Source organism: Vicia villosa, unplaced genomic scaffold (assembly GCF_029867415.1).
Source record: "Vicia villosa cultivar HV-30 ecotype Madison, WI unplaced genomic scaffold, Vvil1.0 ctg.000896F_1_1, whole genome shotgun sequence".
NCBI classification, from domain to species: Eukaryota; Viridiplantae; Streptophyta; class Magnoliopsida; order Fabales; family Fabaceae; genus Vicia; species Vicia villosa.
This window is the reverse complement of record NW_026705404.1, coordinates 393,694-465,782: the sequence shown is the minus strand read 5'-3', so window position 1 is coordinate 465,782 and position 72,089 is coordinate 393,694. Positions and strand designations below refer to the sequence as shown.

At 33.7% G+C, this 72,089-nt stretch overlaps 1 protein-coding gene across 1 annotated transcript; it reads right to left on the bottom strand.

Annotated features, from left to right (window-relative positions):
* Positions 1–40,340: 40,340 nt before the first annotated feature.
* Positions 40,341–43,849, bottom strand: LOC131632052 (uncharacterized). The gene is made up of 2 exons (XM_058902818.1): positions 43,261–43,849; positions 40,341–40,354 (listed from the first exon to the last, which is right to left on the bottom strand). Exons 1-2 carry the CDS (start codon positions 43,847–43,849, stop codon positions 40,341–40,343), a joined length of 603 nt encoding a protein of 200 aa, XP_058758801.1.
* Positions 43,850–72,089: the final 28,240 nt, after the last annotated feature.

The following is a 72,089-nucleotide window of genomic DNA, read 5'->3' as shown; positions in this document are numbered from 1 at the left end:
ATAATTAGGTATTTTTAAAAAAATATTTATTTTTCACTTTTCTTTATTTTATACCTTTTTGGTCCAAAAATCCTAAAAAAGAAAATTTTAAATTTTGATTTATTATTTCAAGCATCTTTTTAGACAATCAAGCAATTTTATTGTGATTAATCAAATATGGTAAGAAATCAAAATCAAATTATATTTGATTTAATTTTTGATTATATTTGATTAATTACTTTATTTACTTGACCTAATTTTTGTGTGTATAAATAGGTCCTCATTCTAACACTTAAGAAAAGGAGAAAACTTTTGACAACCCTTGTTTTTGTATATATTTTTGTTTTCGCAGTTAATTCATAGATCTTTATCCTATTTTCTTGAATATTGCTTGCACAAGGTCACCAATCTTTATCACTTTCCAACCTTCACACAATTCATTCAACATCATCGTCACACAGTTACAGTTTCAACCAACACATATCTTCATCATCGTCTGCATCGAGAACAACAATAACTCTGCAATCACACAACGAATTCCAGCAATCACGATATCATCATCTTCTTCAAACTTCGCAGCATCGCACCAAAACAACACACACAAACAGTTCAATCCTTACAACAATCAATACCGACGAAATACCGACGTGATACGCACAACAACAAATCGCTCAGCACCAACGACAAACCCTCTAAATCACAACCTTCGGCCATCGACAACCACTCACACGTGATTTCCAGCCGCCCTCCATGCGCAGCAACACGACATCACTATCGCCGACGTGGTGATACGCAGATGAGTTTCACATTTCATTCATTTTAATTGATTCTAAGTTTTGCTGGTAGATTTATTATTGTAATATCATTTTAAGTTTGTGCTCCATATGCTTGATGAAAAGCATGAGAGATGTATTTGGTACTATGATTATGCGTAGGGATAACATATGATGCCCAGGTAAACCAGTGTCACTATGTTTCATGACATATTTTGATAGGCAGCAGGAGCATCAAGCCGGTAACATCAACGTCATTAGTCAAAGAGCAATTAAGAATGAATTACAACACCGACGCCACCGTACAAGTGCTGGAAAATAACTATCGAACATCCACCCAGATGAACTCGATTTTCAAGACAAAGAGATCTGGTGGATCATAGCTGAGTGATTCTATTGGACAGGGCTGATCATATGTCAAGTAGAAGCAGCAAACATCAAGATTCAGTTTCAGTATAACTTGCATCAACAACAACTCAATCGATCTCGCTTCCTCGTTCAAGTTTCGGTATCCCGACTGGTAGCTTTCTCTTTTCATCAATTTTGATTTTCAATTTATGCTATTTGCTTGTTGAAGCGTTCTTGAGCTTTGAGAGTTTGCTGTCATGCTGATTTTTTTTGGTTTCTATCTTGTTAGTATTTTTTGTTTGTTTGTTAGTTTTGTTCTCTCATTATTTTAAAATTTTCTTTTATATAATGGGTATGATAGATTTTAAGTTGTAATTTGGTAAATATTCTTAAATCATGTTGATTGCATTTTAGAGAAGATGGTTGAGCAAATTTGCATGGCTATAGTTATCTTACGGGAAAAACGCAGAGAGGATATGCTGTTTGTGTTTTCATTTTTCCATTCTTGTTTTTTATTAAAAATATATGCTCACATTTGTTTGATTGGTTAACGAGTCCACTTACTATATTATCACTAATTAATCCATCGTTTCTACTTAATTAGTTTAGTTAATTTTCCTTTGTTAATTTTGTTTTTTTAGAGTTTAATATAGATTTCTCTTAATTATAGATTTTTATTGTTGAGAAATATTTGCTCATGATTTTTTTAACCATTTTCTCATCCATATTTTATTATGCTTCATCACTAACATTTTTTTGATTTTTGCGACATACTACCATCGTGAGCATTGGACTGCTTTGCAAACATTCATAGCTTGTGCATACATGCGCGGATTAATCCAACGCTTCAGAGCCTGCAGTCACATGGTGGACTTTCAAGATTCGACCACACTAGATCAAAGCTAAGTAATCTTTTAATTAATTATTTATCCTTTTATTACATATATTTTCTTTTTATTATTTTCTTTTCTTTTCCTTTCTACCTTATTTATATTAACAAAATTATCTTTTAATTAAATATTTTATTTATTAAAATGACTATTTAACTTATTTAATCGAACGTTCGATTATTTTGTATGATATATATTAATTTAGTCACTTTACATGTTTAACCCATGACTTTAAACCCTGATTTTATTTTAACATGGTAACTAATCACTGTATTAACTGTTGAACCCTAAATAAGGGTTTACGAAGAAAATGCCCTACACTCAAAACCTTTGCTTTTCGCATTCCTTTTCAGGTTTAATAAAAAATCTTCCGACTATGCGCCACGCCCTTCATAAAGCTAAGTTTTCTAATTTTTTCTGTTTAAATATTATTTTATTTTATTTTTGTTTTGCCTTTTAATAAGGTTTGCCTCGAATAGTCAATACACTCATTACTCTCTTTTTCTTTTGTCAACTCTTTAATGGTCAGAGTCAAGGCTTCACGCTCAAGGCAAACCTCTGCCTACCAACCTTCATCAATCGAGGCTAAAGGTTTGTCAAGTTGCCAAGGCTACGAGTTTGGTAACCCTAAACCCTAATCTTGATATTTTTCTGTGTTCATTATTACTTATGTCAAACCCTATTAAGGGATCCGCTGGTTTCTTATTCCCTTCCCCAATTATTATGTAACTGTTTACTGGTTGTATTGATTGGCCTTGAAGGCACTTAAATTGTGATATTATTTTTACTGCGTGGTTAGTAATATAGGGAGTGACAAGACTAATTAACTGAACGATAGCTCACATAACTACAAGATAAATGTAATCGAAGTTAACCACGTGATTGTTGCACCCACACACCTTTAGGGTAATCCCTCTGGTTGCCTTTGTTGCCTGTTGCCTTGTTGCCTTTAAGTGTACTAAATAGTCAAAGTCCCTCTATTCCGAGGATACCTAAAGCAAAACAAATATTGCCTTAAGTTCATTATCATCAATGTTGTCCCTCGATGCTGCCTCGGAAAAATAAAGATGATTGTCCTATTGCTAAGGTATCCTCGCATGATGCCTAAAAAGATTAATGACTATTAAATCTTTCCCTTAGACTACCTGCCCTCTTTATGGCAAGGGACAGTTTTGTGGCGAATGATAAACCTCGATGACCCTTCAAATCCAATTGAAAGGCTTCCTGCCCTCTTATGGTATGGATAGATCCTTTCGTCTCGAAAAGCTAAAAGAACGTTTTTTTAAACTTAAGGTAGTTGCTACTAATTGCTCGCTCTTTTCAAATTCAAATTAAAAATACTTTTCCAACTCAATTTCAAATACTTTCAAAACAAGGCTACGCTTATTTACAAGCTAAAGTCCTTGGACAAAGTTTTACTTTTTACACACTACTCTTTTCAAACAAATCAAACAAACAAAGTGAGCTAAGCAATTAAGAGCCCATGGATAACCATGGATGCAAAGGGTGCCTTACACCTTCCCTTTGCATAAATTACCCCCCGAACTTAGATTTCTTTAAAAGGTTTTTTCTGTTTCTTTTAGCCTTTCTGAATATTGTTTGGATAAAATAAAAGTCGGTGGCGACTCTTGCTTAACCGCGACATTTTCGATATAAAAGTCAGTTCACCGTATTACAGCAGGCATCTCTTGAATAGCTCTGACTTTGTCGGGATCTACTTCGATACCTCTTTGGCTGACAATGAAACCCAAGAGTTTTCCAGATCTAACCCTAAAAGTACATTTGTTAGGATTCAAGCGAAGCTGATATTTCCTTAGTCGTTGAAACAACTTCAAAAGGTATTCAATATGTTCTTCTTCTGTGCTGGACTTGGCTATCATGTCATCCACATAGACTTCAATTTCTTTATGCATCATGTCATGAAAGAGAGTGGTCATTGCCCTTTGGTAAGTTGCACCTGCGTTCTTTAATCCAAACGGCATCACTTTGTAGAAAAAGGTACCCCATGGGGTGATGAAAGATGTCTTCTCCATGTCTTCAGGAGCCATCTTGATCTGATTATAACCGGAGAACCCATCCATGAAGGAAAAGACGTTGAACTTAGCAGTGTTATCAACCAGCATGTCGATATGTGGTAATGGAAAGTCATCTTTTGGACTGGCCTTGTTCAAGTCACGGTAGTCAACACACATTCTGACTTTGCCATCTTTCTTCGGAACTGGCACTATGTTGGCCAACCATTGAGGATACTCAGAGGTGACAAGAAAACCTGCGTCGAGTTGCTTTTGAACTTCCACTTTGATCTTGTTAGCCATATCAGGGTGAGTCCTTCGCAATTTCTGCTTAACCGGCGGACATTCTGGCTTCAATGGCAAGTAATGCTGAACAATATTGGTATCCAACCCAGGCATGTCTTGGTAGGACCAGGCAAACACGTCAACATATTCTTTGAGAAGGTCTGTCAACTTACTCTTGATATCAGCATCAAGCAGTGATCCAATGGTCACTTCTTTTTTGTCTTCTTCAGAACCCAAGTTGATCTTTTCTAAAGGCTCTTTGTGAGGCAGAATGGCTCTTTCCTCGTGCTTAAGTAATCGAGAGATCTCGTCCGGGATCTCCTCTTCTTCCTCTTCTTCGGCTTCGAACACAGGAAACTCAAAGTTGGGAGAGGGCATAGGGTTATTGCATTCAATGGGTTTATCAATAGTTAATCTGCACATGTGATTTATATTTATTTCAGAAAATTAATGAATGCAAGAGTGTATGCAGATTTTTTTTGAAAAAGTTTTTTTTTTTTTAATTTATTTTGGTTTTTTAGGATTACCATTTCCAGAAAAAAGCAAAAAATAAAACATATAATGTAGGGAATTCAAAATGACACTTTATTTATGATTCATTTTTGAAACAAAGCCCTAAACACAAACTCATTTGTCTTGGGCAGGACAAAGAGGGAAACTTTTAAAAACAAAGCCCTATACACAAAGTTATTTGGGCGGAACATTTAAAAGCAAAGCCCTATAAAACATCTCTCTGCTTTGGGCAAGGCAGGAGGTCAAAATAACAGCGAGGTGATTACTTTGAGCGGCGAACAACATTTGGAACGTCGACAGCTTTCCAGTAGCAACGAACTCCTCTGTGTATTATGTATTCAGGAAAATTCTCCCCAGAATTATCTTCAGTATTGACATTGACCGCTGGTCGAGCAGGATTTGAAGGTCCTGGTTTATCACCCTTGTTCTTTGTAGAGTTGAAACGGTCTTCTTCTACTTCTTGAAGAGCATAAGACGAGTCACAATCTTCAGAATTTTCAGGATGTGTTTCCCAGTCTTCAGGATGAAGAGACTCATTGTCAGCGACACTTTCTGAGTCAGTTGCGGGACCATCTTCCCCTTCATCTTCAAAAATGGCATTTATGTGATAATAACCATCTTCAGGATTATGAACCTTGGCAGATACATCGAATCCGAAATCTTCAGTAACTTCAGGCTGCTGAGAAAATTGACAGGGCTGATAAGCCTCTTCTGGTTGACTATTATATTCAAAGGAATCTCCCCATCCAGTTGGTTGGATATCCTCAATCGCAATCTTGTAACTTTCAGGTGCAGTATATTTCACCATATAATCAAATTTTCCACTTGGTTGTCCCAAAGTGTCCCAGATTTCTGCAGGAACAGGCTCAGTTTCATTGCCTTTGGATTTCTCTGAAGGAGGATATGGTTCTTCCTGAGATATGTATCCCGAGTCATTGAGATAACATTTCCATTCTTCTTCAGGATCAGGTAGACCTTCTTCGATGCATTCCTCAATAAGGACATTGACCTCTTGAGGAATTGGGTTAAGGAACCCTCCACTATGGAACGTTTCTTTGATCGGACGAAGGGTTTCATCCTTCTTGGTGCAGTTTGAGAATGTTGGTGAACATCCGAGACCTGCTCTAGTTTCATTCTTGGTCGGGATCACAACTTGCCCCCAGCCAGTGGTAGTTCCATCTTTCACTACTTTTACTGCCTCTTTGTAAGAAGAAATTGATGCTTTCTTTTTGGAAGACTCGTCTTCTAAAGAGAGACCTTGGAACTGAGTTCCTTCCACATCATCAGCACCGATGAAAGAGAAATTGGATAAATGACTCACCATCAAGGCTTGTTCCCCACTTATTGTTACCAATTTTCCATTTGTTACAAACTTTAACTTTTGATGGAGCGTAGAAGTCACTGCCCCTGCTTCGTGGATCCATGGTCGTCCTAACAGACAGCTATAAGCAGCTTGAATGTCCATGACCTGGAAGGTGATTTGAAATGTATGTGGACCAATTGTCATGGGAAGGTTGACTTCACCGATAACAGATTTTCGCGATCCATCAAATGCTTTGACAACTACACCACTGAACTTCATAGGCATTCCTTGGTAAGACAAGCGAGCAAGAGTCGTCTTTGGCATCACATTCAAGGAAGATCCGGTGTCTACCAACACATTGGACAAAGAGTCTGACTGACAGTTCATAGAAATGTGCAAAGCAAGATTGTGATTTCTGCCCTCCTCGGGGAGTTCTTCATCACAGAAGCTTAAATTGTTGCAAGCAGTTATGTTGGCTATTATCCCATCAAAGTGATCAACAGTCACATCATGATCTACAAAAGCTTGATCTAAGACTTTCATCAGGGCTTCCCTGTGGGCTTCAGAGTTTAACAGCAATGAAAGTATTGAGATTTTTGAAGGAGTCTGCATGAGCTGATCCACAATCTTGTATTCACTTCTTTTGATAAGCTTCAAAATTTCATCAAAGTCTGGATTGACATTGGTTCCACTGGATTGACCAACATCAATGTTTGTATTACTGACAGGAGTTTCCTCAGGATTCCCCACTGGCGTATTGACAGGATTTTGCCTGGTTGCAGGAGCAACAGGCTGCTTTGGAGGTAGTGGAGTATACACACGTCCACTTCTTGTTACACGACTTACATCAGCGATGTTTACGACAGATGAAAGAGTTGGTAAAGGAACTTCTTGTCCATCTTTTATCATTGTAGCATTGTAGTTGTATGGAACTGCCTTGTCAGAGTCATAAGGAACAGGTCCAGGTAGACAAATGATCAAAGGAGCAATAGGAACCTTCGGCTTGTTGTAAGTAACTTCCATGCGCTCCGGCATGTTGAAATGAGGAACGATGACGTTAACTGTAGGCATTTCCGAGTTGATATCTGAGACTAAAAGCTCATGCGGATAACATCCTATCATGTTAACTTCATTTTCATCCCTATTTCGGTAGATCTGAAGAGTACCATTATCCAACAGAACTTGGAGATCTCTTCTCACAATTGAACATCCGTGAGGATCTACACAACATATGCTACAGGAACCGTATTGATGCTGGCGAAAATTCTGCCCTCGACAGAGAGTGGCATGCATTTGTACCAAATTGGCTCTTGAGTAATTGATATTATAGACCCGGTATGGACCAGGACACCCATATACCATGTTTACAACATGCCCTCCATGATTGGGCAGCGGATTTGCTTGCACATTTGGATTCAAATTTCTGAAAGAGAGAAGATTAGATCTAACCAACCTCTGAACTTCATATTTCAAAGCTATGCAATGCTCAAGATCATGGCCAGGTGCTCCTTGATGATAAGGGCATGAGACCTCAGCTTTGTACCACCATGGGAGTCTCTCAGGTACTGGTGGTGGTGCTTTAGTTTGAATAAGGCCTCTTTCAATCAGTGCAGGGTACAATTCTGTGTAGGTCATCGGAATCGGATCAAACTGTGGAGCTCTTTGCACACGATTCTGATTATTGTTCAGCTGTTGAGCCTGTGGTCGAGGCTGTTGTTGCTGAAACTGTGGGGTAAATCCCGGATTCGGCGCTGTATTAACGACTGGCGCAATAGCAGCAATCTGTCGTTGACGATTGACGTTTCCTCTTGGCTTTCCTTGGGATACCATGTCAACACTTTGTTCTTTCTTCTTTGGGAAACCACTTCCGAACTTTTTGGTTCCACTCGAAGATCCACTTTCTTTAGTCAGACGTCCGGTTCGGACTCCTTCTTCTAGACGCATCCCCATGTTTACCATTTCGGTGAAATCACTTGGAGCACTAGCAATCATGCGTTCATAATAAAACGGACTGAGAGTATTCAAGAAGATCTTTGTCATTTCTTTTTCTTTTAACGGTGGATTAATCTGAGCAGCAGTTTCTCTCCATCGTTGGGCATACTCTTTGAAAGCTTCATGATCTTTCTGAGCCATGGACCGAAGCTGATCTCTGTCTGGAGCCATATCCGAGTTATACTTGTATTGTCGGACAAAGGCCTCACCTAGGTCATTGAAAGTCCGAATATTGGTGCTATCCAAACCTGTGTACCACTTCAGTGCGGCACCAGTCAAACTGTCTTGAAAGTAATGGATAAGCAACTGATGATTATCTGCATAAGTAGACATCTTTCTGGCATACATCACAAGATGGCTTTGTGGACAAGAACTTCCTTTGTACTTCTCAAAGTCTGGGACCTTGAATTTAGCTGGTATTTGTACACTGGGAACCAAACATAGCTCCTGGGCATTCTTTCCAAACAAATCTTTTCCACGGATAGCTTTAACTTCCAGTTGAATCTTGTTAAACTGCTCTTGGAGATCTCCCACAAGATTACGCTGATTTGTGCTATCACCCTGATCATGATAAATCTCATTGCCATCATAAGGAACAGTGTGAACCGTAGGGGTCGGAACTGTCATAGTGGGTTGAGAAAGTGCCATAGTGACTTGAGAAAAAGTTACCCCCTGATTTGGAGTAAATGCTGAACCTTGCGCAGCAGGCGCTTCAGTTGTAGCTGTTTGAACCCCAGAGAAATTATGGCGGAAACCTGTACCAAAGCTGAAAGGCGGGCCCCAACCTTCTGGCATGGAGAAAGATGGAATACCGAATGCAACTGTAGAAACTGGAGTAGTGACTTCAGATGTTACCGCTGCTTGACTGTTGGGTGGCGGCGGCTGATTCTGTGCGGCCATTAAAGAGTCAACCAGAGTAGTGAGACTTTCCAACTTTTCCTGAAGGGTGGTCACTGTACCACGGAGCTCAATATTCTCTTGTTCAGAGTGTTCCATTACTCTTCTTCTGTTCGAACGAGTATTGTATCTGTGATCTGATTGCGAGCGCGGTCGAGAAACTTTGAGACGCGACAGCTTGACGATCTAATGGAGAAAGATCCAAAAGATGAGACTCTATACAACAGACTCGATATGCAGAATGATGTATGCAAAAAGAAATTTATGATTTTTCCAAACATTTTTAAGATTATTTCCTTGCAAACATTGGAACATAAACAAATCTTTTATTCATTCATTTTTTATTACAATAATGGGAAATGTTACAACATTGGAGCGTAGCTCCTTACAAAAGCAAATGATAAATGAAAATCTAAACAAATCCTAAACATCTTCATCAGATGAAGAACCAAATGCATTGTGCAGCTTGAGCTTCATGATTTCTTTCCCATAGTAAGCTTTCAACTCGGCCTTTTCAGCTCTCAGTTTGTCGACAACATTCTTCCAATCATCAGGAGTCGGAGCGTTGCTTGTCGAGGCTTCAAGATTCTTCTTGCTTTCTTTGATGTATCTTCTGATTGCGGCATCTTTCCGACGAATCTTCTCATCTTTGCTCATGAGCCATCCATCTTGATAATAGAGAGTTTCTTCGTGATCTTTCACTCTTTTCCTCAACTTTCTATTTTCCTCATCAGTTTTACGAAACTTTTCTTCCCAAGCGTCTTTTTCTAACCTCATCTTGGCTAAAATCTCTTGGTATTCTTCCGCAGTGTCAATGGGAATGTTGGGTAGTTGAGACACCACAGGGAACATGGGTTTTTCATAATCATAAGGCATTTGAAACTCCTTTGCTCTTTTCTTTACCCAGCAGGTATAGGCGTTTGTAGCAATGCAGTTTCTTTCCCCACCTTTTTCTTTTCTTCGGACGTCGTACCAAGCTCTCACCATTCTTGTCTTCAACCTTTGAGGATCTTCCCCTTCTCGGTAAAAGTAGCATTCCACTGCGAGACCAATTGGTTTAACTGAATTTGCATACCCGAGTTGTCGTCGGGCTAGGACCGGATTGTAGTTAATTCCTCCTTGTGTGCCAATGAGAGGTACGTTGGCGAACTCCCCACAACTATCAATGGTTTCTGTACCACAGCGAGCCAAGGTATACCAATGAATATCATTATTAGCAAGAGACATAAGTCTTCGAGGCCAACGTAAGCCTTCTCGGTTTTCCGTGAAAATAGGGGACTTAGGTAAGTGTGAAACAATCCATTTGTACAAAAGAGGTGCACAACATACAATGATTCCACCGCCTTGGCGATTCCTATGATGGATAGAGAAATACGTGTCACCAAGCAAAGTCGGAACAGGATTTCCAATCAGAAAGATCTTTATGGCATTGATATCAACAAAGTCGTTGACGTTGGGAAACAGAACCAACCCATAAATGAGCAAGGCTAATACAGCTTCAAAAGCTATCATGCTACCAGTGTCAATGAAATCAAAGGCTTTCTTTATTAGAAACTGCGAAGTCAAACCCGGAAAGTTTCCCTTGGTAGTCCAATTACTTTCTATTTCAGATTTCTTCAAGTGGATACTTGCTGCAATGGCTGGTGACTTAGGAATGGCTTCCAAACCATTGAAAGGTATTTTGTCAGACACAGGAATACCCAAAAGATCGGCGTATTCTTCCAAGGTTGGTACCAACTGATAGTCTGGAAAGGTAAAACACCGGTAGACGGGATCATAAAACTGAACCAGAGTTTTGAGAAGTCCTTCATCAACATGAGTGTTCAAGATAGGCAAAAGCTTTCCATGGCTTTTCCTAAAATCAGAAGGATTTTGTACAGAAGATGCTAACTCTTTCAGCCTTTCCACATTAGGCATTTTGAAATCATACTTTTTGGTATGCCTTTTTACCCACTCCATAACTTAATCCTATAATGTTTGCAAAGAAAATTCTCTAAATTTTTTTGGAAAAATCATGTTTTTATGGAAAAAGATGGGTTTTTTAATGAATGTATGAATGCATGGATGCGTGGATGCCACATATTCAAACATGGTAAAGCAAACATGGTAGTTCAAACATGGTAACGCAAACATGGTACTACAAACATGGTAATTCAAACATAGTACACATAGGTTTAAAGGTCCAGCGTCACGAGCATGAGGTCAGAGAACCAAACATGGGATAGTACTAGGGTTTATCACCTGCAAAACATGTTCTACTGATACGTCAGAGTCTACATTCTTCTTTCGGATATTACCGGCTTGCACAACTGAACTTGTGAGCTAGAAATATTCTCAAGAAAAACTCGTCTGAGTGTGGTTCTCCGCATGACAACTATCCAAGTCTTCACCTGGATCGTTTCTGCACCACGTCCTAATAAGGCCAGGATGGGTTGGGGTTCTACAGCCAACTCAGCTTCTACAGTTCAATGAAAGCAATAATGTCTTCGCAACTGAACTTGCTAAACATATACTACCAACAAGGAACCTCCACTGAGCGGAAGGATTCTCATGCTGACTTTTTAAGGACTGAACTCCTTGTATGCCATACATGACTATACCCTCCACCTAATTCTTATGTGTACTTAATCCGGGTTAGGATTTGTCCATAATGTATCACTTGTAACAGAATCACACAAGTAACAGAACCAAGGAACCACACATGTAACAAGAATAAAATAAAACATAACAAATAGAAATAACCCTTTCTTTGGAAACAATAAAAAGATGAGTCCCCAGTGAAGTCGCCATTTTTCTGTCGCGGGCGAAAAACCGTTTTTTTGTTCCTCTTTTTTGTGGATGAGACACCTGATGCCTTCTTTGGGCTCGAGTGCTCAAAAAAAATGATTTTTCTTTGTTTCGACCAAACTTTTTATTATTTCCAAAGGAGGAAAAGGAAAAAAGCTGCAATAACCTAAAAGTGGGGGGAGAGATCTTTGGGTAAGAGGGTTGGTTATACGAAGGGAAGGTATTAGCACCCAACGTATCTATAGTACTCTATAGGTTTCTTTGTTATGTTTTATTCCATTCTTGTTGTGGTGAAGGTTTTTGTGAGAAAGAGGTGGGACCTAAGGTGTTTGTTTGATTATGCTCGCAAAGATCATCGCGATCCTCTGCATACATATCCCCTAGAGGGAATCAGAGCATCTGTAGCTCGGGGTCTACGGGTGCTAAGGTTTGAATGGTTTTTTTTGTTTTGTTTTGCTCGCCAAGGATCGACCTTGTGCCTACGTATTCTCAAAGGGATGTTGAGAAAGTCAGAGCAATCGTAGTTCCCACTTATGCTAGTGGAAGCAAAGAAAAATAGACAAATGTCGTCTAAATGCTAGATGTATCTAATCTATATCATCACATACATCTGTTTGATTTTGTTTGAAAATCTTTTCATTATAAGCCCGGGGCCATGCCACTTAGGGTGCTTAGAATGATAAAGATGTTTTTGTTTGTTTAACCAGCCTTGTGGCAAAAGTTTTAATGAAGTCAGCCTTGTGACAAAAACTTTGATTAATCAGCCAGCCTTGTGGCAAAAGTTTCAATGAAGTCAGCCTTGTGACAAAAACTTTGATTAATCATCCAGTACGGTGGTAAAACAGTTTGATTGATTAGCCAGCCTTGTGGCAAAAAAGTTTGATTGATTGATTGATTGATTGTTTGTGATGATATAAAAGAGATACTCCTAGCATAGAGATGAAAAATGTCTAATCTCCTAGGGTATTTGTTTTGGATATTGGGGATGCTTATAAGAAGCCCGTGGGTCCTTGTACGAAGCCCAAGAGGAGGCTATCCGAGGGTCCTTGCATTGTAAGCCCAAGAGGAGGCTATGGGAGGGACAATCCAGGGTCCTTGCATTGTAAGCCCAAGAGGAGGCTATGGGAGGGTCACTCGTTTGTACAAAGCCCAAGGGGAGGCATGGTATAGTTGGTTTGAGCTCTTAGAGCGATTTCACCGGGAAACCATACTCTATGTCCTAACCTAAACTAGTGGAGATTCTTTGCACGAAGCCCAATAGGAGGCTATGGGGAACCTAGTGTTGTACTAAGTTGAACAAGCATATAACACAATCACAAGTATGAACAAGTACGAACAAATATGAACAAGTACATGAACAAATATGAACAGTTATACATATATGACAAAGTGTGTGTATATAATGGAGTTTATGAAGGAAATATACCTGTAAGCATGATCCATTTGTATACACAGGGCTCGGGACTCACACTCGGGGAGAGGTCCATTTGAATTTATTCAAAGCTATGTAAACAGGTATTTACAAAAGGGCTTGGGACTTATACCTACATGGAGGCCCATGGTATATTTTTTGGGAAGATTTAAAGAAACCTTCGTTTTTGGTTTGTTATTCAAAGTTAAAAATCAGATTGATCGAGATATGTACAAAAAGGCGTACAATGAAATACCTAATTTCATGTACTGGAATGGGTATGTACAAAAGGGGCTTGGGACTTATACCTACGTGGAGGCCCGTGTTTTATTTACAAAACATGGTTGATCGTTTTATTTACAGTCGCGTTGTTTGAAAAACGGTTTGAAAGTTTGTTCTGAAAGAAAGTTTATTTGTTTTGAAACAGTTTTCTGTACAAAGAAAAACTGTAAAAGGAAAAAAGAGTGGGTCTTATACTCTCTAATATTCGAGAGGCCCCTGTTTTATTTTCATAAAACAGGGTGGATGGTTTTGAAAAAAATATGTGAGATTTATTGTTTTAAAAACTGTTTGGAAGTAATTTGGAAAAAGTTTTCTGTTAAAACAAAAACTGTACAAAGAAAGACGAAAGGGACTTATACTCTCTAATATTCGAGAGGCCCCACTTCGTCTTGAAAATCAATTGATCAATTAAAAGGATTTAATCAAAAAGAAGTGGTTTATCGTTTTTGAAAAGAATTGTGATCGCTCGTTTTAAAACGATTTGAATTTGAAAGAAATCAACTTAATTAAGTTTAAAACAAGTTTTAATGCTTAATTAAGACCTAAGTGATTAGGGTTTGATCACAAAATATTTACAAGTGATTAGGTTTGAAAATTAAAATGAAAAAACAATATTTAAAGTATTTAAAAAAACACTTAAAATGTATCATTTTAAACCTAATTAAAAACATATTAAATAAATCTTTTTTTGTGATTTTTTTTTGATATTGTCAAAATATGTCTATTAAATAAGAAGTGTTTAAAAAATGAAGAAAAAATAAGTTATTTTGATGGGTTAAATTAATTGATGAAGTTGTGAAGAAAATGAAAGAAAATAGTGTTTAAAAAAGAGGTTTTGTCTTCACTAGGGCTTGAACCCACGCCCTGAGGTTCACTACTCAAAACAACAACCAACTGAGTTGCGCGTGCAGCTTGTTTATGATACGCTTCCATTCAATTATATTTTCAAACAAATATTTGAAATTTCCAAACCAAAAACGCGCCAAGAACACAACCCTAACTGAATTTTGAATTTCATCAAATCTGTGTTGTTTTGATCAGGTAAAGGGTCTATTCCACTTGGTTTTTCACGACGAACATGATGATGACCTTTAATTTCATTTATTTTTACTCTAAGGCTATCAATTTTCTGATGAACACGAAGAACCCTAGAACTGAAATTCAATGTGAAATCGTGTATGATCATGTTATGATGCAATTGATTGAGGGTTAATGATCCTCATAGGTGCAGAAACAAGATGGTAACTCAGTTTTTCATTTATGATGCATGTATGATAGAGTTTGAAGTTCATGAGCACTTACCTCAAAAATGGCTAAGCTGGAGATTGAATTTTGCAAAGGAGGTGTTACAGAAGTTGTTTGATGATCTGGATAGCTTCAATGGACCTTATGGAAGGTGTCTGGATGCTTGGAGTGGACTGAATTCATCTGAGCATAGCCATGGTACCTGACCTGCATAAGCTTCAAGAGTGAATCGAATTTGAAGATGGAGGTGTTTCAGGTCATGGATGATGATTGGTATAGCTCATATATGATATATGGAATGTGTTTGAAGCATTAGTTTGGACAGAAATGAGCTTGTGTGGATTTTGGCATGATAAGGCTCATTTGATGTTCATATGGAGGTTGAAAAGTGAATATGAGTTTTGGGGTGATTTGGGGTGTGTGAGTGGTTCAAACACATCCCATATGATGTTTATGAGTTGTTAGAACCATCACTTTGGCCATAACTTCAATGATTTGGAGGTTGAGTTTTCTACCTCTTTGAAAACTATGAAACTTGCAATTCAAGAAAGAAGAGAGAAAACCTATAATTGTGAGGTTTTGGTGTGAATTGAAGAGTGATTTGAACCTCTATTTATAGGCCAAGGATTCTGAATGAAGAGCTCTTGCAAGTTGCTTCAAGAATGATGATTTGGCTTAAGAGATAAAATGGAATCTTTCACATTAAATGCAAATGGTTAAAGTAACTAAACCATGGTTATTTTGGCCAAGCTTCTTATCTCTTTCCTATCTGATCTTAAACCAGAAAATATCTCTCAATCATTGCTTTGGTGTGTCATCACTTGAATTATAGGTCATGTAGTCTTGAAACTTAGTGAAAAATGGTGAAAATTCAAGTGAAAATGATCACTAAATGCATAATTCAAAACCATAGCTACACTCCATATTTTTTCATGCTCTTGGACATTTTGGAAATCTCATGTTACACACTTCAAAACCCTAGTTGAAAGTTTCTTCAAGACCTTTAAGGAAATGGGTGAAAAAGATCCATGAACTTTGAAGAAAATGAGATTTTAAGTGAAGTTTTCAAAAAGTACCAACTTTGAAGCACCATATCTTTTAAATGGTTGATCTTATGGAAAAAATTTATATGTGTCAAAGTTGTTTATTGGATCAAAATCTACAACTTTCATGTTGGGAGTTTTTTTCAGTTTGTAGGTGAAATTGTGAGAAATTCCCTTCCAAAGTTTGGAAAAAACCATTGAAAAACACTTAGAAATTTTTCTAAGTATGAAAAGTCAAACTTTTGACTTTTGATTCTTGATTGATTTTCTTGATTTTTCTTGATCAAATGACTTCATATATCATATATTGATGATTCAAAACTTCAAAAGTCATGGTTGACCAAAATTCCCCAAAAGTCAATGGTGATCTTGTTGAGTTGACTTTTTCAGACGAATCGCGTTTCTGGAGATTTCAAATGAAACAGGCTATCCTCACCATATCAATGGTATGAATGGATCATATTGAAGCATTAGAGGATATTGAGCCATGGTTTGAGTTGTGACACCATGTCCTGATTAAAAAGTCAGTTATTCAGTGAATTAGGTCAAAAACCCTAATTGTCGACCTGATGAAATTGATGACTGTAGGTCTTGAATTGAGATGCAATTTTCATGGGATATTGTCATAGGGATTATTTGAGGATGATTGACTTCCTGGGGATTTTTAGGGTTTCCCAAATGTGATCCCTGATTTTGGTCCCTGATAGTTCAAAACCCTAATCTGAGGATTTGTCTGATCAATCTTTGTGTAGGAGATGTTCTGAGCCAATGGATTAGGTCAAAGTGATGTACTTGGGGTCTTGAGGTCATGTCCCAAGCCATTAGGTCAAATTCTGAGCAAAAGTCAGGAGTATGCTGTCTTCAGTCAAAACCCTAATTCAGTCGATTCAAAGCTGTTGAGTTTGTTGAAGTGAATCTCTGAGGACCAAATGTTGATTGTTGATGAAGATAGTTCTTTTGAGATGAAGGGAGAACAAAACCCTAATTGATTGTTACTTGTACTGATGAGTGATTTCCTGATTAAATCCTGCTGAGTCACAAGTAACAAACACAAGCTATGCAGTTTGTTAGAGATGCAAATGATGCATATGCAGATGATATGAGGTGGTATCTTAGGTCAAAAATTGGGGTATGACAATAATGCAGTGCTGAGGGTAGATAAATGAATCACAAATTGGACAATGAGACAAATGGATATATGGATGGTTGCTATTTGGGCCACAGATTAACTCATGCATGGGCCCGTCCATTTTTACTGATCTCACACCCTAGTTGCTAATGCTCACGTATTCGTTTGTTTGGGCCTCAGCGCCTCTGCTATTCGCACCCATTGAATTAGGCCCAATGCGCCTCTAACTAGATCCTAGTTCATTTTAATTTTCTGTTACACCCCCTGGCCTGTTTGCATATTAATTTTGTTTTAATTTTGTTTTCTTTTAATTTCTACCTCATGAATCATTTTTAGTTCAAACAAGAATGTATAAAAAAATACTTTTAGATATTTTAGGATGTATAGATATTTGTCAATTTTTTTGTGATATTTTTTTAAATTCTTTTGACACTTTTAATAAATCATTTCTTTTGTCATATATTTGAATTTTCTTTGTCTTGGTCCTTCTTTGTAAATAATTTTGTAAATAGGCTTAGGAGTTGATTTTAGGCTTGATTTCTTGTATGAATGTAGTTAATACACATGTGATGGTACATGTAAATTTCCATGTCCTAATTATATTATTTTGAATAGTTTTAATCTTTTAACTCATTTCATGTGTATAATTTAAATAAACTTGTGTAGTGTCGTGGTTAGTATTTTGTTTCATTTATGCAATGTGCCTTGATTCAACATTAGATTTAGATTCCTTGTACATGACTATTAGGTTAGAAGTCTTAGGCTAGTTCCCCTATCATTTCCTTTCCTTTTACAACATTAAAACACTTAACAAATATTCAAACTAATTCCCTCTAAAAAGTACCAAGAAAATACCATAAAACATTAATAAAGGTTGAAAGTAATAAAAAGGAAATGAAAGCTCTCGTCTCCCTTGCTTTAGGGAATCACTTGAGTGGAAGTTCCCAATCATAAAAAACACCAACCAAAGACTAACTCGAGTCTCCCTTGCTTAAGTGTTCCACTTGAAACACTCAAACTCTCTCTTCTCTCTTGCATCCTAGGCATTCTTAAGGGCAATGTTATTTCCGCTCGAACGCATCGTTGGCCGTCCCCTTATGCAAGAGCGCGAACGTTAACTCCGCTCAACTAAAAAACACAAAAACAAACAGAAACATGTGAGCCGAGCTACAGTAACTCGGATTCCTCAAAAAGGATACGTAGACAGCGGGGTAGGGCCCGTGCGAGTACAATTCTTTATTTTTCCTACATTTTGCATGCATTTTTAGTTCATATTAGGCGTAGATTTAGTACACACCCTTTAGATAGAAACAAACATAGGTGGATACCATCGAGTACGATGGGCGCGAGGGGTGCTAGTACCTTCCCCTTTCGTAACCGACTCTTGTACCTAGTTCTCTGGTCGAAAGACCTTGTTCTTATTCGTTTTAGGTTTGCTGGTGTTCCTTCCCTTATGGGATAAATATGTTAGTGGCGACTCTAGCCATTTTTCGCGAGCGTGCCACAGTCATGCAAAAAAATCTTTGAAGTAAAGGCATAAAAAGTTGTTTTTCAAAAAGTTGTTAGAACTTCTTTAAGTCGGGTCTTTGTGCAACCGTTTTTTTACAAATCTGGTTTTAAACCAGTTATTTTTAAAATCTAGTTTTAAACTGGTTATTTATAAATTTGGATAAAAACTATTTTTTGTTTAAAATCTAGGTTATTTTAAAAATCGGTTTTAATTTATTTAAAAACCGATTATTTTTTAAAATTGTTTTTTAAGCCTAAATTTTAACGACAAAAAAAATCTTATTTTTAAAATCGTTCTATTAATCATGATATTTTCAATTATGACATACTTTGGCGATATTTTGGTCAAGAATTTCTTGTTGTGCTTCATTTATCGGGGATACAAGTTTCAAATAATTAAATCGTATAGAAAAATGGATAGAAAATGATCATGGTAACAAAAAGAATCCTCAACATTAAGATTATAACTTTTTTTAATTACAATCATTGCTAGATAAGATGTAATGTCACTTTGGTGATCAAGCTTAATACATCATCTGGAATTTTGATTTAAAGTAAAGGCCAATAATTATGTTTCACTATTTTATTCGAAGCTATTTAATATCCTCACAGGCTTGATGCATGATCTGAGTAATCTAGTCAGTCTTTCCAATGCATATACATCCAAGTCTGTACAAAACACACAAAATAAATGTCACATTTGCAGCAGCAACAACAAAATTATTGCAAAATGATAAAGGGTTAAGTTACTAATTGTTTTCACATTCATTCTGTTTGAGTGAATTGCAGAAAAGCAAAGACATATAATTTTATAAAACTAAGAATATATTGTTTAGTGAAGATAGAAGAAATGTAAGAGAGGGGAAAAAAAATAAAGAAACAGTAAAATAGATTTCCATTTATTTAAAAGCAATAAGTATATGAGTCATATATGATTCATATATATAGAATTACCAGAGTCGTGAATCTATCTTAACCAAATATGGAAATGTCATATAGTGTTTTTTGTTGTGTGTGTACTTTAGATAGGGGTATGGCCCTTAGCAATTCATCTTCTTCAAGATCCATAGGATCATAATGTGGCATAACAGGCTTGGGGTCCATAAGGCCAAAACTATGAAACATATTGCTAATGGCTGTGAAGAATGGGGATTCTTCCGGGTACTTTAACCATTGCACCTAAGTTATAGCATATCCTTACAAATAGTGACAACTAATATGAGTATAATATCTTTTTAAAACATGAATGGATTTAGCTTCTTTATTTAAGTTTAATTTTTTGCTATACAGTTGATCAATCATGGCATGTCTGAGGAACTTCTTGAAAGAGTGAAGAATGTTGCCACTGAGTTTTGAAAGGTGGAACGAGAGGAGAATTTCAAGAACTCTGCAACAATTAAGCTTTTGCATGATATAGCTGAAAATAAAAGCAGTGAAAATTTGGAGAATGTGGATTGCGGGGATGTTATCACTCTACTCGATGATAATGAATGGCCAGAAAATACACCAAGTTTCAGATACAAACCAAATCAATAGTTTTTTCCTTGTAAAAGCTAGTCATCCTAGTAAAAGCTAGTTTTTTCCCTCTCTTACATTTCTTCTATCTTCACTAAACAATATAATATTAGTTTTATAAAATAATATGTCTTTGCTTTTTTGCATTTCAGTGAAACAGTATCATGCATCTTTATTCACTCAAGCAGTATCACATAACAAACATAACAAACTATGTAGCCATGAATTAGAAAACAAATTAATTTTACCATGATTATTGACTAACAAATGTTTTGTAGTATATCACATTCATTCTGTTTACAAGGACAATAAATCATTCTTAACTAATTGCAACAAGATTCAGCATTAAATCATATTAAATTCTATACTGTTATTAATCTTCATCGAAAACAATGGAAGCTGGACAAATACTACCTCCTTTTGTAGAAGCTATTTCTAAAAGAAAAAAAAAAAGAAACGAGAATTATAACTTATTATTAATCAAGTTTTAATCTAATAAATGCTTACTTATTTTAAAATATGTATAATTATTTTACCTTCCTTTAATTTCTCAAGATCCTTGTAATTCTCAACTAAAAGGGAATTAATGATTGAGGATTTACGCGCTGCTTTAAGGCAGTTGTAAATACAAATAAGGACTTCCATTGTTTAAGGAGCGAGGCAACTGCGATATTCATCCATCACCCGTCCTCCAAGACTAAACATAGACTCGGATGCTATAGTGGAGATAGATATGGCAAACAAGTCTTTTGCCATCTTTGAAAGGACTGGAAGGCGATTAGAATTTTCCCTCCACCATTTTAAAATATCAAAGTCAATGGTAAACTGACTCTCTATAGATTCTTCCATATACTCTTCAAAATCATTCTTATCTGCATAGGAAGATTTAGTGCACTGTAAAATATGATTGTAACTATAAAGGTCTTCCTTACCACCTGAATCAAATCAATTCAATTGTGAATCACTTTGGGACTCATGCCTCACATGACTATACCCCATGAATAGTTCATTCAAGCGAGTATCCAACAAATCTCTTATCTTTTTTGCCTTTAATGAATCAAAATTCTGATTGATCAACCAAGTGACAAATTTTATCAACAACAACATATTTATCTTCTCAGTTTTTCCCCAATACTTGTCATTTTTTTTTCATCTTGAAAGCCATTCCCTTTATGAATGATTCTTCATAAATACACATGTTATTTATCTTTGCCCCTATAGCAAATACCTCTAACATATACATATTAGAAGCCACATAGGAGGAACCTGATATCTGAAGTGTACAATCATAAAAGATTTTCAAAATTGGAAGAATCAACTGTGCTTCAGTCCATTCTAAACTTGTGGGTACACCATTTCCCTTTTGAACTAGCTCTTGAGTGTACATGGGTTCATGAATTTCAAGTACTTCAAAATCTTTTTGATGTTTCAAAGCCGATTCTAACATAAGATAAATTTAATTCCTATTTGTTTCTACATCAAGGCACACAAGACCTTTGTACTTGGTGTTTGACAGTTTTATACATTCTTTGAATTTTGCAAACCTTTGAACAGAAGACTTAGCATATTTGAATGAACCTCAGATCCTCAAAATTGACTTGTCAAGATATTTGAACCCTACCTAAACAATGAGGTTTAAGATATGAGCACAACATCTCATATGTATGTACTCTCTATTCAATACTAAATGGTTACATGATAATAGCTTCTTTGTTAATTGTTTAATTGCAAGATCATTTGAGGCTGCATTATCTAGTGTGACAGTCAAGATTTGATTAAGTCCCCAGTCAGTCAAACACGCATCAGTAGTGTTTGTTATAATATCTTCCGAGTAGCATGTGACTTGGACAAAACTTAGAACCTTATTTTGCAAGGTTCAGTTATTGTCAATGAAGTGGGAAGTGATACACATATATGTGAGATTTTTAATAGACGTCCATGTATTGGAAGTGAGACAAACTCTTTGACAATGCAGGGCTAGAAAGTTTTTTAATTTTTCCTTTTTTACATCCCATAACAACAAAGTATCACGTGCAAGTGTAGTACGTGATATAAGATTGAATTTTAGGTTTAAGCCACTTACAAAATCATGGAATTTTGGATGCTCCACTTTTGAGAAAGGTAACTCCCAAGCTATAAACAATTTGACGAGCAAATACCGCAATCTCTCTTGATCAAACCTAGGAACTGAAGGGGAAGAAATATCATGGCCTTCACCATTCATTGAGGGCGTAGGTGCTCTTAATCTCTTGTTTAAATCATTATTTGGATTACTCTTGCAAGCCTTAGAATATGCTGCCACCAAACTCGTTCCATTATACTTGAGCTTCTTATCACAATAGCTGCATATAACTATTTTTCCGAGTTAGGATCTAGCTTGAAGTCATTCTAAACATCATATCGATTTTTCGATATGTACTTTCGGGTGGTAACATAATAGCAGTGTTTTGGACAACTAGTGAAGGAGTAGCAAAAAAATTTGTTGGCTCAGATTCACCATCCATTTTGATATAAACTGCAAAATAAAACACAACACACAATAATAAGCTTTTGACTTTATCAACTTAAAAAAGTAAAATATCTCACAGTTTTGATGTTGTTTTATATTATGAAACAAAACACTATTTAACATAGAACATGTATTTCTCAATAAGCTAGATGGAGAGAATAAAATAGCATCTAGAACAACATAAGTGATATGTGGTACAAGAGTGGGTACCCTATTACATCTATCTTTAACCACTCCCAGTTCATAACGTGCAATATGCAAAACAAAGAACATGTTCTTGTCTCTTGGGTTAGAAAACAATACTCTACAAATATTCATGACCAGTTTGTTTATACTTTATAATAAAAGGGGAAAAGGTGTTCCTTAAGTATCTAATTGAGCTTGTAATAATGTCATATTGCACCTCACAAAACTAAATTATAAGATATAACAAATAGATGTAGCACAAATTATTTGGTAAAAATAGGTCATTTCGGTAACACTGTAAATTGTTTGTTCTTTGTTTTAAGTAGTTCCTTCATGTTTTGTTAATTTAATTGTTAGTGGTAATTTTTAGTAGAATAGTTATTTTTGATCACTTTGTTGGTAGTTATTGGTTATTTCAGGTGGAAGGAAGAATCGCCGAAAAAATGGGACGAGAATAGAAGAAAACAAAGCCAATATTGCAAGGAAAGAAGCTGACACGGGCGCCAGTGTCGTGGGACACGGCCGTGTCAGCTGACACATGAAAAAGAGCCTTTTTAAGAGAAAACAGAGGCTGACACGGGCGCCAGTGTCGTGGGACACGGCCGTGTCAGCTGATGCGGTCAGAATTTGTTTTTTTTAGCTGTTTCATTATTTCAAGTCTCATTAAGGGCGTTCTCGACTTTTTACATGAACGGAATGTAACCTAACACTACTTAGACCTAGTTTGAGAGTTTTTTGAATTATCTTGGATCATATTGAATAATTTTACAGTGAAGAAGAGAAGCTAACAAGGGTTTCGGAGAACGGAGATTTTCAACGGCAATCGCAATTGAAGATCAAAGCCTTCCCTAATTTTTGTAATGTCTATTATCTTTATTTTTAATTCTTCGAATATTACTATGAGTAGCTAAACCCCCCATTGCTAGGGGGTGTCCCTGAATTGCCATTGTTATGAACCGTATTTTCATCAATTTATGTTATTGAAGTTTTGTGAGTTTATTTTTATTGTGCAAAAATCTTAATGCCTTTTCTATCGGACAAATAGTTTTCGGATTCACGGTTGAGATTTAGGTCGGACAAACCAACTCAACGCAATTTGCACAATAATACTTCGGTGAAATTGCTTAGGAATGAGGATTTAACCGTAGTAACCGTTTAATTCTTGATAATTATTATTATAGCGCTTGTTGTTATCTTTAATAGCTAAGGAATTAGGATTAAAGATAAACACCAAAGGTTTTCCATTAAGGAATTAAGGAAAACAACTCTTGAGATTCGGTAGTAGCTCACTATAACTATATTTCATAAATTGGGTAATCAAGTTCATTGCGAGACAATTTAAACACCTAACCTAGCATGCTTTCTCATATTGTTAAGAACCGTTATTTTACTTTTGCTTTAATTAGTTATAGTTTATATAATTTCTCTACAAACCAACAAACCCCATGACATTTTGTTCAATTGAATAATTATAAAACTTGTATTTCCTACGCAGTCCGCGAGTTCGATACTGGGTATAAACCTCTACTTAAAACTACATCGGTGAAAAATAGTACACTTGCTAATTTTTCGATCAGTCACCCCCGGCGAAATTCCCAGAATGGTCCTATATTTCGGAAATGCATCTCCGAAATCATTTTTTTTCTGAAAAAAAGTTGATTTCGGAAGTGCACTTCCGAAAACACAAAAAAAAGGTGTTTTCGGAGATGTATCTTCGAAAACACAAAAAAAGGTGTTTTCAGAGATGCATTTCCGAAATCACCTTTTTTTTGCGGGGAGGGGGTATCTTCGGAGATGCATATCCGAAATATTCCAATTTTTGGTCTTGGAATGTTTCGGATATTGAAAAAAATTCAATAATTACTAAAAAATTAAAATAAAGGAGAATCAATACAATTAATAGTATAATTAATTGTATTAATTAAAAGATATTATTAAATATATATCATTATCATTAAAATATAATAATAATTATTAACATCTTTTTTTAAATTAAAATATTTTGTAGTTATTATTTATAATTAAATTTTTTCAACGATTTTTTATGCACCATTACTTTATTTACAAACAAATTATTTGATACTTTTTTAATTGAATAGAATAGAATTTAATTTTAATAAAATTAAAAAAAACAGTGAGAATATTTTAAAAAAATTAAAAGAAACTTTTTACTTTAATCTTTATTAATTTATTTTTTAACTATTATTAACTATTTAAAAAGTAAATAGTTGAATTATTAAATAAATTATTTATAAAATTTTAACTATTTAACTAAATTATTGAGATTATCTAAAAGTTATTAGATTAATTATAAAATAGCTAAATTATAAATATAAATAGTTTAATAGTTAATTACAAAATATAATTTTAACTTTAATTAAAATTTATTGCATTAATTATAAAATATCTAAAAGTAATAAAATTTATGAAAAAATACAATTAAAATTTTAATTTTAACAATTAAAACTTAACTCAAATTTATAAATAAATTAATAAAATTTAAAAATTAAATAGGAAAATTATTAAACTAATAATAATTTAAATTTGGTTTGATGAAATGTCATAAAAAATTCATTTGAAATACACAAGTGCACCACGTGAAACTTTGCAAAATTATAGTAGCAAATAATTTAGAGGAATCAAAATTTATAATTTTTTTAATATACTAAAAATAATAGTTAATAGATTCAAAAGAATAAAGAAACAAAGTATCAAAATTAAAAAAAATTATTAATTGATAGAAATAAAATGAACTGAATATGGCAGTTTTTGGGTCATTCTAATATAATAAATTCATTCTAATTTTGTGTATCATTATTAATTCAATATAAAAATTTTCCAAAATTATTAACATATCTTTTTTTATTCTAAAAGGAATGTACTTATTCCATTTATAAGATGTTTTATTTGATCGGTCCAAAATTTGAAATGGTTGTTTCCTATAATTAAAATCGATATATTTGTCTTTATTAACTAATAAATAGTATAAATCTTTGAAGATCTTAATTTTAAACCACCATTTCAAAATAATTCTATACTTCAAAACTTCTGCGTTTTTTGAGAAGTGTACTTCCTAAATCTCAAAAAATGGGATTTCGGAAATGTATTTCCGAATTCTGAAAAAAATTTTAAAAAAAACTATTTCGGAAATGCATTTCCAAAGTAAGAGTATTTAGGGGTTTTCGCTGGGGTCAGCCTCATAGAGAGGTGAAGAAAGAAATTCTCTAACAGAAACTCACTTTTTTTCTTTCACTAAAATAAGTGTATATTTCATATAAAGTCAATTGGATGAAAAAACACAAATAAAGTCCATTAGCTAGATTCACGGAACAAATGTTATAAAATGTGAAATGATTAACAACACAGAATAGTGTAACCCATGAAGTGGATAGAAGAATTTACTTACAATAGAGAGAATTTGTAGTGGAATTTGGGATTAGGGTTTGTCACAAATTTGAGCGAAACATTGAAGCTGTGGTGGAAAAAAATGATAGAAGATAAGTTTTGATTAAGAAAAAGGGATGGGTTCTGATTATGGGAAATGGATATGGTTTTAGATTTGGGCATTATATTTAAATATTTTGTACACCCCTATTCGAAGAAAAAAAATGATTTATAAATATATAGTATTTTGACTCAATTCCTTTTTTTTCTTTCTCAAAAGCTACTTCTAAGTTTTTTTCTTCAATTTTTCTTAACATATTTCATAAGAAATCTAGGATTCAATAAAAAGTTAAGCATCATATATGACTGACAGCGATACATTATAATAGTGTTTTATTTGTTAGAGAATCACTCAATTTTTAAGTCACTTGTGTTTATCGGAAGTTTGGAAGGAAAGAGAGGTGTGTTTTAAAAAATATATAATTAAGTGAAAAAAATAGAAGGATTTCAATGGAGAAAGTTTTTATAAATTTATATTAACTAAAAAATTAAAATTCTTTTAATTTGAAAAAACTTAAAAGGATTTGAAATTTTTTGATTAAATTAAATAAATTATTCAAATATAATCTATATTGTTATAGTATTTTAAAAATTAAAAATATATTAAAATAAATATTCTTTTATCGTTTTATATAAAATTATATTTTTTAAAACATTTAATATATATGTATATATATATATATATATATATATATATATATATATATATATATTATTATTTTTAATTTAACAATCAACTAAGCCTTTATTGGGCTCACAAAATTTAAAAAGAGATACCATAAATTATTCGCTTCTTAATTCTTAATGAGGGAGAGATATATCATAGAGCCGAGTCTTTTTATCATTGATGTTTGTGAAGTTCATATCAAGATTAGGATTGTGTGGTGTTACTGGAAATTGACAATCCACCAGAAGTGAAAAGAAAATGTTTTCTTCTCTATCAATAATTTCAATAGTGCTAAGATAAGGCTGATGCAAAACAAAGTTACGAGTTTCTATCCCATTTGAGTGAAACAAAAGCTCACACAATTGGCCGTTAAGATCGAGGAAAGATTGTTGCAGAATAGATGCTAGTTTAATTAATCAATAAATTTTCATTTAAACACCTCAAACTTATCTCATAACATATTAAGAGGTATATGTCACACAACCTCATGGGTTTGTGATACAGGAGGAAGTAAGGAAAATGTACAAATTGCACAAAGCCCTTTATGATCTCAAACAGACACATAGGACATGGAACAAAAAAAATCGACTTGTATTTAATCAAACTGGGATTCATCAAATACAGGTCTGAGTATAGTATATATGTTTAGGTTGTGACACAAAATATAATAGTTTGGTCCTATAAAAAACTTATTTATTTGTTGAAGAATAAAGAATGGTTTGTGATATATTTTGGACAAACTTTTTCACAATTTTTAAGTCTCGTTTTTCTGATGCACGATGTATAATGTAGAGAAGTCATTTTTCATTTGTGTTTTATCTTTAATTTTTATTTTAAGTCTATAATGTAGAGAAGTCATGTTATTGATATTAGTAAGATATATTATTAAAAAGTCTATAATAAACGAGACAAAACCGACACCAAAGCTTACATAAACATAAAAAGGAAACTATATATTAAGGGTAATTTAGTATTTTTTTTTTATTTGTGTACCTTTTAACTTTGTTAGCAAGTTTTCATTAGGGCATATGTGGCAACTTTATTCTTGTATAAATAGACTAGTATATGTCATTTAATAAAAAAACAATTATTCTCTCTGTGTGTGTACCGCTGTCATTCTTCTTTTATTTCATTATTCCATCATCTTGATCCTTGTGCCCTAACAAATTGGTATCTAGAGTTCCGGTTAGAAACACAAGGAAACACGAGTGAACGTGAGTTTGTGTGTTTGATTTTGCTTCTGGGTTCGTGTTGAATCTGTGAACAAAATCGTAACAAAATCACATTTTCTGATTCTGTGGGTTTGGGAAACACTGAGTGAGGATTTGAGTGTATTTCATAAGGTAGAAGATGAACGGAAACGGCAATTTGAGTACCAAACTTCCAGTTTTTGATGGCAAGAACTAGAACAGATGGATGATTCATATGCATGTGTTATTTGGGGCTCAAGATGTTCTAGAGCTTGTAATGGATGGATATACTCCGGTTGCAGCAAATGCGATGGAAGAAGAGAAAGATGCGCAGAGAAACACGAAGAAGAGAGATCAGAAGGTGTTGTTCTTCATCCATCAGTGTGTGGATGTGAATGTGTTTGAGAAGATTGCCGATTCGTTGACGTCAAAGGGGGCGTGGGACACACTGGTCAGATGTTACAGTGGTGACGCATTAGTGAAGAAGGTGAAGCTTCAGTCCTTGAGAAAGCAATATGAGAATCTCAACATGAAGAACAATGAGAAGGTTTCAGAGTATATCTCTAGAGTGATTGTGATCACTAATGAGATGAAGGCTTGTGGAGAAACCCTTTCTGAACAAGTAATCATAGAGAAGGTATTGAGGTCACTTACTCCTCAATTTGATTACATTGTTGTAGCAATTGAACATTCTAAAGATCTGGAAACCATGAAAATAGAAGAGCTACAAAGCAGTCTGGAAGCGCGTGAGTTGCGTCTGACTGAAAGACCTTCTGAGAGGAAAGTTGAGCAAGCTCTGAAAGCTTCTTTTGTCAAGAAGGACCAGAAGCAGTCTTGGTCAGAGGCCAAGAATAGACGTGGTGATAGATTCCAGAAGTCAGATGCATCAACTTCTGATGAGAAGAAACATCTGAAGGGGAAGGAGAAGTCTGACAAGAAGAAAGTTCAGTGTTACTGTTGTAAACAGTTTGACCATTTTGCTAGAGATTGCTGGTCAAACAAAGGAAGGAAATCAGAAGAAGCAAACATAGCCAGAGGAGATTCAGATGATGAACCTGTGCTATTGATGGCTTCAGAGTCTGACGGAAGATGTTTGTCAGAGTGGTGGTATATGGACACTGGCTGTTCAAATCACTTGACTGGAAACAAACAATGGCTGATAGATTTTGACTCTGAAAGGAGGAAAAAGATCAGATGTGCTGATGATAAGTACCTTTATGCAGAAGGAATGGGAAATGTCAAAGTCAGAGTGAAGAATGGGAAGAATGTTCTAATCAAAGATGTTTTGTATGTTCCTGGAATCAGAAGCAATCTGATGAGTGTGGGTAAGCTCATTGAAAAAGGTTTCTCAGTTGTTATGAAGAACAATCTTCTGAAGTTGTATGACTATGATCAGAAGTTGATTATGCAATCTGAACAGGGAAGCAACAGAACATCCAAGGTGAATGTAGAAACAGCTGAAACAGAGTGTCTTAGTGCAGAAAGTTCTGAAGGAGATAGTAAGCTGTGGCATAAAAGGATGGGGCATCTGAACTATAGAAGCCTAGGTCATCTAAGTTCTAAGAAGCTTGTACATGGCATCCACAAAATTGTGAAGCCTGAGAAGTCATGTGAAGTATGCATGAAAGGCAAGCAACCCAGATTGCCATTTGTATCAGAGGTAGCCTCAAGAGCAAAACATGCTCTGGGAGTAGTATACTCTGATGTGTGTGGACTATTTCCAGAACCTTCACTTGGAGGCAATAGATATTTTGTGTCTTTTGTGGACGAGTTCACAAGGATGACGTGGGTAACTCTCATTAAGTTTAAAAATGAGGTGTTTACAGAATTCCAGAAGTTCGAGGTGAAGGCTGAGAATCAAAGTGGTCAGAAGTTAAAGATTCTCAGAACAGATGGTGGAGGAGAGTATAACTCTACAGAATTCCAGAGGTTCTGTGATGATAATGGAATTGAGCATGAGGTGACTGCTCCTTATTCTCAACACAATGGTCTTGCTGAACGAAGAAATCGTACTTTGCTTGATATGACGAGAAGTATGCTAAAAGAGAAGAAGCTTCCTCATAATCTATGGGGAGAAGCTGTTGCTACGTCAGCATATGTGCTTAATAGGTGTCCAACGCAGAAGCTGAAGGGAATTAATCCTTTAGAAAAATGGACTGGAGAGAAGCAGAGTGTTAGCCCACTGAAGGTTTTTGGTTCTATGTGTTACAAACATGTTCCAGAAGCTAGAAGGAAGAAGCTAGATGATAAAATCAAAGTGATGCTATTGGTAGGGCACCACAGTACATGTGCATACAAGCTTTATTGTCCAAAAACTAACAAAGTTGAAGTCAGCGGAGACGTCATTGTGAAGGAATCAGAGTGTTGGGATTGGAGCAAGTCTCAACCCACTTCTGATGTGGAGATTACTTCTGAAGATTTGTCAGAAGTTGAAAGTTCTGAAGAAGAGTCAGAGTTAGAAGATGACTCTGAAGATGACTCTGAAGACTCAAATGATGAAGATGGTGATTCTAATTCTAGTCCAGACTCTGATGATGATCCAGAATCTGGTGGTGGTCATGCTTCTGAAGGGGTAAACTCTGAAGCAAACTCTGAAGATGTAGGCTCTGGAGAACAAACTTCTAGAGATGATCACGTTCCTGAAGGTGGTAATTCTGGAAATAGTGTTTCTGGACAAGGTCCAGAAGATGATGTACCCAGAAGGCCACAAAGAATCAGAACCATACCTGCAAGTTTTGCTGATTTTGACATGTTGCAAGACATAGAAGTTGACTAAGAGGGAGATGTCATTCAGTGTGCCATGTTAGTAGACTCTGAACCATTGGGTATTGAAGAAGCACTCAAGAAGAAAGTCTGGCTGAACGCCATGAAAGAAGAACTTGAGGCTATAGAAAGAAACAAAACGTGGGAGTTGAGTAAGCTTCCGAAGAAGAAGAAAGCCATAGCGTTAGATGGGTTTTCAAAGCAAGGCCAGAGGCCAGAGGTTTTCTTCAAAAACCTGGACTAGATTACTTTGAGGTGTTTGCACCTGTAGCTAGACATGAAACAATCAGACTGGTGATTGCCCTAGCTGCAAATAGGAACTGGCCTCTGATGCATCTGGATGTCAAGTCAGCATTTCTAAACGGTCCATTAGAAGAAGAGGTATACGTGTCACAACCTCCCGGTTTCGTTAAAAAGAATCAGGAAGGGATGTTATACAAGTTACATAAAGCTCTGTATGGACTGAAGCAAGCACCCAGAGCTTGGAATTTGAGAATTGATTCTTTTTTCAAGAAGAAAGGGTTTTAGAAATGTGAGATGGAGTATGGAGTTTACGTGCAACATTCTGGAAGCAATATGATTCTGTTGTGTCTTTATGTTGATGACATATTGCTTACAGGGAGTTGTCTAGAAGATCTGAACAAGTTCAAGAAGGTGCTGATGAATGAATTTGAGATGATTGATTTGGGAAATATGGTATATTTTCTAGGGATGGAGATTCTGCACTCAGAAGATGGTATCATTCTGCATCAGCTGAAGTATGAACTTGATCTTCTGAAGAAATTTAAGCTGGAGAATTGTAAAGTTGTTGTTACACCGTCAGAAGATGAAGATGTTGATGCTACGATCTTCAAACAGCTGGTAGGTTCTCTGAGGTATTTATGCAATATCAGACCTGATATTTGCTATGCAGTTGGAATGGTTAGTAGGTTTATGAACAAACCTAAGTGGTCCCATTATCAAGCTGCTGTCAGAATCTTGAGATACATCAAGGGAACTCTGAAGTACAGAGTATTGTTTCCTTCTGGGAGAAACGAAGAATCAGAGTTAATGAGCTATTCTGACTCTGATTGGCGTGGAGACAGAGTTGATAGAAGAAGCACTTCTAGATACTTGTTTAAGTTTCTAGGAGGTCCTATTTCTTGGAGTTCCAAGAAACAAGCTGTGGTTGCTCTATCAACATGTGAAGCAGAGTATATTGCAGGCATGGGTGGCCTTGAGCAAGGGCTCGTAGGGCGGGAGCCCAGGGCCCCATAATTTTAGGGGCACCACATTTTTTATCCCTATATATATTAAAAGATAATTATCTATTAAAAAAATATTTGCTAAAATTTATTTTTTTTTAAATATTGGCTAACAAATATATAGGAACACTACAAAGTCAAAATTATTAAAAGAATGTAGAGAATCTGGATTTGTAAATGTTAAGGCTAGTGTTGAAAAGATTGGGAATGAAATGGAGATTGAATGTGTGTTTATTCAAAAACGTTAAATTCGTAGAAAACAACACTATGATAAAAATTTATCTCTACCCACATCATTGAATCTTGAGTTTGCTGAAGAGTCTTTTCGAAATTACTATTTCTTATATATTTCAAACAATTAGCTCACTTGATAGATGATTTGAGTAGTATAGCACATACGAAAATATTTTTAGATTCCTGTTTAGTATTGAAAGGCTTAGATCATTATCTGATAGGAACTTGAAAGCATGTTGTAAACATCTTGAAACTTGTTTAAAACATGACGATTCTCTTGATTTTGATGGTGAAATTTTTTCTGAAGAATTGAAAGTTATTAGAGAAGTTTTAACAAATGAATCAAAATCATGCTATGATATTAAGTTCTTTAAAGACTTTTAATTATTTTCCTAATGCATGCATATCTTATAGAATAATACAGACTATTCTTATCAGTGTTGCATTTGCTGAGAGAAATTTTTCTAAATTAAAATTATTAAAATCTTATTTAAGATCTACTATGTCACAAGATAGATTAAATAGTCTTGTGTTGATTTCAGTTGAAAATAATTTTTTGGAGAACCTTGATTATGAACAAATTATTAATGATTTTGCAACAAAAAATGGTAAGAGGATGATATTTAAATAAGAAGAAGAAAAAGAAGAAGAAGAAGTCTCTTTATAGTATTTTATGTTTTGATATAGTATAAACATTAATTTAGAGATCCATAATTATATTCTTTTTGCATAATGTCAAATGAAAATGTATTTTTTATATAATTATTTCTTTTATCCTTATGTATATATTGCTAAAAAAATTATAGGGGCACCACTCTTTTGGTTCGCCCAAGGCACCCGAAGTCAAAGGACCGGCCCTGATTGCAGGCGCTGTAGCTGCATGTCAAGCTATGTGGCTTCTGAATTTATTAGAAGATCTAAAGATTGAAGTGAAGAAGCCTCTGAAGCTGATGATTGATAACAAGTATGCAATCAATCTTGCTAGAAATCCTGTGATACACGGAAGAAACAAGCACATTGAGACTAAGTATCATTTTTTGAGAAGCCAAGTCCAGAATGGAACATTAGAAGTTGTGCACTGTTGCACCCAGAAGCAGCTGGCAGATGTTCTGACGAAGTCAATCAAGACAGATCAATTTCTCCTCTTAAGGAATGGAATTGGTGTAGTTAAATTTATTTAGAAAATATAAATTAAGGGATGGTATTAAGGGTTATTTAGTATTTTTCTATTTGTGTACTTTTTAACTTTGTTAGCAAGTTTTCATTAGGGCATATGTGGCAACTTTATTCTTGTATAAATAGACTAGTATATGTCATTTAATAAAAAAAACAATTATTCTTTGTGTGTACCACCGTCATTCTTCTTTTATTCCATTATTCCATCATCTTGATCCTTTTGCCCTAATACTATAAACCAAATAAAAAAACTCAGCAATCATATTGACAAAGCTACACCATGATCATTCTATAGATATGCTTAATTTCAATTCCATATCACGTGTTACTTAAATATAAATCAATAACATAAAAGACTTAAAATAAAAATTAAAGATAAAAATTATAATTTTCTGATAGGTTTTGAATATCACAAAATATGAATTTGAGTGTTTTCATAGAATTTGATGAAAGATCTAACCAATTGACTTCTTTCAGTAAAGTAACAAATCATAGAGAAAAAAAATAAAATAAGGATGATTTTAAGAACATGAAGAAAGAAGACGCTACAACCTAAAAGATTAATAAGACAATGAAAATTCACCATAATGGTAAGGATGACAATGATAAGAGTCAATTAGGGTTCCAATCCAAGAATGAAAAAATATGAGATCTAGCTCACTTATTATTCTTATAAGCCAAAAAATATAATTCAATTCAAACTTTTCAAAAGAGAATACAAAATGCTTACTTATAGAAAGAGTTGTCATAAAATCTAAATGGTTCATAAACACCATTTTCTAGTCTCATATTGGATTAAATGATATTTTTCTAAAATAAATGCAAGGAAGTGAACACCAACTAAATATAAATTAAAAACTATTACAATATCAAATTAAAAATAAATAGAATTATTAAACATAAATTAATATAAACTATTTAAGCCTTTTTTCCATGCTATTAATTGGTACTCATCACCATACATAACCTAACATGAACATATGGCACCAGCCAGGGCCGTGATAAAGACAATTCTTAGTCGCACAACAACCGATAATATTTTGCGAACTTAACCCCGTCCAATGAGAATAATATTTTTATCCCAGTTCGAGCCACCGTGAACGATTTGCACCATCAAACAAAGTCGTCATCTCTTGATATGGGTAAGAACTTTATTACTGATAAAAAAATTAATACTTGACTTGAGATCCTGGGTTCAAATGAGGCTGAGATAAAGCAGTTAAATTAGATTGTGTATTGTTATCTTCGAACTAACCTAAAGACAAGAATGTAGGTATCTACAAGTGTAAAATCCCGATTTAATTTTATTTATGTCCGTAAGTTATTTATCTGATAATTATGATTTTATTGTGTTATTGGTGTTTTGACATGTTTGAACTACCTATGGTGTGGGGTAGTGTCCTTATAAATAAGGGTTAAATACGTTTTTAGTTCCTATAATAATCCTTCTACAATTTTTATGCATGTAATTTCAGTCCCTGCTGTCAAATCAATGTGCATTTTAGAATGTTTATTTTGCAGACATGTTAATAATGCTTTAAAAAGTTCCTGAAAAAAAAACTCAAAATTTAATTTCTAAGTTGTGATTACTTTTATCATTATTTTTCGAAATTTAAAAAATTCATATTTAAATCTTCTTGTTTTAAAAAATTCTAAAACTTGGTAAATAAATATTTTACAGTATTCTAAACATATATAAAATAAATTATTCAAAAATTTAAAAATTAAAAGGTAATTAATCAGTTTTTAAAATTTTAGAAAACTAGATATATGGTCCGTGCGTTACACGGGTTTGATTAGAATTTTTTCCTTAATACTTTTGAAATGAAAAAATATATTTAATTAATTATAGTTAATTATAATCTTATGATTGAATGTGTTTTAAAATTGTATTAAATATGAATAAAATTTTTAAATTATGAAAGTACTTAGTAATTTATATATAAAAAAATTAAATTATGTTTTTTAAATTTGAAAGATAAGTCATATTTACATGAATAATGTAAAATTTTAAAAAAGTGTTACATTAAATTATTTGTATATATTATTTGTGATTAATCATTAAATTTATAATACATCATACCATTTAGATTAAAAAGATTCTAAATAGATTTATAATACATCATACCATTTAGATTAAATTATAAAATAGATCATACCATTTAGATTATTTGTGATAAATTTATAATACATCATATATATATATATATATATATATATATATATATATATATATATATATATATATATATATATATTTAATTGATCAATGAATGATAAAATAGATTAAAATATTTCAAAAATTATTATTTTTGTTACAATTGAGCTATTATTTTTTGAAGGCTCAAACCGTTTGAAACCAACCGATAAATCATCCAAACCGGAAATTTCAAAATCGAACTAACCGATATTAGGTTCAGTCGAAATTGGGCCTTGTTTCACTACCCGCGGTTAAGTCTACTAGATAATTTGGGCCCGGAACCGATCGGGTCCAACCGTTTCTCCACCCCCAGTGAATACAATCTCTTGTCCAAAGCACCATTTAATACAAGATTCTTGATGTCTTTTTATACTAGATCTACACTATACGAACAAGTTATTTTGATTGCAATTCAACAAAGATTAAATAACTTTTTTTATTGTTTACAAATCACTTGTTAGTATATATATATAACAACATTATTGTTACACAATTGAGAGTGGGTGAATCTACGGTTATGATATGATGCACTCTATCAACCCAATAAAACAAACAACGAATCAAAGCATAAGCATATCACCAAACGTTGAATTGTAAAACACACTAATCTGAATGTAACATGGGTCATGTTGGGAGTTGAATTGTCAAAAGAAAGAGATATTTAAAAAGCATCGCCATTTATCATGGGCTGTTTAGTTCACAAAAGCAAAAGTACACACATCAAAAGTAACCTAAAGAAACATCTAAAGCACCAACCAGACAACAATTCATACTACGTTAACAACAATGACACAGCTGTCCACGTTTTTGTGGACCCAACCTGCCGTCCGCAATTTGCAATAAATACTTGTTACTCCCTACCCCTCCCATCACCATATATTAAAGTGTCATCAATACAAAAATAATTTACAGTCTGTTTGGTATAGATGAAGTTGCAGAGAGAGAAATACAAGCGAGAGAATTAGGGGAGAGAGACAGAATCTCTTTTGTTTGGTTTATCAGAGAAGTACAAGAGAATGAGAGAAGAGAGATCAAAAAGTAGTTTTTTCCAATCTCTCCTCAAATGCGAAGAAAGTCTCCAAATATGCTTTATTTTTGTAATATTTCCAAAATACCCTCACCTCTAACACCCATAAATAGTGGGTTTTAATAGCTTTGTTTTTTGAGATTTTTTTTCTTCCAATGATGCAATCTAACTATTAATTTGTTGTCGTCTTATAATTTTATAATTTTGTATACATACAATATTTATATTTCCTTTTGTGTAAAAATCACTAGCATAAACAATTAATATTTTAAAATTTTTGTGTAAAATTTGTGGTGTTTTAATTTTTTTTAATTAAACGATATTTTTGTCTCTTTAAAAATAATTACACTTCTTTCTCTTCTATTTCTCTCATACTTCTCTTATAACAAACAATACATCAAATCTTCTTTATTTCTCACTTCTTTCTCTCTTCTCACATTCTTTCTTACATCTTTCTCTCTTCACATTTTCATCTCACAACCAAACACACCCTTAATTCACGTTTTTCATTCTTAGTTTTCTTATCTATTAAGTAAATTTACAATGGTATCATCAGCTACCACCGTCACATATTTTCCTTCCTTTTTTTCTCGGTTTTTTATTTGTAGAAAAAAGCTTCATAACTTGTTTTTTATTGAAAAGCCTTCATAACCTTTCTTCTTAGGAAATGAGTTATAGAAATTATTTATAAACTTGCACTAAAAAATTATTTATGAATATATTATTTAATAGAGATGTATTATATGTGAATGTCATTTTTATATGAGACCATGAGAATGAATCTAAATTATTAGATTTTAAAATAAATGGTGGAGATTCTGTGTTATTCTATTTTTCTCTCTCCTCTATTATTAAAATAGGTAAAATATCCTTTTTCGTTCATTAACTTTCACTCGGGGTCCATTTTGGTCCCTCAATTTTTAAAAAGTTCAAATAACTCATTTATCTTTTAAAATGGTCTCACGTAAGTTCTTTCCATCTATTTCATGGAAACGGTCGTTTGGAGTTGCAAGTGTGGCATATGACGTGGAGCTTCTTCTCCTTCATTAAAAGGAATTTTACAGAAAGTAACGTAAACCAAGTCTGAACAAATTGGGGGCTAGGGTTTCTAGAGTAACAACCATCGTAAGAAGAAATTAAGGGCTACTAGGGTTTTCCAGAAATCCATAGCAATAAAATCGTCCACTTCTTCTTCCTCTATGTTACAAGGAAGCCATGAAAGTTTGATCTCCCAACTTCATACGACGTCGAATCTTCCATGGAAACCAGTTTGCTATTGTGGAGATAAGGCCATTCTACGAAGGGAAAAGACGGCTAAGAGTTTCAGAAGACAATTTTGGGGGTGTCCTCATTTTAAGGTACGTTATTTGTTCACAGAGTGTTGGTTTTTTAGATTTATGAAATTGAACATGAATGTGTGTGACATGTAGGGACCTGTGCATCCTGGGTGTGGGTTTTTCGAGTGGTTTTGCGAAGAATCTGAAGATAACAATGGGCAAATCATGATGGTTAGGTTGGAAAAGCTTGGAAAGAATATTGAACACATGCAAGAGGGGGTTGTCAAAATGAGATTGTCAACTAAAGAAATAAGGAAAGAGACTGATCAGATACAGAGTCAAATGAAGAAGATGATGAATTTCGGAAAATGTTGTAGCTTGATGATTGTCATAATTTTGTTTGTTACCTGTTTTTTAAGGTTTAGGTTATGTGTTAGTGAAAGAGTATCAGTTTGTCTGGTTTTTTGTACCAGTTATGTATCAGTTTTATGAACAAATTGAAAGCAGTTTGTTGTGTATAATTATGTACCAATTAAGTCTTGGAATTTTGAACAAATGGAATCAATAGATTTTGTTGGGTTATAATGCATCCAGTTTTAAGACTACCTAAGACTAATTATAATGCATCCAGATTTAATGCATCCAATTTAGATGTTCAAAAGATACATGTTCAAAAGATTACTTAAGACTACTTAAGACTTGAAGATTACATAAAACTACTTAAGACTTGAAGATACATGTTCAAAACAGTTATGCATTAAACCAGTTTGGGTTCCAAGATTACTTAAGACTTGAAGATTACATGTTCAAAAGATACATGTTCAAAAAGACATGTTCAAATAGACATGTTCATAAACAACATGTTCAAAGCAGACAAGTTACATAAACCCAAAAGTGGTTCCAAAAGTGCTAAATAACCAAAACAAAATATAAAGTGCTAAATATCCAAAACATAATCTAGACATTCTTCTTGGATGTAGTTCTCTTTGTTGGTGTTGTCCTCCTAGTTGTTGGCCCAATTCTTGATGCACCTAATCTTATGGTTGGTCCTGGTGGTACCCAAGGAGTGTGTGGCCTTCTCACACCCAGTTTTTTTTCCTTGCTTGTTGTTGCCTTATTTGCAGGACTTTGTCTTTTTCTGGATGTCTGAGAAGCTGGTTGACTTTGTTGTGCAGCATGTGAAGTAGCTTGACTAGGTTGTTGTGATGTTTGTTGAGTAGTTGGCTGTGAAGTAACTTGAGTAGTCATTATTCCCATTTGTAATCTTTCATGTCCTTCTTCACATTGAACATTGGGTAACTCTTATTTCTAACATCACCTTCTTCACTATCACAACTGTAACACCCCTTTTCTAACCCCAAATATATCATACAATCAAACAGAGTATGCATGCATAAAGGAAAAAGGGCGTCACATGTTATTTTCATCGCAATGAAAACCTAAAACAAAACATCCAACATTCTTAATATGCAAAGATCATATTTGTAACACAATGTAAATCTCATGCTTTCATACATTATGCATAAACGCTTGCGGAAAAACAATTGAATTGCTATTAAAATTTCAATGAATATAGCCCATACTATATTCATCTACCAAATTCAAATTAACATTTAAATCCACAATCTTGGCCACATAGCCTTAAACAACATATCCTAGATCTCAAACAAATACATCCGAATATCCAACAAAACATAGGAAATAGCAATATCCAAACATACGCATAAGTCTAAATAAAATCCCCCCAAGTGTTACATGATCAGAGCATATGACTCGCTACCTAATCCAATAAAAAACTCAGGAGCCCCTCGGCTAAATCCTCGGACTAGCTACTACTCGTCGGAACCTGCACGTTATCAATGAAGGATAACATTCAAACAGAAGGGTGAGAATTCTACTTCTTATAGAAAACATAATAATGGGAAATGTAAACATAAACAAGCATACATTTTACTATTCATCACACTTCTCAATTAAGCAATTCACATATCATATAACAATCATCACTCCAAAACAAATCACATATATACAAGACAATCACATAACACACAATGTGACTCAAAATGCAACAAATGTGACTCAATGCATGTGGTACCCAATGTGAATCCAATGTTTCACCGATTTCCGACTCAATGTTTAGAATCCAAGCCACGCTTCCGATCCGGACAAGATCAAAGCCAATACGCCTATCTCCAATTAAGGATCACGTCTTCTACGCCTATTTCCATTCAAGGATCAACGTCTATTACCATGTGAACCCAAGTTTCACCGCTTCCACTATAAAGCCGACCATGCTATGAATGTATGTACAAATACCAACAATTTATGCAATTAAGATTATCTCATCCATCTTAACTTACCGCATATCACCATAATCTAACTCTATGAATTATCCGCCAATTGTACACAACATTCACAACACAATTAACAATTGCAACAAGGCATAACAACCATCATATATCCAATCACATACATCATGATTACATCTACACAAAGTGTTCCAACAATTGCTATACATCACATGCTAACATAACGCACATAAGACAATTACATGTCATTCCATATAATAACGTCACAATTAATCAATCAAGTGCAATTAAATCCTATACTATCATATAGAATATCACGATAGCTTTCTAACGCTTCGAACGGCGCATAAAACGGAGCTACGAATCAAAAGTTATGGCCTTTCAAAGTTTGGAAAAAGTTCTGTAAAACAGGGTTCGCGGCGCGAACTGAGTGAATCAAATATTCCTGAGTTTCTGCCAAGCATTTCGCGGCTCGAACAATAGTTCGCGGCGCGAACTGGAGATTTCAGAAAATCCCAAATCTCAGAAAACAGTATGTGTAACACCCGTATAATTTTAATTTTTAATTTAATTTGAATATTAGATTAATAATTATTATTATTATGGATTTTATGAAAATAAGAGGAAAATGATGGTTAATGGCATTTGGGCCATGTGTGAGATTAGTAAGAAGGGAGGGGTGTAGTGCAGTAAAGCCCTTACTAATTTAATATTATTTTTCATAAAATAATTAGAATTGGAGAATTGGGAAAGAAAGAACATGAGAGAACAGAAGTTGGAACAAGGAACGTGAAGGAGAACCGTAGAGGGAGAGACCAAGAACCAAGATTCTATCTGAGGTAAGGGGAGACTCTCCGTTTAATCTCTTTTATCGTATTATAGGTGATAGTATGGATTAGGAGTATGATTTGATCCATTGATTCTATATTCTGAATATTCATCTGTTTTCATCATTAAAATTGAACTGTTAATCCCTAATAACTGATAGATTTAGGGTATGATGAATAGAATTGGCAGGGAATCATATACTATGGTTATGGATGAATTCATATGCTGTTTAGATGTGCTTTTCTCTGGTTTTTGCACTCAAAATCGTGGACTGGTATGAGTAAAAACGAATGGGTTTTGGACTGTTACGAATTCTGCAGGTTCTGGGCATTTTCTGGTGTTTCGCGTATGAAACAGTGCCATACGCGTATGGGATGAGGTCATACGCGTATGGGGGACACTCCCAATGGGCTATACGCGTATGATACGCAGTTGCCCTGTCCCAAACACCATGTACTGGTGTTTTGCGTATGAGAGCGTATGAGGATGCTCATACGCGTATGGGAATTTGGAAAGAGGAAAATTATTCTGGTGATACGCGTATGGCTATACTGATACGCGTATGAGGTTGATTGTAGGCAAAATTTGGTTCTGTTGGGATGCGTATGATACGCGTATGAGGCAAGGGGATACGCGTATGGACGCGTATGGACCCTATGATACGCGTATGGCTTCCTGTATGTGAAATTTCTGTTTTGTGATTTTTCTGGAAAGTTCGATGATGTGTAACTTTCGATTTGTATGCCTGTTTGTATGCTGTTTTAGACTGTGTAAACCTTGTGATGTGATTCTGTGGCTTACTGATGATTGATTGTATTGAATGATGTAATGTATATATGAACATGCTTAGTATTGATGATGATGATGATGAAATGAGTATAGATGATGCTACTCATAGAATGGGATGATGAAAGTATGTTATATATATGTTGCATGCATTCATAAACATGGGTTGAATCCTATATGATGAGAGGATTCAGCGAGGGGCAGAATTCCCATTGTGTGGAATTTGTGCTGGCAGGGCCGTATCTGGATGATGATAGATCGGTCGGTGGATGATTTCCACTGGTGATGATTGGTACCACATGCATAGTGTCAGTTTCATACATGTGCATGATTTTTTTATAGCATGATGATAGATGTTACATGTTGACTGTTCGTTTATCTGTGGATGTATGAATGATTGATTTGTCTGAGTATGAAACAATAGGGTGAATGATATAACTATGATATGTTATTATTTATGATGCAATAACATTGGTTAACTGTGATGAGACTCACCCTTACTTGTTGTCATTTTCAGATTGAGGATAGCGGCGTGACTTGGTGAGGATTAGCTCATAAGTCGGTTTTAGTATTGTGTCGATGTCATGCTCTGGTAGATGTAACACTGGGAACGCTTTGTTTTGTTTTAGAGTTTTGTTTATAACTCTATTTATTTATGATGTTTGAAGTCTGATACATTGTTGATGAATGTTGACTTGATGAAGTATTTCCGCTGTGTAAAACATGAATTGATTAATGAGTTATGATCTCAGGTGTTTTCAGTGAATGCATGACTTATACTGACGCGTGTTTTATTATTTATGAAATTGTGATGCCTCTCTACATGTTACTCTGATTTAATAATTGTCTATTTGCCGCGGGTTATTAGAGGGGTGTTACAGTATGCGAATTTCATCCCAAATCCCCTAAACTCAACCCAATCAAGCTGAAAACATCAACCATCACGAACAACAATAGCATACATGTTATAACCACAAATAAAGCACATATTATGGATCTTCTAACATCATAACATCATCAAACATCATTTAAAACACATTTCAAATTATAAATTCATGCATTTGTTCATAAACCCTAACTTTTCTATGTTTCCATGAAATTGCAAAGATGAAGAGATAATCACAACAACACACATTACCCAATCATATAGTCTATAAGAACTTGGATTCAAACCCTTACCTCTTGAATTTCTCCTTCTAACTTCAAGAAATCTACAATCCTCTTCTCTTCTCTCTTCTACTCTTTTGCCTCTTTTCTCTTCTCTACTTTTCTTTCTATCTTTCTATCTAATTTAGGTTAACTCATAAAATTCTCTAACTCTCATTATCTCATTGGGCTTAACCCAATAGCTAATTCTAATATAATTCTAACATTTATTAATTAGCTAAATAACAGATTACCACAAAATCAAATAATTATTACTCAAACAATAATTAAATAAACACACAACAATACCAATTATCAAATAATCCTAATTAATTAAAATCTAATAAAAATAGGGTGTTACAACAACCACTTTCAAGTTCCTCACTGTCGTTTCCTATTTCCTCTTCCAAACCATCATTATCCAATTGTTGTTTGCTTTGTTCCCCCTCTAGATCTTCAAGAAGATCATCCAAATATTCTTCCTCTAAATCATCAAAACCATCATATGAATCATCAAATCCCACTTCCATAGCACTCTCATAATTTTCATCAGCACTATCATCTCCACTATTAGTAGTAGACCCATCATTCACCTCACCCACATTGTCCTCATCCCTAACAATATTGACATCTTCCCTCACAATATTCTCTTCATCCCTCACAACAGTTCCCTCTTCCCTCACAATATTCTCTTCATCCCTCACAACAGTGCCCTCTTCCCTCACAATATTCTCTTCATCCCTTACAACAGTGCCCTCTTCCCTCACAATATTCTCTTCATCCCTCAAAACATTTTCCTCTTCCCTCACAACATTCTCTTCATCCCTCACAACATTAGCTTCATCCTGACCAGCCACTTCGTCATAAATTTTTGAAATTAACTCTTCTTCATCATGTGCAATATCATCCTTATTCCTCATAACATTCTCTTCATCCCTCAAAACATTCATTTCTTCTGCTTATATAGGCATATCACAAAACTCTGGCTCAGCTACTGTGTGTTGAATATATAAGTCAACCCTTAAATGCACCCTATAAAGATCAGCTATATCTAAGGCTCCTTTATCATCAACTAATTCAAGCATGCCTTCAGTAGGATCTCTGTACCAAATTCTCTCAAACTCTCTATAACCTAACTGTCATACCCTAATTTTTGACCCCCCCTGAGATGACATATCTTCAGGATTTCCATCAAGTCAAAGTAAGTACCCAGAGCAGTCTGACATTCAATCAAGGGTGTTCAAAGACCAGAAAGCTCAGGCAAAGGATCAATCAATAGAAGGATTAGTCTCTAATACAATCATAAGACTCAAGAGCTTCATTATTTCATCTATGATTGATTAGAAACCCAGTCATCTGAGTACAGGTTTACTCAGGTCACCAGACTAGGGTTTTTTAGCCTATCAAGGACTAAAATCAGGGATCACCTTTGGGAAACCCTAAAAAGCCCCAGGGGATCATTCAAAGACATCAATCATCTTCAAATAGCTCATATGACAAGATCCACTGGACATCACACCTCAATTCAAAGTCTACAGTCATTATTTTCATATGGTCGACAATTAGGGTTTTTGACCTAATTCACCAGGATGGTTGACTTTTAATCAGGGCATGGATCTAAAACTCAAGACATGATTCAAGAACCTCTACTACCTCAATATAATCCATTTACATCATTCATTTGAGGAGAAGATCTTGATTCTACACAAAAGTCCAAATCTCACCATATCTGGAAAAAGTCAACTGTATGGGATCACCATTGACTTTTAAGATTTTTGGTCAAACCATGACTTTCAAGGATCAATATCATCAATATATGGATATTAAAGTCATTTGACCAAAGAAATTCAAAGAAATTCACCAAGGAGCAAAAAGTCGGGAATTAGGGTTTTTGAGGGCACTGTGAGAACTCAAAATTTCACCTACACAACTCAAAAAACTTCCAACATGAAAGTTGTAGATCTTGCAAAATAAAACAACATCTTACAAAGGAACTTTTTTCAAAAGATCAATCATTTAAGAGTTTTGGAAATTTTGGAGTTTTAGGTCATAAACACTTAGAAATTTTTCTAAGTGTTTTAACCTAGTTTTCTTCCAACTTTGGCCTCATTTTTCACAAATTTGCCAAAGGATTCTGAAGAAACTCCAAACTAATGATTTGAAGTAGATGTTTAGGGCTTTCCAAATTGTGTTCAACCTTCTCCAAATTCATTTTGAGCTAAGAGTTATGCTTGTTCAAAGTTGGCCTCATGAAGTGAAATTATAGGTCATGCATCATTTTGGAACTTTGAAATTTTGTGCACATGACCTCAAATATGGATGCTACACGACCCATAACACATCTGAAAACATACCATGCATTCATTTTTACCATGCCATGATAATTGAAGAAGATTCCTAAAACAAGAACATGTGATTATGTAATGATTACATTTGTGAATTTATGGCAAATTGATGAATCACCCAAGGAATCTTCTCACCAACCAATTAGAGCTCACTTTGCATCTGAAATGTTCCCCAAGATCAGATAGAATCAATGGATAGGGGAAGCTAGCCCGAAAATGCATCATTGCATTTAGGATCTTTTCAAAATTTCTTCTTGGCTAAGAAACCAAACTTCTTTCATTAAGCAAGCTCACCACAGCCAATTGATCTGCATTCATTTGCCTATAAATAGGAGGGCATACTTCAGTAGAAAAACACACCATAGCAACCATATTCCTTGCTTTCTCTTTCTCTTCTCATGCTTATTGTTTTTCAAAGTTCTTTGGCAAGAAGAATCGTTTTCTTCAAACCAGAGCTTATCTTTGGAAAGTAAGCATTCTAACATCTCAAGGGAGGTCATTTGAGGAGATCCAAGCACCTGGATCATTTCTGTAAGTGGAGGAACACCATTGTTGCTCTCACTTTGAAGCTGTTGCAGTTGAAGGTCCATAGTGCAATTCAGAAGGTTTCCAATCGAGCCAAGCATCCAGGCACGTTCCATAGGAGGTAGTGAAGCTGTTCAGATGGCTGCAGCTCATCTGTAACTCAAGAATCATCATCCTCCATGTTCACTTGAAGCTGAAATCGAGGGAGGTCCATAGAGTAATTCAGGAAGATTGAGGTTACTAAAAGCATTCAGTTAGCATCACTGAGTCACAAGGAAGCTTTTGGGATCATTCATACAAGCCCAGTTGCTCTCTATCATCCTCACGACCTCCATTTTCAGAGGTAAGTTTCTGAACTCCACCTCTTTAATTTAAGCACTCTTTATGATATAGCTCGATTCTATCTTGTTCAGCATCATCAGAGGATCGAAAACCCTCTATCATTATTCATTTATCTTTCAGTATAGCCATTTAATTTGATTTTTAAATTTTAGGGTTCTTCACGATTTCTGGTAAATTAGTTAGATGTAGTTAATATAAATCTATGTTAGTTGCATATTTAGAATCGTGAGTGAATTTAGAGCAAGTTTGGTCTTTACATCGTTGCAAATGGTTGAGAAATGAGCAAGTTCATAAATTTGAAATTTGAGAGCTTGAGGTTAAAGATGAAGATGGTGGTGGCGCGCAATTTTCAAACTCAGGTCTAAGTTTATTTTATTTTGATTGATACCTGTTTCATTAACGACTAAAACGTGATAGCCTAGTGGTAAAGAGTGTTTGTGTGTTGCGCGTGCCCAAGGTCTGGGGTTCGAATCCCCCTCGCCCCAGACCTTTTGATTTTATTTCTTTTTTCACTTCTATGCATTTGAGTAATATATGAATTGCAATGGAACCATGCATATGACACCAAGCGCGCGTTGGCTCAGTGGTGTTGTTTTGGGCTGGTAATACAAAGGGCGTGGGTTCAAACCTGATTGGTGACAAAACCCTATTTTTTACCACTTTTTCCCATTTAATTTCTTCACAACTTTAACCAATTATTTAACCTATCAAATTAATTTATTTTCACTTCATTTTTCACACACTTGTCATTTAATATATCTATTTTATGAATAATAAAAAAATCATAAAAAATATTATTTATTTCATATATTTTTATTAGGTTTAAAATAGTGTGTTTTAAGTGTTTTCTTAAATACTTTAAATGCATATATTCATTTTGTTTTAACCTAATTATTTTTGTGAATAAAGTTTATGATAAAACCCTAATTATTTAGGTCTTAATTAGGCATAGATCTTTTTTACCTTAATTAAGTTGACTTTCTGTCAATTTTCAAAACTGTTTTCAATCTCCGAATAAATCGAATAATTAAGGTTTTCAAACAACAAAACCTTATATTATTTCAAATCATTTTCAAAACTAATTTTACACCAGTACTGTAAAGTACTGGGCCTCTAATAGAGTGTAAGTCCCAAACACCTTCTCTTCTTAGCTTGTTTTCAAAACTGTATTTTCAAAATCTTCTTTCTGTTTTCAAAACATTCTTCTGGTATTTGAAGGGCATTATTCCCGGTGAAACTCTTCAGATACCTATGTGACCTTTGTCCATCTTCACTTCTTCTGTTTTCAAAAACCATTAACTGTTTATCATAAATATTCAACTATTATCAACAAAACAACAAAAATACTGTTGAGGCTCTGTACATACTTCTTCAAAGGCCTCCACTCCATCCAGGTTAGGCTTTACAAGCTTTCAATTTACAGTCTTTATTTAAATTACTGTCAAATATAAATTGTGCATATATATTAGTTTAGAACTACGTTTGAGTATAAACCTTAGGACAGTTAAACTATATATATATATATATATATATATATATATTATAAGAATATGACCTAGGATTGAGAATGTCTTCCCGGTGAAGGCTCTTTCCTAATTAGAGATCTGTAGTTCAAACCCCCAAGATGAATTATTCCCGGTGAAACATCTTGGCAAAAACCTTAGAATCCAAAAAAATAGGACACATCCACCCAAAGAGGAATTATTCCCGGTGAAACCTCTTACCCATTTGCTTAGAGCCAAAATAAGTTCAAAACTACATAGCTTTCTCTTGTGCTATAACAAGGACCCTCGATTAGCCTCCTCTTGGGCTTTGTACAAGGACCCACAGGCTTCTTAAAAGCATTTCCAGCTTCCTCTTGAGCTTGTATACAAGGACCCATCAGGTTTCTTATAAACATAGGAACAGGTCTTTAGTCACCTTTTAGCCTACCCTGGTGAGTTTTCTTCCAATTTAAACCAGGCCTTAAACAAGCTAAGTTTGTCTCAATTTCACATTGAGTACACCTTTTGGAATGAGAGACATGGACAGTCTCTGTCACCCTTATCTTCATCAATTTTCCTTAGCAGAGTCTAGGATCCATGTTTGATCATCCTCAGCATGTGTCAGCCTTCATCTTGGGCTTTAAACAAGAAGTCTCCACTAGATAATCTTTCTGCCATCATTTTAACAAAATTCCCTGGAAAGGGTTAGCCTCCAAAATCATTCCTTCATTTTAATAAAAATCCCTGGAAAGGGTTAGCCTCCAAAGTCAATTAATAAAAATCTGTTTAAAATGTCAAAACCCCTGGAAAGGGTTAGCCTCCAACATCAGTCTTTCAAAACCAAATATTCATTCTCTTAGGAGATAATTTCCCCAAAAGAGTCAAAACCCCTGGAAAGGGTCAGCCTCCAAAAACATGATAAAGTCAGTCTTTTAACAGACAAATTCACCAGCTGAGTCAAAATCCCTGGAAAGGGTTAGCTTCCAAAGAAAAACAGTCTTTTAATAAATAAAATCTCCTCAGTAGAGTCAAAACCAACAAAAACAGTTAGCCTCAACCTTGGGCTTCATACAAGGCACCAAACAATAAAACTCTCCTGTCAAGAGTCAGCCTCAACCTTGGGCATTGTACAAGGCAGATAATAGAGTCTCCCCAGTGAGTTCTTCATCATCTAATAGCCACAACCTTGGGCTTTGTACAAGGCAGATTAAACCATATTTTTATGTGTCAAAGATTCCTAACACCTAGGATCTTTTCCCCATAGAGTCATCCATACTCAGTTTATTTTAGAGTCAGCCACAACCTTGGGCTTTGTACAAGGCAGAAAATAATGTTTTTTCCTAGCTAGAGTCAGCCTCAATTCTGGGCTTTGTACAGAACACCAAATAAAAATCCATCAAAATAAACACTCTCCAAATAGAGTCAGCCTCAATTCTGGGCTTTGTACAGAACACAAAAATACCCTGTAATTAATCCCCAGTGGAGTCATCTCCCAGAGTCAATATATTAATAAATCAATCAAAAAGCCTCAAGCTTGGGCCTCATACAAGCCAGCTAAAGTCAAAACTTTTATACAGTAGATAGACATAGCTTATCTCTATAGAGAGATATTTTTACTACTCTACCACATTCAAACAAACAAACATTTCCATTTCAATTTCAATTTTAATCAAGTCTCCCATTTAGGATTTTGAAAGGCATGAGCTGGCAGTAAAACCCAGACATGTGGTAACTTTCCCTAATTTGGATGAGCAACTTTCTTTCATTTAAGAGGCATTTGACTGGTATACTTGCACATACACAAGTAAGGTCCCCCTCTCGAATGAAATGAATTCAGTTATTCTGTCACTCTTTTAAATGTTTGTGGTAGAATAGTACAAATACCTCTCTGTAAAGATGACTTCATGTCTCTTTACTGTAAACAGAGATTTAATTCCAAGCTTCAACCTTGAGCTTCAAGCAAGGCACCAAAAAATAATTAATTTCCCTAGTTAGTTCCCGGAACTACATTAAGCTCTGACTTCCACTAGGGATATGTAGGCATGAGGTTCACAAGGAACCTCAGCGAGCTAATAAAATACCAAAAATAGTCAGTCAGTCTGTCTGTCTGTCTTTCTTTAATCAATTCAATTCCTTCTCCTAACACAAAGGAGAAACTTTCCCAATCATTAGCAGCAAACACAATCACAATGACACAGAGAAGGTTCCTGTAGAGTACTACAGATATGTAGGGTGTTTAAACACTTCCCTATGTATAACCGACCCCCCGGACTCCAGAATTTCTAGTCTAGGTGAAATCCCCACACTTAGAAAACTCCTAGGGTTTAGTTGAGATCTTTTTTTCCCTTTCCTACTCGTAGGACAAATAAGAAAGTTCGTGTGATATCGTAGGAAGAACTGAAACAAAATTCATCCCACCACGGGCGCATTCTCCTTCCAAATTTCGCGTGAAGGGTTTAGCGTGCCGTCCTCCCAAGTGAAACGGGGAGGTAAAGAAAACGACCACCACACTAACTCCTTAAGAACACCAACAAATTCAAAATAACCCCACGTGCCTGCATCTATTCTCAACTTTGCAATGTCTCCTCCTTCATACTGACCATTGTTAATATCAACGAATCCACCACTATGGTGAATGGTTAAATTCAGAAACTCGTCCATTACACTTGAAGCAAAGAAAACCCTAAATAAAAATCGTGTTTTAAAAAGCCTAGATCAGAACAAACAAACCCTAAAATAACAATCCCTTATTTACGAACGAACCCTAAATACGAACCCTAAATACAAACGAACCCTAAAAAGTACCCAACAAAGAGCGCAACAGTAGCAGGAATCACAACTATTTAGGGTTATAAATGACAAAACTGTGGTGATTCAGTGGTGTCAATCCTCGCTCTTCCTTCATATTGCAATCTACAGATGGTCTTGTTCCTAGAGCTTCTTGAACCTTTTCGTCTTCAGTGGATGCTAAGTGTGGAAATGAGACTTTGTGGAAATGAGACTTGAAGAATATAAACATATAATACTGTATTATCCACATCAACATTCTTAAAGGCCACGTAGATAATAAAAACATAAGACAACTAACGGAACCAAACAGAAGGATAAACGTGAGACCATTTTAAAAGATAAAGGAGTTATTTGAACTTTTTAAAAATTGAGGGACCAAAATGGACCCCGAGTAAAAGTTAAGGGACGAAAAGGGTATTTTGCCATTAAAATAATTGATGGAGGGAAGAGAAAAAACTGACACATAATTTCCACCATTTATTTTAAAATATAATGGTTCAGATCCATTCCCATGCTCTCACATAAAAATAGCATTTTATATGATACGTCCTCTTGTTTACTATACTTTTATCTTAATGTTTTCAATACATTGACCAAAGTTTTGATTGAGTATAAGTGGTGAATGATTACTAATTTAATTATTATTCCTTCTGTTTCAAGTGTTTTATTTAAATTAATCACAATTCTTAAAAAATTATTAGATTTATCGATTTAATGATGAAATTAGTATCATTTAATCAAATGTCTTTATTAATTATAATTAGTAAAGTAATTGAATAAAGTAAAAAAATTAATAAATAAATCTATCATATAAGAAAATAAGATGTTCTTGAAATACCTAAACTACCCTGCTTGCTCCAAATGATACCATGTGGATGTATTAACTAACAAGTCCAACTTTTGCTTTGATAACAAACCCTATTTTCTTTCTATTAATGCTATTTTCTTTGCTTTGAAAGCATATCAGATTTTCAAAATTATATTGCTATTCCCTAGGCGTGCTATTACTGCAAACCTTCTCACTTATCTCTCAAATCTCTCTTCCCTTTTCTCTGACTTTTTTTTTCTTTTTCACTACTCTCTTCGTTTTCAATCTTCTTCCTCACAACTGGGGACATCATCTTCTTCATCAATTCATTCATCATCAATGAAGTAAAGTTTCTTATTCAAACCTTTGTTTATTTTGCATGTTTTATTAACTAATTGAGTTTTTGTTTTTCTATTTTTCAGTTGCTATTAATTACTCTTCACCACGATTTCTCTTCTTATTCATCTTTCAGTTCTGAAACGGCTTCTGACGGGACAATCGGATATGAAATTAAAACCCCCAAAATCACCAGATCTGAAATCAAAACCAACGGATCTCTAGATCTTAAAAAGTGTTTATTTTTAACCTTCATCTTCAAGTGTTAAGCTTTATAGATTTCTGAGTTTTTTCCTTACCCCTTTTCATTGTTTTCAAGCATTGTTCTACATCAATGAGGCATAACATATCTATTTCCTCACTGAGTTTTTCTCTTAACTACTTTTTCAGTATATCAGATTTTCAAAATTATATTGCTATTCCCTAGGCGTGTTATTACTGCAAACCTTCTCATTTCTCTCTCAAACCTCTCTTCCCTTTTCTCTTACTTTTTTTTTCTTTTTCACTACTCTCTTTGTTTTCAATCTTCTTCCTCACAACTGGGGACATCATCTTCTTCATCAATTCATTCTTCATCAATGAAGTAAAGTTTCTTATTCAAACCTTTGTTTATTTTGCATGTTTTATTAACTAATTGAGTTTTTGTTTTTCTATTTTTTAGTTGCTATTCATTACTCCTCACCAAGGATTTCTCTTCTTATTCATCTTTCAGATCCGAAACGGCTTCTGATGGGACAATCGGATCTGAAATTAAAACCACCAAAATCACCAGATCTGAAATCAAAACCAACGGATCTGTAATGGAAACCTCCGGATCTTAAAAAAGTGTTTATTTTTAACCTTCATCTTCAAGTGTTGGGCTTTATAGATTTCTGAGTTTTTTCCTTATCCATTTTCATTGTTTATAGGCATTGTTCTACATCAATGAGGCATAACATATCTATTTCCTCAACTCACATGTTATTTATGAATTTTTCTCATTAACAAGATTGGATTTTTCCTTTTTCCGGTTCTCTTTCTTCATCAATTTATTTTCCTTTTCCTATCTCTATTGATTTTACTTTTTTTATCTTTCTATCTTCTATTAGCTTTTTTTGTAATGATTAATGGATTGTTATGAAAAATGCATTTTGAAATAAACTTAGTATTGCAATATAAAAAGTGTTTTTTTTATTAATTTGTTTGCATGTTTGATTTTGTTGTTGATGTTAAGGTGTGAAAGTAACTGTAGCTTGATGGAATTTTTGGGAAGCTGTTGAAATTTCTGGAGTTCCCACATGCTACTAGCTAATACTGATATTTGATGTTCTGCTTGCTTCAAAAACAAGGTTTGTTATTTTTTGAATTTTTATTATACAAGTCTTCTTTAATCGATATTAAGAAATTAATCTATTTATTACGGGTTGATTCAGTCCAAACAAAAGTTACGTATTTTGGAACTTCTTTTCCGATTATTACTACAGTTTATTCTTTTGTGACAAAATCATCTCAAAAATTATTTTTTTCCATACTCATTTTGATTTTCCCCTTCTTTTGTTCTTATTTATTTTATTTTTTTATAATTTTTGCAGATTTGCACAAGAATGAATATGGAGAGAGACTGTATTTCAATACTCCTCATTATTTTCTGAATATTACATCTATGTAGACTTTTCAATGTAACATTATTGAATTTTTATTTTATTTGAAAAATATGGAATAATAATCTTATATTTTTGTTTGCAAAATATAATATTATTATTATTAGACCCAGTTTGATGTGATATCTCTCATTTTTTAAGAAATCAAACGCAATCTTATAATTAGTTCAAAATATTATAACTTAATTTTGTCTGGAGTTTAAATTTCACAAACATAATTTTTGTTAAAAATAGCATTCTGTAATTTAAACGGATTATATAGATTCTATTATATTTACTTTCTATGTTAAATAGATTAAGATTATAAGTTTATATTTTTTATTTAAAAAAATACATGATTATAGGAATGAGTCATATGAATTATATAAAGTTGAATGATATATTATAGTCTATAGCAAGTTCTAACCAATTTCAATATCCTACTTTAAAAACCAACATCTAAAAAAAATATTAATAACAGAATGAGCATAAAAATTATATGAGTTATTCACTTTCATGAATAAATAAACTATGAGAAATTCAATATCATATTTTATGTATTAAGAAAACACACTTTCATCGTTGTTTTACTATTATTTATATATGAGGATGAAAAATAAATGATGTATTCATCAAATTTATCATCCAGTTTATTTGTTTTCGAAAATAATGATAATGTTTTGAAAATGACAATTACAACATTTTAACTTATAATAATGATAATGTTTTGAAAATGACAATTACAATATTTTTGAATTTTTATTTTTATTTTATATTTTGAAAAATATGAATCACTCATATATAGAATATTAATCTTCTATTTTTATTTGTAAAATATAATATTATGTTCTAAAACCCAGATCTCACACTATATCAAGAATTAAAAAAAATGTTCTAAAACCCAGATCTCACACTGTTCCAAAAATTAAAAAAATGTTCTAAAACTCATATGTCACCTGTAAGACCCGTAAAAATACGTTACCGTAAATTAGAATTTGAGAAGGGTGAGCGATACAAATTGGACACGTTCACGCAAATAATGGCGGTTAAATTGCATAGCATTACGTCCTCATTAAAAAACCGACGTAATTCTCAGTAAATTATGGCGGTTTTATAAACCGACCTAATAAAACCGCCACAATTTACCCATTTTTTTGTAGTGTATGATAATAATTCATTAATACCATAATATTAATTTTCAATTTTCAATTTATTATTAATATCAATTAATTATGTTAATTACGGTAAAATATTAATTGAAAATGGTATTAATTTATTATTAATTTTCAATTTTCAATTACCGTAAAATATCATATAATACCATTTTTAATATCAATTTTCAATTTATTATTAATATCAATTTACTTTATATTTTCAATTTTTCAATTTATCATAATTAAATTTTTTATGATAATTAATACCTTTATTCTAAAATAAATAATATTTTTTAATTTTTAATGCAACATTAATTTTTATTTTCAATTTTTTTACAATTATTGCATTATTTTTAATTTAATATTAATATTTGATATTTATGATAATTATAAAACTATTCATCTTTATCAAACTGAAAATGCAATTGGATTTCAATAAAAAGTATATTTTTATTATATAGTGTAAATAATTAAAATGATGTAAGAAATTTAAAATATTTATTAACAAATAAAAATGTTACTACTGATTAGCTGGATAAATAAATAGCTTTCTTATTTGGGAAGATCCATTTCATACAAGTTAAAAATGTTTCATACGTGTATGACCAAATTCTTAATATATAAATTACTTTAATTATATTTTATTTTATAATCATTCATGTCATAAATTTTTATTTCTGATAATAATTAGAATACATTTATTTTGTTAATAATTTTATGGATGATAATTATTATTTGGCAAAGAGAAAATAAATACAATAAAATTTTAATAACTTTATTTTCTTCTAATATGAAAATTATATAAAATAGAAAAATGAAATTATTAATTCAAATATTTAAATATGAAAATTAATCAACTATTAAAATATTGAATATTAACGGGAACATGAAATTACTGATCAAAATATCAAATATTAACATAAACATGAAACTACTGATCACAATATTAAATATTAACGAGAACATGAAGTTACTGATTAAAATATTGAATATTAACGGAAACATGAAATTACTTATCAAAATATTGAATATTAACGAAAACATGAAGTTACTGGTCACAATATTGAATATTAACGGGAACATGGAGTTGCTGATCAAAATATTGATTACTAACGGGAACATGAAGTTACAAAAGATTGTTTAGACACAATTCTTTCAATTTTGTTCCTGAATTTTTTTAGACACAATTTAATGTTAATTATTCTTATTTTTTTCCACAAAAATATTACGTACTTTTAATATATATTTTTTCTATTAAAAATATACATCTGAAACAAGTGTGCGTCTCATACCAGAACTCGTGCGAATGCACGTGTTTGTTACTAGTGTATATTAATGGTCATAGGCCAAACAGAGACATCATGATATCTGAGAATAGTCAACGTGTACTCTAACTAGCACATGACTACATATGACAAGTATTAGATCATATGCAATACACATATGACCCAACTAGAATAAAAACATGTCATCTAATAGGTGAGTCGTACGATGAGTGACATAGAAGTCAAAATGTGCATATTAGGATATTAGCTAATCTATGTGCTCATGATATGGTTTTATGAGTGGATGTCCTTTAGTCGGAATAAATAACTATTACATGGCTCCATCTTTGTGCACTCCTTAGCATACTCTCATCCTCTAATATTGAGAAAATATTGATAGGTTCGTGCATGTATCAACTTATACTCATCAGTAAACAACATTGAATGTGTTTTAAACAATTATTTTAATAATTAAATGTTGTAGTGTTATATTTGTGAGAGTCCCAAATAAAGGCGATATAAGGGTCCCCGCCCTATGAGGTTTCTCCTGAGTGTTATCTTTGCGTAGTGTGGAGGCTCGCCCTCGTAATAAGACACATGCACAATGTCATTATCCCTCCACCAGTTATGTCGACTGAGTCATACCATGACTTTCTGAGAAATAGGTAGTCAACAACATTCCCTAGTCAAGGGAGGGCGGTTATCACCTCTTTGAATTTACTAAATCTCGGGCCCAAAAAGCCTCTATAAATACATTTCCCTTAACAGGGGAAATATAGATCGTAAGTTAACAACATTACACATAATACATAGCCTTTCACCTCATGTGAGTTTGTCTCTCTTACCACCACAAACACCACCATACATGGCCTCCCGCTGCAGATGACAAGTCCTAACCACCCTAACTGTTATAAACCTACTAAGACATGAGTATCCCTTACTCTTATAGGGATACCACACACATATGTTCTGTTTGACAAGTACAATGACGCCCACTGTGGGGCCTTAGTAAAATTAACTTAGGCCACACATTTTTCTACAATCACCACATTAATACTCACCCTACTCTTTGCCCCAAATATTTTTAGCCATGGTTAACAGGAGAGCACATTCCTCTTCTCCAAAAGATACTAGGGGTACACACACCACAGTGAATATGCGTGCCGCCATGGATGAACTACGCCGTCAGAATCACACCATAGAAGGCAACGTCCTCAATATTCGGTAACGTCAGCAAAAGACCAGTCCCCTGGAGGAGATGGAAGTGTTGGATCTCTAGCCACTTTTAGACGAAACATGTGAAGTGTCTGTCTCTGAATGGTTCAAGCCTTCCTCTTTGGCCAAAATTGATAGGCGTTGTGGTACTTGTGAACATGTCGCCTCCATCAACACACAGATGTCAATCATTGGAACACTTGACTTTGTGAAATGCAAATTATTGTTTGGCACCTCTACCTCGAGCTTCCATCGCCAATTATCAAGAATTGGTGAATAAAATTGCACACTAGTTCATATCTAGCTGTCATATAAAGATGTCTATCGTCGGCCTGTTCAACATACGACAAGTTCCCTCATAGTTGTTGAGGGGCTATCTCGTCCGGTTCAATGCCATCATCATAATCTTCCCCAAAAACCAAGAAATTTTTTTGGGGCATTTTAAAAAGGACTCAAGATGGTACACTTCAACGAGTCTCTTGTCCAAAAACCAACACTTATTAGCAGAGATGGTCAACAAGGAGAAATGTTACATAAAAGATTAGGAGAGCAAAGTTAAGAAGAAGGTGCTAGACGTCAAAGGAAAAAGATAAAATTTATCTATTTTTAGGTAATAAATAACTAAAAATATTACTATAAATATTATAATTAATATTCATTCAATATTAAAAAATGAAGTAAATAGATAAAATAATTCTGCAAATGCAAAGTAAAAAAAAGAAAAAGAAAACGTAGAATGTAGAATTAATGTAGGGGAATAATAATAATAATAATATAATAATAATTATAAATATTCTCTTTTATTTTTTAGTAACATCTACAATGAATAATTAAATACATAAATAAATACCATAAAAATCTCTCTCACTCTCCACTATACATAGATGAACGAAATCTACTAGTAATCATCGTAAAAGAATTTCTCAGTTCTTGAAGATGGCTATCATTGACAGGATAATTGAAGCACCGATCATAGCCACAGAATTTGTAACAGATCCGGCAGCTCCGGCATCAGGACCAGGTGCTGGAGCCAACGAGGGACTGAGATCTTGAGCGGAGGCAACGGCGGCGAAAACAAAGACGAAAAGGAAGGAAAAGATCTTGACAGTTGAAGCTGCAGATGCCATCTTAAAATTGCCTAACAGAGAAGAAAACGTGGAAGTGAAAAAATAGTTGAAAATGTGAATTAAGGAGAAGTTTTTGTGTTGAAGAGATTTTGATTTATTTTGATGGAAGAGTGTAGGAAGTATTTATAGCTAGATTGAAGAATGAGGAAGGAGTGTGGGACCCACAAAAACATGGACAGCTTGAAATGAGAAACAGCTGTGTTAACGTATGAATGGCTGTTTGTCTGGTTGGTGCCGTTGGTATATGTTTCTTTACGTTACTTTGTTTTGTACTATGCTTTTTCGTTTTCTTAATTATACAGCTCATGTTGAATGGTAAAGTTTTTTTTTCCTTTGAAGAATACAATTTTTCAACAGAACAGACGATGAGTCACATGTAAAATAAAAACAAGACCTATACATTACATTTAGTATCATTTGTTTAACAAATCAAAGTTTGGTGATATTTATGTGAAAATTGGATATAATAAGTTATGTGGATTATTGAATATTATTTATAATATTAATGTTATCACAGGTGTTTCAACGAGAGGATGAGTCTTTCGGAATTAACAACGTCAGCATCAACAAACTAAAGAAAATTCAGGGTTTTTGAATTGAATCAAATCCAAACCACAAAAAATTATATTTGGTTAGAATATGTTCGGATTATTTTCTAAAAGAACAACACGGTTCATTTCGGTTTGTAATTTGTATTTTGCAAACCGAAGTAAACCAAATAAACCATATGTTATAAAATTTTATTAACCAATATATATTTATATATATATATATATATATATATATATATATATATATATATATATATATATATATATATATATATATATATATCGTTAATTCTTTAGAGAAATCAACAAATATTATATGTATATTTTATCATTTATTTTGTATGATATTTATTTTAATTTACATATTCACCACCACATATAACAACTTTACTCAAACAATGTCAGAATAAGCATCGATTTGGCTTTGAAACCCTAACTTAGGGGCTACTGTTCTGGTATGGGCAAAGTAGAATCTAAAGGGAGTGAATTATAGAGGTTTAAAAATTGTTTAGGTGAAATGAAAATTATTTGAAAACTCAGTTTTAAAATACTTTAAAACCGAACAAGTAAATAAGGAGCGAAAAACTAAAGTGTAGTTTATATTTGTAAAAGGTCAGACAAGGGTGCGAGTTGTGTCGCTTCAAAGAAGGGTGACGATCATATGTTGCTCTCAAGGAGCTATCGCCTTGCCCTAATACTTTCCTTTCGCCCAATCAAGAAAAACGTGTGATAAGATGTTTCTTGGGCACACAGAAGTCAGAGTCAGTAACTGACACACATCTCCGTGGGCAAGCCCTAACCACTAAAAACGGTTATAAACCTACTAATGCACAACTATATGTTTTGACCATTATTTTTTATAAAAAAAAACGAGTGAATTAATTAGATACATAGTCATAATTAGTTGACAAGATAAAATTACTTTACACTGTTAGAGTAACTCTCACTAATATCTATGCTATGCTATTCGTAGGTACAAAACTTTTGATACGAAAATCCAATTTATTAAAAAATTTATTGAGAACTCATAAATCCAAATACTATATGTTCAAATTTCAAACAAATATCACCAAACTTTGAACCCCTCTTAAAATATCGCCTAAGTGTGAATTGTTAAGCAAACTTAGAGACTTTAATGTACTACTAGGTCTTGTTTTTTATTGTGTGACTCCACATGTGTCTTGTTGATGAATTGAATTCTTCAAGGAAAAAGAGATTAAAATACCTTTTCCAATCAACATGAGCTGTTTAGCTAACAAAACCGAAAAGCATACACAGCTAAGTAACGGCACCAACCATACCACCATTCATACGTACACTTACATAGCTGTTTCACATTTCCAGCTGTCCTCGTTTTGTAGGTCCCACACTCCATTCCCAATCTAGCTATAAATAGCTTCCATTCTCTTCCATCAAAATAAATCAAAATCTCTCCAAACACAAAAACTTCTCTTTCATTCAATTCACATTTTCCACTGCTTTTTCAATTTAAGGTTTTCTTCTCTATTAAGAAATTCTACAATGGCATCATCAGCTACCACTATCAACATCTTTTCCTTCCTTTTCGTCTTTGTCTTCGCCGCCGTTGCCTCCGCTCAAGATCTCAGTCCCTCGTTGGCTCCAGCTCCAGGTCCCGATGCCGGAGCTGCCGGGTCTGTTACAAATTCCGTGGCTATGCTCGGAGCTTCAATTGTCCTGTCAATGATAGCCATCTTCAAGAACTGAGAAAAAGGAAAACACTATGGCTCTATTTTATGGGAACATGATTAATTATTTTTTGTGGCATGATTCTTATTAGTGTTTTGTAACATGTTATGGATCTGATTGATTACTACGAGTTCATCTATGTATAGTAGAGAGTGAGAGAGATTTTTTTACAGTATTTATTTATGTATTTAACTATTCATTGTAGAAGTTACTGAAAAATAAAAGACGATACTTATTGTTGTTTATATTTATTAGTACTATTACAATCTACGTTCTAAACACTTTTTTCCAGTTTTCTTTTTTACCTTGCATTTGAGGAATTGCTTTATCTATTTACTTCATTTTTAATAGAGTTTAATGAATATGCACGAACAGTATAAAATAATTTTATATTATCATTTAATAAAAAAATGTCATCAAAAAGATTTTTAAAATAAAAGGGGATCATAATTGAATATATGAATATGATTGACTCGCAATATAAAATCAGTGCTTCACTCATTTTCTCTTTTTAATATTGAATGAACATTAATTAAAAATTTTACAATTTTTTTTTTACCTATTACCTAGAAAATTTGATAAAATAAAATAAAATAATAAATAATTTAAAGTATTTTTAAATTTATAAAATGTATAAAACATCTTGCAAGAGCTTTTTCAGCATTGATGCACTTATTTAGTCAAGATGGATGCACTTATTTAGTCACAAGCTAAATAAGGGTCTCAAGTGAATTTTAGATGCTTCTCTTTCTCTCACAATTTGTATCTAGCGGGTTTCGAACATGAGACCTTGAGAGGAGTACACTCTCAAAACTCAAGCGTTTCACCACTAGACCACACACACGCACACATGATGGTTAGATAATGGTTACCATTAGTTATATTATATGTAGTTATCAGTAGTTTTGTATGTGGTTATCACTAGTTTTATTTGTAGTACTGTTAATTTTGTTTATGATTAAGCAATTATTCTCTCAAATTTTTATTATAAGAGGAAGTTCACTTTTTAGACTCATAGAATGATTAGTGTGTTTGGTCTATATATGGACTAGATATACTAATCATTGAATGAATCTAAATATTGAATTTCCTTTTATAATAAAAACCAAGGGGAGTAATTAGTTAGTAGTATGATCTTCTATAAGTGATATTATGTAACTCATATTTAAAAATACAACCAATCATAATTAAATATAATCTCCACTGTGATCCCATTAAATTCTCTCTTTATTTTTCTTTTATCCTTATTTCTTGAAGAGCAAGAAAACTCTTCTTCTAACATATTTGATATCTAGAGCTCAATTCTCAATTGTCAACAAAGTAAAGATAATTATTGGTGATGGCATCCCAAACTCACTTCCAATGCTTGATGGAAAAATTAGGAGGGATGACACAAACAAATGAAGACTTTGTTTGACTATCAAGAGATACTCGAAGTAGTTGCAAATGGATGTCAAGAACTCGCAGCAAATGTAACTAAAGCACAAAAGAATATTCACGGGGATGAGAAGAACAAAGATTACAAAGCTATGTTCTATATACAAGTAGTTCTAGATGCTGTAAATTTTGACAAATTTCTCATGCTAAGAATACAAAAAAGGGGGGTGACAAAGTGAAGGGTGTTAAGTTTGAAGGTAGAAAAAAACACAAGAAAGGGGGGTTTGAATTAGGTTTTCAAAACTTTGCCCTTTTAGAAAAATATTCGTTTAAGATAAACATTAACGCATGGAATAAAGAGAATGATGACACATTCAGTTATCCAGGTTCCCCTTAGAAAAAGTTAGTCATAGGTGATTTTGCCTTACAAAAGAACTTAATCCACTAATCATGGAAATGATTACAATTGCACGGGTCAACTGTCGGTGACTAACAATCAAACACTAATGACTTCTGTTAGTGATCCCTTAAAAATTCTGACCCAACTGATCCCCTATGAGATATAACGATCAATGACTCCTTTAAGAATTATGACCGAAATGGTTCCCTAAAGAAGATTTCCCACGATGCCAAACTGTCACTGTCTTGTTGAGTATACAGACTAAGACTAGTCACTCAAGGAACAATCAATAGAAATTGATTATCAGTTGTGTTTACATGATTGCTTCTTAAAAGCATATTACACAAAATATTTAAGTACAAATACAACACAAAAGTGTTGAGCAAGATATGAGCAACAACTCCTTGCTTTTATAATATTCTTCAAAGATGTATATGATAAATGTTGAGTTGCATCTTATAGTAATCTTCTTTCTTTATCCTCTTTAGCTTCAACTTCATAATGTTGCAACAGCTTTCGCTTTGCTTTGATTGAGCTTTCGCTTCTTCGCATTTTGTAGTAGGATTGCAGCTTTAGCATTTGCGACGAACAACATCTTTGGATTTGGCATTTGCAACTAGCAGCATCTTTGGCTTTTTCTATTGCAGTGGCAACCAGCGGCTTTGGCTGTTGGCATTCACCAACTTTTCTTCTAAAGTCTTGGCCTTCATTTATAGTCTTCAGAGAAAGAGACGTTGTGAGGATAAAATAGTCTTTTCTAAAATCCAACAATTACTTTCCAACAGATAGAAGTGTAGATGTTGGATTGTAGAACACGCTACTTCCTTAGCCCACAGCTTGCAGCTTTGACACAATAGCGTGGAAGACAACTTTTGAATAGTATGAATGTCTTGATATGTCATTGACCATATTGTGTGCAATATTATTATATAGCATTAAAGTTGCAATGTTTTAGCACCATAGGTCAATAATATTCTTAACTTTCCGCAACATAAAAATTTAGAGTGTATATTAAAGAAGAGATCAGTGGAGCATAAAAATGAAGATGTTACAAGGATTTTAAAAACATCATACATGTGTGCCTCTTTTTTCATACCTCTCTTTTTTGTGTCAAATACTTGATTGTTTGTATCGGGAAAATCTGGAAATCTTACAAACCAAGAAATTCTGAAGCTACTCGTAGAAGACTTCAATCTCTGCCAATCAATACACATGAATAATTAAAAGAACTTTCAAGGTACATCTTTCTTTAGATTATTTTTAAATTAGATTATCTTTTTTGTATAAATATTAGAGACTAAATATAAAGAAATTTTTAAAAAAGGAGTTGATATGAGTTATTCCAATCAAAATGGACAATTTTGATAATTTTACATATTTCTTGACAACAATTCTATCATTTGATAAAAAAACATTTTAAGCTAAAAAATAGCGATAAGTTACTAAACAACTTTACCTTTATTTCTAAAGCTCTTATTTTTAGCTTCCGTTTTAAGGTAGCTTTTAAACTTTAGTGTTAGAATAAACCAGACCCAATAGAGGCTACATATACTTTGTTTTCTAGAAAATTATTCCAAATATGCGTCACAAAGATTATGTCATGAACTCTTGTTAAAATTCTTCCAAATGGATCATATATTTCTTGAGCTAGATATAATTGTTCTTTACCAAATGCAGGTGGATTATTGAAAAAAAAATAGACAAACTAAAATGTTTAAGGCAGAAACATGTATATTGTTACTTCTCCATAGCAGCTACTCTTTTTTTCCTTGAAATTTCTGATTCTTGCATAGATTCTTGCATAACTTGTACAAAAAATTCAATGTTCGTAATAGTTGTTGATGATTTCTTTGATGTCTCGAGTTCTGAAGAAGAGCAAGTGAGCCTTATTCAACTATTTCAGAAGTGTGTTCATGTTCTTAGTTAAAACACTAACATCTCTTGATTTTTGTTTTAAATTTCTCAAATATTTTCCGTAATTAGTAATGTTGTGGAAATGAAAGTGCGTGTGGGATGTAGATGTCAATGTTGTTTGTTCTGAGGCAGCAATGCATAGCACAATTTGTGAGATGAGTGAGAAATCTATCAAGCGACAAAGACGCGATATGAAAGACAATGTTATCAAGTTTGTGAAATGTTTCTTCATCTTTTTGCAATATGAAAGACAATGTTACCAAGTTTGTGAGATGTTTCTTCATCTTTCATCTCTCATTTATATGATTATCTTTCATGTCATGGCCCTCCAAAAACTATATCCCAATTCTATCTTAATGGATTGGATTTGTTTTCTTCGCGGTGGTTAAATATGATGCATTATGTGATTATAGAAGTTGAATGGTCAAGAACCAAGGCCATCCCAATAACTGATGCTTTAATTGTTATGTTATAGTATATGTTTGTTGTTCTGTTACAGACTACAATAAGTGATTTATTGATTGTGTAATAGTGTTTTTATGATTTTATTAACTTTAGGGAAAAATGTAAAGGTTGATTGTGTCATAGTATTTTTTATTTAATTAACTTTAGGGAAAAATGTAAAGGAGTTGGTTTTGAATTTTCCATTATTTTTTATAAATATTTTACAAAGCCTAATTATTTATTAAAAAAATCGCTATAAAATTTAGCTAGAGAATTACTTTGATATTTTTGCGGCAATATTGTAGCTTAAACTCGAGACCGACATTTTGCTACCCTTTAGTTTTGGTTTAGCTAGGGAATTTTACATATTAGTTGGAATTTTGCTAGGAAAATTTTGCCGAGATAATTATCCACTCAATCCATGCTACGACATATATTGTAGTTAATCCACAACAAATCTTCAACTAACTCTGTTTGATAGAGATTAGCTACAAACTAGCTAGTGTACTTTCCGTAGTGATAACACGAAATGTATCACATATTCGGCTTGATTTACATAGATTATGTTTTTGTTTTATTTTAATTATGTTGTTTTATGTTGGTATTATGCTGGTATTTTAATGTGTTTTAGAAATTTACAGTTTACAAGGCTCGCTTGAGAAAAGGAGTAAAAATGAGAAGAAATGAAGTAAAAAAGATATAAAGTATAGAAGAAAAGAAGGGGGTAAAGAAACGAAGAAACAAGATGAACTGGACGCAAGGCCCAAAGGCCCAATTGGGAAATTGACGCCCGTCAACAAAGGGGTGACGTCCGTCACACCATCCCCCTGTCGTCCGTCATTCACTTAAAAAGTGTGTGACGATAGTCACACACTCATACGCGCTCGTCACGCCCTGACTTCCTCCTATTTTCCATCCTTCCTAATTTCTCTCTATGAACTAAGTCCTGGAGACGAAAACAACTAAATCTCCTCCTATATTTTCTCAACCTAGCGGAACTCAAGCAATATAAATACTCGGCATTTTACCAGCAAAAGCTTTCCCTCTTCTTCTCGGCCAGAATTTTTCCTTGTTTAGTTTTTAGGCAGTTTTTTACCATGTGAAAGTGGTAGTTTCTCACATTGAGAAGCTACCACACCGTTAGATTTAGTTTCTGTCTTCTTTCATTTCAATTCTGTTACCTAAATGACAAGTGTCGGCATGTTCTAAATTTGGTTCCTGCTAATGTACGCGAAGATAATTTCAGAAGTTAATTTCAGCTTTCCTTTTTGCATTATTTACAGGTTTCCGTTTATCGTTTAATTTATTATTATTATTTTTTTAATTTAATTACTATGTCTTTTTATCGTAACTATAATTATTTATGCGTTTTTAATTAGTAACATGTCCGGCTAAATATTCTTGAGTCCGGTTTATGAGGACCGTTGTTACCGACGGGACTCGTTAGAAAATAATAGGTGCAAATTTATGAAAATTCTGTTTTGGTTGTAATTTCCAAGTCTAATTTAAATAGCTTTGGCACGAGAGTGGGAGGTTACTTACCACGATTTTGTCACGAGAGTGAGAAATCAATTAAGGTTAGAGTCGGCATTGCGAGAGCGTGGGGATCGAACCAGATAATGGAAATTAAGAAACAAATCTAAATACAGCGAGAGCGCTTTAGATGTGTTTAGGATATTATTGGCTTTCAAAATATATTTCTTAGTTACCGGGCGAGCGAGAGCAAAATCTTGGGATTAGGAAGTATGGCTTTAGTTAATACCGCGAGAGCGTGAGACGGAGTCTTTAAGTTGGTATATTCTATGGAACTAAGTTATAGTCGTAATTAGTACCCGTTTTCTATAAGTCCTTGAGGAACGCGAAAATCATATCCCGTCCTCGTTTTAATATTATTTTCTGAGTTAATTTATTTCAGTTTTAGTTCTTAGTTTCCCCTAAATTAAATATTCATTAGCCTTAGCTTTACAAAGCAACGACAGATTACAGTAGGTTGACATTTGTCTCCGTGTTTCGACAATCTTATATATTACTTCGATAAATCTGTGCACTTGCGGACGCATCACGTAGCTAGTCGAAGATTTTCTTGTAGTGGTTGTTTAACTAATGTATTTTGCAATAATTGATCGGGTATTATGCTTAGTGTGTTTATTCATTAGGAAAATTTCTATATTTTCACTACAATGAATTTATACATAATTCATAATTGAACTATTGATAATCGCAACAATACATAATTCATAATTGAACTATTGATAATCGCAACATCTGTAAGTTATACGCTATACGCCTGATATATTTTGGTTCCCTTAGAATAAGAGGCTTTGGTTCCCTTAGGTTACATGAACACCAAGAAAATCAAAGAACAACTGTATATATAGATGGATGACATGCCTAATGATACTTAACATAATAAGTATCATTAGGTTTCTTTCTTATTTTACTGTTATACAACTATCATAAAGCTATTGCAAATTGATGAAGCTCCTGAAAGAAGTGATGACATGAGCTGAATTCTAAAATTCAATTTGCATCTCCCACATGTTCATGTTTCTCTTTAAGCATATATGTGTACATGTTCTGCACTATAAATTGTGTTTATAAATTCTTTTTTGCTCTTTTACAAACTGCATTTAAAGAAGTAAATGGAGATAATGTCGAGAAGTTAGATGGAGGGACCATTTTTTAAGATGTGGACAAATTGCGTTAGGGGTCGTAGCTGTGTCTGAGTATATGGAGCGAAAGATTTAACAATAAATCTGAAGCAAAGATCCACAACCTTTATCCAACCAAATCAAAATTCCTGTAGATCTATGTTTGGGGCATCCTTGGAATCAGGGAGAGCATCTAGAATTATAGCCGAACAATTGGGCGAGGATACAGTAACTTGACTCCAAGAGGAAACCAAAGCTATTCGGGCATCAAATGACGTTGCTCGGAGGGCAGAAGAACAAGAAAAATGGCTACTGAGTTTGCAAAAAACTTGAAGTGTGAGTTTTCTAAGAAGATGAAACATGAAATGAATGATTTTAAGGAATTAATTATGAAAAAGATTGATATTAAAAAAGATGGAGTGTCGAATCCTCACTATGATGAAGATTTGGATGATCAACCATTAGGAAAATATTGATCATATAGTGTTAGTATAAGTATTTTGGGGGTGTTTTATATTTTAGCTCGGATGAGAACTCAGATGTGTATTTTTTGGGACATGATCTTTGATGTATTCTGAGTTTTTGGGGCTGTTTTTTGTCGTAGCTATTACTATGTTATTTTGTAGTTTAAAACTACTTTGTAATATTTGGATAATTGTTACTTACAATATACCTAAGATGTTAAAGCGTTATGTGTAGACAAACATTTCAAAGAAAGAGTTTGATGGTTCAAGCACCAAGTATGGCATACTTTGCATTTATTTCCAACAAACACTGCATGACTAACGAGATAGAAAACAATGTGATTTCATAAGTTAGTATTTGACTCAGTAGAAAATTAAAGGATTTCTACAGTGCATGACAAACGATTATATGCTGCCTTGTAGTTGAGTTATTATCTTTCTACAATATCTGGATATTGTGATTACTAGTTTGTGTGTTCCTTTGAGTTTTAAGCTCCTTAGAACTGTGTTAATGTGGCTAAAAAATGTTGTACCAGCTTTATTTCTGTTCCTACAGTGATGCTTCTTTCAATTCTAAATTCTTGTTGACCTGTGCATGCCCTGAAGCTATATTTAAAACTGTATGATTTCCCATGACAGATCTCCCAGAGTGTATCGATTGATGTCTACCCATATTCCTATAAAACCCGAATCCATCTGCTCCTGCTCTATAATAGATTTTGTGATAATTCTCTCAAGGATGCCAAAAGGATTATTTCCCTCTGGTTGATTAAAAATGGTTGACTTTAGCGTGGGTCTGGCCCACGCTACTCTATTTTCTTGGCTTTTGAAAATTAACTTTGGCGTGGGTCAGGCCAACACAACTAAGTTTTGTATACTTTTAAAGTTTGATTTTAGTGTGGGTTGTGTAACTCCCCAAAACCCTAAATCTTAATTTTAAAAGATAAATCACAATTAGGATATTACTTAAACAAAACATGCATACAATCATTACAGTGACCAGAATGGATTTGCCCCAAATCCCATTTAGTAACCAAAATAGGGTTGATAAATTATATCTATCAATATACAGTGGCCAAATAGAATTTATCCCAAATCCCATTTGGTCACATATATGCTACGATATTCAAATAGCCAACAATTACGATGCCCAATTAGGTTTTGCCCAAATCCCATTTAGTAAAAGGAATCATAACACACAGAAACTTAAAAGAAAAAACATAACACCCTTGACGCTAATGGGAGGGTAAGGGACCTCTCACTATCCTGCTGCCTATTAGACCATATTGTACAGAAATAGGGTCACAAACCCTATGTAAAAAACAAAAATACAGACGATAAATTATATCGATCAATATACAGTGGCCAAATATAATTTATCCCAAATCTCATTTGGTCACATATCTTTTATGATCTTCAAACAACAAACAATTACGATTTTCATTGTGGTTTTGCCCAAACCCCATTTAACCAAAGGAATCATGACACACAGAAACTTAAAGGAAAAAGCATAACACCCATGACGTTGATGGGAGGGTAAGGGGACCCCTTACTATCCTACTGCCGAATTAACATCATATTGTAAAGCAATATCCCCTTACTTTGTCATAGAGCTTTCCCAAAAATGTCTCACGTAACACGGTGAAATTTCCTCGTCTTCAACTACTTCTTAAGATCCCAATTCCTATAGCCCCTATCACCCAATTTTTGTTTTTCGCGTTAACCAAGTTATAATCCCGACGTTAGAATATATAGTCACAATTATATCGCCCCCTATTGTTCCTCCCACACCCTCACACTAACGTTAAAAAAGTTATCTAACAGTAATATTATAAGTTAATCTTAATGGAATACATTATCGCAATTATATAATTATTCCAATTAAATCAAATTTTACATAAAATGTTACCGTAACCTATTCCCAAATAATTATTCTAAAATATCCCAATTAAATAAATATTTAATTTTAATTTATTTATTAAAATTTATTTATTTTAATTACTATCAATTAACTTATAATTATGTAATTATCATTTATAAATTAAATAATTCTAATTTAAATTTTCGCTCTCAAACTCAATCATTTCAATAATTATTAAATTATCAAAATACCCTTAAAACACTCAAATCACAAAAAATAACATCATTAATAAAAATAAATCACATAACACACACAATCACATATTCTAATATTTAATTAAAATATTAAAATAAAGTAGGGGTGTTATAGTCAAACCAACACTACTCTATTTTGTTGACTTTTAAAGATTGACTTTAGCGTGGGTCAGACCAACGCTAATGTGTTTTATTGACTTTTGAAGTTTGACTCAACCTGGGCCAGGCCCACGGTACTCTATTTTATTGACTTTTAAAGGTTGACTTTAGTGTGGGTTAGGCCCAAGCTACATGATTTTGTTGACTATTGAAGGTTGACTTTAGCGTGGGTTGGCCCACGCTAATTATGGTTTGTTGACTTTCAAAGTTTGTCTTTTTAGCGTTGGCCCTTAGTTTAGCCTCGGTCTAATTGAGGTTAGTTTTGATACGATTGTTTTGACCGACAGTAACGTGTTTCCTTCGAGTCCTTTAGCCTGTCCTCGACACCGATGTTAATTTGAAGCTAAATCGAATATAGCGTTGGTTAATTGAAGAAAATATTGTATATTTTGTTTGAGTAACATCCTAAAGTCTTTTATATTAATAGTCAGGGTTTATGGTGTTACAAACTGACCCACGTCTCCGTATGAAATTGAGATTCAACAATCCACCATTGACTGGGTGAGTGGTGATCATTCCCAAGGAAACCCTAGGTCTGAGGCCTCTATAAATACCTCTTCCCTAACGAGATAAATGAACAGATCCTAATTCACACGCTTATACCTAAGCACCATACTGAGATACAAAGCCTCTCACCTCAAATGAGCAAGTCCTTTAAAACCATTGTAACACTACCATACAAGGTTTCTCGTCGTCATGGACAAGTCTTAACCACCACAAAGTGTTATAAACCTACTAAGGCCTCTGAATATTCCTGCCCTTACAGTGTTAACATACACTAATGTACTTTTTAACTAGTACAATCATCTATCATGTTCCTTTAGAAAGGCAAGTGAATGCTTAATACCAACATATGATGAATGCTTGATTTTTTTGTACCAAAAATATCTACTAATAAGTATAAAGGCTATTGATTATTGATAGTCAACAACTTTCAATAAAGAGGTAAACAATCAACTTTGTTTACTTTCTTAATACCTCTCAGATTAAGATCTCTTTCAAACAAAGGTGAGCAATAATCTTCTAAAATGTAGTACTTAGCTTTATACTATTTATAATATTTGTTGGCACAAATTTCTTGATGCGAGAATCTAATTTGTTGAAAAAGAGTTACAAGTGTGAGTAATGTGAGGAAGTCTACATTAGTTATAAATTTGGAAATTTAAGCATTTATAAGTGAGAGAACCCATTGTTTACAGTGATTTTTGGTAAACAACCGCTAGTCTTCCAAATTCTTATGTATATTTTGGTAACTTACAGGATCGACTAGATTGATCCTAGGAAATGTGCCTAAGTGATTCTGTCTTAATGATTAAATTCATCTTCTTGACTCTATTCTAAAAAGGATACTCGAATTCATAATTGGTGTAAAGGCAATGGAATATGTAACAACCAAATTTAAAGAAAGACTTAAAGGATTTTGACTGTAAATATAAAATACATAACTTGGCAAAAAGTATGTAAATAACTTGCACTAATAAAACGAAGAACGGTATTAGAATGACAATGGTGTTACACGTACTTTCTCAGCAAACTCTTTCTCTCACACTTGATACTTGAGTAATTTTAAGTAACTTTGTACAAAATGGACACCCCTTTTAACATAAAAAGACTCTTATTTATACTAATTCGACCCTAACGGTCTTTTTCTAACGAAATGCCACGTTGCTTCCACGCGTCCTTTCGGCTAAACGAATTATTTCGAAATTCAAATATTCCCGCTCAAAGCCTTCGAAAGGCGATCCACGTGACTTATTTAAAATGTGTATACTCTTCGAAATATCTTGCAAATATCTTCAATCCTTGCTTAAACCATTTCGAAGACTTTCTAGTAAAAACTCCAACTAAATGCAAAGAAGAAGCTCTTATTCGAAGGAACTCTAAGAAATATCTTTGCTTAACTCTTTTCCTTATTTTCTCTTCGAAACATACAGTCTAACAACTTTATCTTGGTCGTCGAAATCTCCAGCTAACACCCACACACCTATCACCTTAAAATTTTGAATGAATATATAATATGTCTCTCACAAAGATGTATTACTTCTAAAGATGGTCCCAAAATATAAAAAATGCTCCTAATTTTTCCTCCAAATTGCACAACACAATTTTACTAAGATTGATTGACATCTTATGAATCTTAATATAAAAAAATGTTTTTGTTTGATTGACTATACTAATTAAACCCTACCATTATAAAAAGAATATAGTCCTTTCAAATAGTTAGGAATTCTAATCAAAATCATTGATTATGTTCGTATTACAAACAAATAGTATCACCAAACTTTGAACGCCTCTTAAAAATTCGCCAAAGTTTAAATTGCTAAATAAACTTGAAGACTTAATAATGTAATGTGTAGGTCTTTTTGTTTTGGGGTGTGACTCAACATGTGTCTTGTTG

Excerpts from the sequence above, each read along its gene's own strand:
- LOC131632052 (XM_058902818.1), bottom strand. The coding sequence starts at position 43,849 with ATGAATGTTTTGAGGGATGAAGAGAATGTTATGAGGAATAAGGATGAT.